The 72,089-nt window shown below is 38.4% G+C and overlaps 1 protein-coding gene and 3 pseudogenes across 1 annotated transcript; all 4 read right to left on the reverse strand.

Annotated features, from left to right (window-relative positions):
• Positions 1-21,985: 21,985 nt before the first annotated feature.
• LOC138168774 (cysteine protease ATG4B pseudogene) lies at positions 21,986-41,662 on the reverse strand (annotated as a pseudogene).
• A 7,070-nt stretch (positions 41,663-48,732) lies between these two features.
• LOC138168775 (RNA N6-adenosine-methyltransferase METTL16 pseudogene) lies at positions 48,733-50,570 on the reverse strand (annotated as a pseudogene).
• Positions 50,571-54,409: 3,839 nt separating this feature from the next.
• On the reverse strand, positions 54,410-55,733 carry LOC138168482 (UV excision repair protein RAD23 homolog B-like; annotated as a pseudogene).
• A 4,296-nt stretch (positions 55,734-60,029) lies between these two features.
• Positions 60,030-60,505, reverse strand: LOC138168776 (ubiquitin-like FUBI-ribosomal protein eS30 fusion protein). The gene has a single exon (XM_069097622.1). It carries the CDS (start codon positions 60,503-60,505, stop codon positions 60,044-60,046), a length of 462 nt encoding a protein of 153 aa, XP_068953723.1. The 3' UTR covers positions 60,030-60,043.
• Positions 60,506-72,089: the final 11,584 nt, after the last annotated feature.

The following is a 72,089-nucleotide window of genomic DNA, read 5'->3' on the forward strand; positions in this document are numbered from 1 at the left end:
AGTTAAAAAACCCACTGAAATATAATTTCATGATTTTATAGTGGTTCCTCTTTTTTAGGTTGCGCTGTGTACATGAAAATGTTCTTTTTATTGTTTTATGTATTTAAATTAAAAATGAATTAAAAAAATTAATTCCCTACTGTTGTTAAGGAATTCATATTCTAATTACAGTATACTATACTTTTAGAAAAGCAGCAAAATGTACAGCTGCAGGGCAGATAGAAAGACCTTTAACTTCTAATGGTGCAAGGATGGTGTAGATCTCAAGGCCCAGAGGTTCTTTCACAAGTGGGTTAGATGATAGTAGGAGGGGACTTCAGGGTATAAAGACAGATAATAAGGTTTTGATGACCTTAGGAAAAAAAAGGACCTCAAAGCTTGATGGTTTTCCATCTCACTGGAGGGAATAGATTTTTTGACTCTTCGCTCGTTCTAGCCTTAGAAGTGTATAAGTAGCCTGGCCTAAGAGATGAGGCAAGGGATAAAGATGCCCCTAGTGGTAGTGGGGCTTCTCATTACCTAGCCATCCAGAATGGGTTCTGATATATTTATAGACTATATTCAATGGCTTTACAAAAATGGGTCCTGCATGGTTGCAGATGATCTCAGAAATGGTCCACCAAAACCAAAAGAAAGACTGATCTGACTCAGCAAACCATACCAATTAAGTTTGAGCCAACTCTTCTGTCTGCTATGTTGCCAACCAGCCACTTCTTTCTTAGGGAAGAGGAAGTTTAGGTTTAGAAGTCATGTGCACCTTCCAACTTTGGAAATGGTACCTAAAGAGTTCTCCCAAGGAGACTTAATGATATTTTGCTGCAATTGTGGAAAATGGAATTCTGGGTACACTTGAAGTTAGAACCTAGAACTGTGTTATCAAAATCTAACGTCCACTGGATTGGTATTTAGAAAGAGAGATGAAGTCAGAGGTGATGGCTACTCTCTGCCCCTAAGAAATTTGGTCCTGACATATTGAAATTTTCTTAGTATATGTGGATGCATAAAATCCTATGTAGCATAACAATGAGATTTCATGATGCAGAATGTCCTGTGATAGACAGTGGGTTTCAAGGGATAATTGTGTTCTAGTAATTTTGTGAAGAACACCTAGAGTATCAATACCTCTCAAGTATGGAGTGATTAGACTTCCGTGAATTGAGGGAGTGCTACTCATATTTAGATTATCATGGTAAGGACAGTAATATGAAATTAGTCAGGAAAAGGAGGCTGGAGTCAGACTGTGAAGGGCTTAAAATTCCAAGCTAAAGAGGTAGAATTTTATCCTAGAGACAACAGGGAGCCAGAGAAAGTCCTTGAGCAAAGGAGTTCTGTGGTTAGGCTTGTGCTTTAAGAAGATTATTTTGAAAAAAAAATATTATTGTTTGGAAAAAAAATCGTGTTTAAATCTGGCCTCAGACACTTATTAGTGGTGTGACCCTGGCCAAGTCATTTAACCCTGATGCCTCCAAAAAAACCCAAAAGATTATTTTGGTAGCTATTTATAGGATGAATTGGAGAAGTCAGAGACTAGGAACCTGAAAGATCCCACTTCCTACAAAAAAAGGCATTTCCTAGATCCTTCCCTTAGTCTCACCACACCGTAGTGTCTTTCCTCTGTGATTACTTTCTGTTTACACAGTATATATGTCGAATGTACAAAGTTTCTGCATGTAGTCTGTCTCAAAAGAAGGTGAGCTCTTTGAGCGCAGAGACTGCATATTTTATTTTTTTGACTTTTCAGTGCTTAGAATAGTACTTGCAACATAATAAGTACTTAATAAGTATTAACAATATAAACAAAAGTATTTATAATTGTTAAAAAACTCAGGATGATGATTGGGTTTTTCTCTGTATCAGTGGGACCAAGGGATGAGCCACACAATTTAGTTTAGTGATTCTTGACCTTTTCAAGAGTGATAATGGAAAACTGGTCTCTCCAAAATGTGGGGCCTAAGGAATCACTTGAAGGAGCTATTAGTCAACAGTATCATCAAGTTTCTTTTTACATTTAATTTTTAGTTTATTTTTTCCTCAACTACTTGTAAACAGAAAAAAAGTATCATTCATTTAAAAAATATTTGTGTTCCAAATTCTCTCCCTCCCTCATTCTCCTCCCTCTTGCTTGACAATGCAAACAACTTGATACATATTCACCATCAGGTTTCAAACTACATATACCTCACCTATAATAGTGGTATAGAAAAAGACAGGGAAGATTAGATAAGTGTGGGCTATTGGACCTTGAATAAAAGAAGTAAAGTGGACCAGGATACCATGGAACATTTGCTGGGCAAGTAATTGTCAGTGCTGGATATGCATTATAGGCATTTCTTAATCCCCTGGCTAAAGAAAATAGAAAGAAGGCAGACTTCATCTCTCCTGTAGGGTTTTTTTTATTAATTTAAGTGCATCACCACTGGGCTTATATGAGGCTTATGTGAGGCCCCTTAGGCTCCTGCACTTTTCAACTGCTTATGGAAAGGTTCTTAGAGCTATGAACTACTTGGAAATTTTGGTCTGTATTGATGATCTCACTGTATTCAGGAAGTCAGTGAGTGGAATCACGTAGGGAAAGACTGCTGAACAGGGAGGCAGCATGACCCAGTAGATGGACTCCTGGGGTTGGAGTCAGAGGACCTGAATTTAAATCTTGTCTTTGTTACTCTCAGTGTAACAATGGGCAAGCCACAATGTCTATAGGCCACTGTTTCCTTATCTGTATCTAATGGGGTTGGACTAGCCAGCCTCTAAAGTCCCTTTCAACTATACATCTATTACCCCTTCGGGATGAAGAAGCTATTCTTGCCATGGGACCAGAACTAATAGTGTACTCAGACTGTTGGCACTATTCCTAGAATTCTCCTATGGGTAGCATGAGTTCTAAGAGATTGAGACTAGACTATGTAGGGAATAAGATGAGGATTAATCATAATAATAACTAGCGTTTATATGGAGATTTAAGATTTTCAAGGTATTATCTCAATTTATCTCCTTGCTCAGGGTCACATACAAAAAAAATCTGAGGCCATATTTGAACTCAGGTCTTCTGAATGGAGGTCCAAAGCCCTATCCATTGTGGTACCTCACTGGTCCAGAAGCAATTCTCATCAGACTTAGTGAATGATCACTAATGCCGGTCGTATTTGGTCAGGGAAGCTAGAATATGAGCACCTACTATGTCCTGTATGTGCTTCATGCATTGAATCAATTTTATATTCAGTAATGTCCTAAACAAATATATATTCAAAAGTCTTGGAAGCCTTGTATTATTTACTTGAATTTAATGGAATACCTCTGTAGGTAGGCTAAAGTAATTCAGATTTTGTAATTTTTTTCCCAGATAGAAATTCAGGGTAAGGGACATAAAACAAAGAGATCATTTACTATTGAGAGTCCCCAAGACAGAACCTGGTCTGACTGTCAAGATTAGAGGGGTTAAGGAACTTCATTTGACACTTGAGTCATACAAAAGTAGGTAAAGACAGGGTCCCAATTGTCTCCCAAAAGTCCAAAAACATACACAGAAGAACTATATGAAGAAGAAATTCAAATATGATGATAATTATCTCATAACACATCTCTATCATAGCTATCTTTGCCGTTAATTCTAGTGATCTTGAAATCTCTCTCTCTGTGTCTTTCACATGCACACACCCATGCACATAAGTCATAGCATCAAATTTGAAAAGACAATTCTATGCTCCTAATAAAATTTACAAAAGCATTTATAAAATGTTTTGCATAAAACCTTGGGAGAGAAGTGCTATTATTACCTTCATTTTTACAGATAAGAAAACGGAGGCAGAGAGAGGCTAAATGACTTGCCCAGAATGAGATTGCTATTGTTTCAGGCAGGATTTGAACTCAGTTCTTCCTCAATCCAAGTCTAACATTATCCACTGTGCCACCTGCTAAAGGTCTGTATAAATGTTAACTACACATATTTTTAGAGTAAAAATGCTAACTGAAATCATATGAAAAAAAATAGCTAATGTAAGTGAAGGGGAAAATAAAAATTGTTTTGCATGTTATAGGATGAATTCCAACATTCACATTAAAACTACTTTTTCTACTAGGTGCTTCATGGCAGAGTAGAGATCTGGGTCATTGGAGGATAAGCGAGGAGGAGTCAAGCTCTGTCAGTCTAAGAAGTCTTTGAATATGGGCATGGCAATAGATTCTTCTTCTTCTTCTTTAATTTCTTGTCCAAATTAGTTCATCCTTTGTAAGTTCAGAGAAGGCCATGACTAGAAAATTGGATACCAAGAGATTTTAAAAAAAATCATAGCACCTCATGAAATCCTCTATTTTGGCATAAATGGGCTGTGATTTAATAATAATAATAATAATAGTAGCTAGCATTTCTATAATGCCTTAAGATTTGTGAAGTGCTGTGAATAGGTCATCTCATTTGATTCTCCATTTGCACCGCTGAAGGGAATATGCCACACCAATGAGATTGCAGGTCTTTTGAAGTGTTTGATTCCGCTTTGAAATAAAACACCAAGAGAAAAATGTCAGGTTATCCAATGCCTTAGGCTAAAGGGGGAACATGTGGTTGGGGGTCCCATAACACTCCCAAGTACTGCCCAAGCCAATGTAAAATGTAATTGGGAAGAATTATTAAAATAAATAAAATCCAATAGCATACACATAATATGTAGTTGTCTAAGTCATTATACAGGGACAGTGAGGGGCTACAGTGAATATAGGGCCAACCCCGGCATCAGGAAGACTCCTCTTCCTGAGTTCAAATTTGGCCACAGACATTTACTAGCTGTGAGACCCTGGGCAAGTCACCTAATCCTGTTTGCCTCAATTTCTTCATCTGGAAAATGAGCTGGGGAAGGAACTGGCAAACCACTCCAGTATCTTGCCAAGAAAACCCCAAATGGAGTCACAAAGAGTCAAGCATCAAGTCAACTGAAATAACTGAACAACAACAATAAAAGTCACTCTATGACTGCAGGGATTCTTACTGTATGGCTTAGTGGTTCCTGTTTCTATTTTGAGTATGGCACCACTGTCTTAGGCTGCTTATGGATCCTTTTCCTTACAAATCTGTAATCCAGTAGGAAATTCTTAAGTCCATGATTCAGATAATGCCTGTGTGACAGTCTGATCTTGCAGCTTCTCATCATTGCTCATTGTATTATCATATATATTCTATGGTTGAGGGACACTCTCACCCACATCACAGCTCTTCCCCTGTGTACAACCTCTGTTCTCCCTCCTGTCTTCTTTTCAGGTCACTCCCCAAAGTTTTGAGCTATGTGGTCTTCTCAGCTTCTGAACTGACACACATTGACTGCCTTTCTCGGGTTCCTCTCACCATAACAACACTTACTCTCAGTATCCACTTGCTGTCTTGCCTCCCACAAATATACTTTCTGACTTTCACAGCAACTTTTATGTCACCTTCCATGTTGCTTCACTTAAAATTTTCAGGCTAGCCTTTCAAACCATTATGAAATACAGTAGCCCTGAACCTATTGCCTGGTGCTCCTAAATCTCTCCTGTGGAACTTCAATGACTTCTTTCTTTCAACCTTCTCTCCCACAACCAGAGGGAATCTTCTATGAATGGGTATATGTGTGTCTCTCTTCTTCTCTCATCCTTGCTATACATCAAGCTCCTGAAACAAATGGTAAAATCTTTCTCACTAAGTTTTTTTATCTGATCTAGAATAAAATTGATCTGAAAATATATTTTAAAACAGACTTTTGTTATGTAGTCAAATAGTGGACATTTTAATAAAAATAATTTGAAAATATTTTATTTCAAAGATTTTGTGTAAAGTGAAGATATTTTACTCTTACCCTCCAGCTGTCACTTTATAAAGTTACCTTTATGATTCATGTAAAAAAATATTTACTGAGTATTTACTGTGTGGAAACCACCATGGGTCACAAAGGACTTTGTTCTCATCCCTAAGGAGTTTATAGGAGGCAGTTGAGTATAGCAGAAAGACAATTTGTGGTATATCAATGTAATGGGACATTATTGTGCTATAAGAAATGAGGGAAGAGATGGTTTCAAATAGACATGAAAGAGTTGTATGAACTGATGCAGAATGAAGTCAGCAGAACCAAAATAATAATTTTTATTATAACATCAATATTATAAGAATGAACAATTCTGAAAGACTTAGGAACTCAGATTACCTAAATGTTCAAAACATGATCCTAGGACTAATAAGGAATAATACTGCCTATCTCATGATAGAAAGATGAAGGACTAATATGCAGAATAAAAAAAAGCAGTTTCAGATGTGACCTATGTGGGAATATGTAGCTTTACTGGGTTTGTGTGATATAGGGATTCTTCACAAAAGATTTATAAGCTTCTCTCTGTCTCTGCGTCTCTTTTTCTAGTGGGGGCAAGTAGGAAGGAGGAAAAAAAGAATGGTTGATAGCTGAAAAAAAGACCTCAGGAGGGGGGGGGCAGGTTGTGCAGTGAATAGAGCACTAGCCCTGGAGTCAGGAGGACCTGGGTTCAAATTCGGTCTCAGACACTTAACACTTACTAGCCATGTGACCTTGGGCAAGTCACAACCCCAATTGCCCTGTCTTCCCCCCCCCTTCAAAAAGCAAAAAAAAAAGACACCAGGAAATCTGGGTTGTGATTCTAACTCTACTAATTACTATTTATGTGACCTTTACTAAATAATTTAATTTTTCTAAACCTCAGTTTCTTCAAATGTAAAATGAGATAATATTCTTAGTTCCTGGGATTGTTATGAAAATCAAATAACATAATTCAAAGTACTTTGTAATTTTTAAAGTACTATATAAATGACAGCAATTATCATGGGGATGATAAATGGGAAGTATTTGGCAACATTTTCTAAGGAGGATGTAGGGGAAAAAATTGTGCTTTATTGGTAAGGGTGGGGAAAGTGGAGCCATTCCATGCAACCAGGAGGACAAGGAGCATAGATCAATGCAGTTGATGGCAGCCACATCCAACCCCATTGGAAGTCCTAAAAAATCCAAGACTGGGTACATTCCTTTTCCCATCATTTCAGTTCTTTTCCATTACTACTCTCTTCCTGTCACCTCCATCTTATTCACTACTAAGATCTCCTAATTCCAACTCCAATCACCTACCATGGAATTCAATAAACCACAAAGATTTTTGCAAGCTAGGGAAAAATTTACTGAACAACAGGAGTTGGGTGGAGATGGGAAGAATTGGTTGCGAGGTTGTAATCTCCTTGAGAAGAGAGACTATGAACATTCATCTTTATTAGTACTTGGCACAGATCCTTTTACATAAGGCACTGAAATATTTCTTGAATGAATGAATGAATGAAGAGTTTGAGAAACAACAAAGGCTAGGTGAGAGTGATGAAATGGAGACAAGAAAAGAAACCAATAACAAACAGGATGGCAGCTGTTGGTTGGGAATAGCAAGAAAAATGAATGGAAGAAGGTTCAGAGAAATCCTTTTAGTGTGACCATCCTCTCTTCTAATATGCCTGTCAGGCTATTGGATTGCATCCAAGGGTAGAAAGAACCCTTGGGAGATGGATAGTGCTCCACCCCCCCTCCTTCAAGATCATACCCAGGAACTCCCCCCTGAGATCCTAGCATTGCTCCTATTGAGATCATAGCACTAGTCCTGCTGCTTGGGTTCCCAGCAAGGAATGGAAGTCAAATGGAAAGACTCCTTGTGATAAAAAGCAGTTTAAATTTCCATTCAAAAACCTTGTTTAATTTTTTTTTTTAATGCTTTGTTCTGCATGTAATAGGAATGTGTGGTAGCAGCTGCAGTGTGGTCCTTTTTGAGTATTCAGAACCATGGACAGGGGTTGTTGTCCATTAAGCTCAGCACCCTGTCCCACTGCCCCTACCTCACTCCTCTAGGTCATTTCTTATCTAGGAGCATAATGCATTTAATCTCACATTTTGTTCTCCCACCTGCTTGGTCATCATGCTTCTTCCATGATTCTTTGTGCTCCTTCATTTATTACCTTGACTCAAGGTCATGATTTAAATATGTAGTTTAATTAGATCAGTATATTTAATAAAGCAGGTAAGATAGACTGTGTATTCCATTTGTTCCCTGAACCCAGCACATGTGAAAGGCAGAAAAAAAATTAAGTTGAATTCTGTCTGCCATCTCCCAACTAGAGCATGGGATTGAGGAAGAGAGCTAATCCAGAATTCCAGGGTCTTATTTTAGACTTTTCATATCCTTGTGAAAGAGTGACAGAATGTAATTATTTGAGTTAAGGCTAAATTAAAGAGTGATATAGAGTCTTTGGTGAGTCTCATGGTCATGGTTACATGGATGAACAGGAACACAAGGTTATTCTTTCAGGATGTTAAGACTTCCGCTCCTTTGAGTTATCTTGGATCAGCATGACAGAATCTGCTTGTGGGCAACCTCAGCACTGAAATGGGGCATGACTCAAGTATCACAAAGGCTAATGTCTACATGGTATTGCCTGGCTGTCACAAATTTAATATTGATAGCCGAAGGAGATCAAATGTACCTTAGCTTCAATTCAAGTCTCTGCATTTTTCACCTTCATGCTTCATGCTCAAGGAACCTCTGTCACAGTTGTCCAGCAATTCTGTCAATCCAGTCCAATTCTGACCTTAGAGAGCATCACTAACTTCCTTGTCCTTCTGTTTCTCACTCCAGCTAGGAAGTGTTGCCACACCCTCTTAACCTAAGGGACATAGACTTTATCATTAATTAGTTTCAAGAGCAAGGGTTCTTAATTTGGAGTCTGTGGATAGACCTCCATTAATGTGTGTGTGTGTGTGTGTGTGTGTGTGTGTGTGTGACAGAGAGAGAGAGAGAGAGAGAGAGGGAGAGAGAGAAAGAGAGGGAGGGAGAGAGATGCATATATAGATTTGAAAATCAACTGTAATAGTTGAACCCTTGGGAGCTAACTATTGATTAATATTCTCTAAGTCCAATTTGGCAGGGTTTATTTATCTTTCTGTGCTGTTCACTTCAACGCATTCGGGTTCAGAAAAAAAAAATCGGGGGAATATAATATCTATGTACCTGGGGTGGAATTTGTACCAACTCCTTTTCTTATCTTCTTACCTATAGTGATTTTTTTTTTTGTTCAGTCATTTCAGTCATGTCTGACTCTTTGTGACCCTATTTTTTTTTTTGCAAAGATACTGGAGTTGTTTGCCATTCCTTCTACAACTCATCTTACAGATGTAGAAACTGAGGCAAACAAGGTTAAGCAACTTGCCCAGAGTCACACAGCTAGTGTTTGAGGTTGGACCTAAACCCAGGTCTTCCTGACTCCAAGGCTGGCACTCTACCCACTGTGCCACCCAGTTGCCTCCAGTCAGTGGGTTTACCAGTATAATCATTAATAATGATAATAATACTAGCTAGCACTTATAGAGTAAGCTTTGCAAAGTGATTTTATAGATATCTCATTTTATTCTTATAACCACCCTGGAAGAGAGGTGTCATTATTATTCCCAATTTATAGAAGAAACTGAGGGTAAGTGATTTGCTCAGGGTCACACAGCTAGCAAATGTCAGAGGCATTGTTTGAACTCATGTTTTCCTGAATTCAGGTCTAGTACATTAGTCAATATATCATCTAGTTCAGGGGTGGGCAACCTGTGGCCCTAAAAGTCCTCAAGTGCAGACCTTTGTAAATGGCCACACTTGAGGACTTAGAGGGTCACATGTGAGGGTCACATCTGAGGATCTAGAGGGCCACATGTGGCCTTGACATTGCAGGGTCCCCACCCCTGACTCCTAATTGCTTCTTTTTACCACTTTTCATGCTATGTGAATATTCCTTCATTAAAGGGAAAGGAAGGACAAAACAGAAGGACTGATCAACCTTATTTCAACAGGAAATGAGGGTAAAATGAAGGGAAATCTGGAACATAATGTCTCAGGTAAACACACACACAGAGGCTTGTTTACTTAGGACTGAAAAAATCTAAAGGGATCATTAAACATATTTTAGATTTTTTCCCCTTTGTTTTGGCCTCCCATCATGGATGTGGGGAGAGCACAAATGAATCCCTTCCTGGGGAATGTCAAATCCCTTCCACCATTTTTTCTGAAGTCCTGAATTTTTCTGCCTTATGCTGGGGTCTCTGGTGAGACTTGGGCTACACAAGGGATAAAAAAGGGTTGAAAAGTAAAACATTCTAAAAATTGATCATGTGTTTCTTGCTGTCTCCAACTCTTGAGGGCTCAAGAGGGTAAGTTTCAAAACAAGGCCCACTTTGCCTAAAGAGTTGAAGTTGGGTTTGAAGTATGGCAAGATACTTTATGGTCTTAGAGATCTGGATTTTTTTAAATCAAAGGAGTCACTGTGAATTTTATTTCCTTAGGCTTTAAAAGAAAAGGAAACTAAAATAATATCTCTAAGATATTAGACACAGAATGGTCGAATAAAATCTTAGTGATGCCACAGACACAGTCCTCTTTTCAATTTTATCAGTTTGCAAAATACATGAGGTTAATAAGTATTAAAAATCTCATTACTGTGTGACATCAGATATGGAGTTGGCTCGAGGGTGTAATAAACGAGTTCCATTGTTGAAACTCCATCAAAAAGTATGATTGCACTTACACAGCCCTGAAAAAAGCCCCATTTCTCTGTACATACAACTTAATGTAATGAAAAATATTATGTATAGGGTTTCTGAAAGCTTACTATTCAAATTCAGGAGCTCATATTGACTTCACATATAAAGTTACAGTAGGTGGCTATTAGATTTTGAAAAGATTTTTTTCCCTGTCAGCAAAATGCAACTGCCTGACTGTGGATGTATTGAGTAGTTTATATTAAGGGCCATTTTTTGCCTTCTTTTTGGATTAAAAAACCAAAAAGAGCTGCCAGCACTAAGAAACTTGCTGCCCTATTGAAACTGTGGGTGTTGTTCAATCCCCCAGGGTATGTCGGTTATTAATGAGATGTTCAATTTTCCCCACTTTCCCACTTCCAGTACTGGGGACACAAAGTGAAACTGAAAAAAAAAGTTTTTTTTAATGCTTTCCCACTTCTCTTTTCAGCACCTCCCAGGCATCCTAGGTGCTTATCTGGGCTTTCAACTTACTTGATACTATCATCAACAAGATATTAGGTAATAATTCAAATTAACTCTTAAGGTACATTTTTATGGGAGTATCTTAGGGGAAAAAGCCTTCAGAACACAAAGAAATAAATCTCTAATGGAGGTATTTCAGATGTCTTGATAGTTTGAGGGAGCAGTGTTTGGACAGGGACATGTTCAGTACATCTCCAGTCACACAATATAGGGAAGGTGAATGAATTTATGAGAAAAAAAATCAAATGCATACTGTCTGCTAAATGATAGGGATAAAAGAATAAAATTGAGTTAGTTCCAATGTTCAAGGAACTTATATTCTAATAGGGAAATATAACATATATAAAGGATATATAAAACATATAAAGATATGACATATATGAAGTGCTCAGGGAAAGGAGTTTTGGTCGTTTTAGTAGTCCCAAGGATGTTGAGTTGATCCACAAGGCAGTCATTTGAGCTGTCCTTTATAGAAGCAATGGTACTTTTGATTTGATTATTGTGCTCAGAGCAAGAAGCAGAAAGTGGATGTGTGCTGGGGTTGGGTTGGATTTACATCTGTGGTGGTAGGGTAGGTGACAAGATGGACTGAGTAGATGACTGAATGGGATGTGAAGCAAGACCTGGCTTGGAGCTCACTCAGTCATGAAACAAGTTTGTTCGGTCCCAGGGCATGAGTTCCAAAGTGTAGAAGATTAACTTCATTAGGGTCTAGGGACATGGATTTTAGGATTCAAATGGTGAGGTCTTGGTCCCAGTAGGGAGAAATGGGGCATCAGCATCAGTAGGAGAATGAACCCATATAACATATAGACCTGATAGTCATGAGTTTTGATTCATTCCCTGCCTGATAGAATGTCCCTAAAATGTTCTCATTGACATTTTGTTAGTCACTGGATTCCCTCTTGCTCCTCCACTCTTTCTTTTAGTGTCCTTATTCAACAGGTCATTTTCCCTGGATAAACCAGAGGTCTACAGGCCAGTTAGGTGGCCGAATGGATAGAGTATTGGACCTAGAGCCAGGAAGAACTAAGTTCAAATCCTCCTCAGACACTTAACTAGTTGTGTAACTCTGGGCAAGTCACTTAACCTCTGTTATCCTCAGTTTCTTCCACTGTAAAATGGGGATAATAATAGTACCCACCTCACAGGATTGTTGTGAGGATCAAATGAGATAAAGGACTTATAAGAGCTACTGTCACATAGTAGACGCTATATAAATGTTAGTTAAATATTATCATTAAGGTTCCTTATTTTAAGGACCTTTAAAGACCTTTCATTATTTATTTCAATTTTTCAAGGGTAGTGACTAGCTAACCAGTACTAGCTATGTGTCCTTATTAATCACATTCCTTTCTCTGGCTCCATCAATGAACACTTGGGAGCTCCCATTAGCCCCATATATAGGATTCAAAAGTTTTCCTCCTTCCCTTTGCCCTTTTTTCACTCTCCTCCCCACCCCAATGTCTCCCATTAGCAAGCTGAAATTTGTTCAGTTTAGTGTTACAAAGGTCATACAAATCCAGCATTTGCTAGTAAAATGCCCATCAGCTTTATTGACAAATGAGTCAAAGAAGAGCAGCTGGTGCCTATAATCAAGTCACTGGCTGAGTATAGATTCATCCTTAAAGCAAACATGCAGTCTTCCTTGAACTCAGGGCTCGGGGATAGCTAACATATTGCAGCAAATTCTTGATGCTCCCACACCCAATAAATTGTAGTCTGTAATTAATTAGACTTTTTTTTGACTGCACTTTACTCTTACAAGCAAGAAGCAAATGAAAACAAGTTCATATCAAGGGTTAATTAATAAAAATAATTTAAAAACAACTCCCAGGTGAGGTCCTGAAGTCATTAAATATAATTGCATAGACCTTCTACTAGTACAGTCTCCATGATGTTGTTCAGAATGATAATCTAGAGGCCTTGCAAAATTCTTAATCATTAAAGAAACATTAAATTATATTCGCTAGGAAGGAAGGGACTAATTATTTATTAAGTACTTACTATCAGACACTGTGCTAAGCACTTTATAAATATTGTCTTATTTGATTCTTGTAACAATCCTGGGAGTTAGGTACTATTATAACCCCCATTTTACTGTCAAGGAAACTGAGACAGAAAGAGGTAAGTGCCCAGGATCATACACAGCTAGGAAGTTTCTGGAGTCAAATTTGAACTTATGACTCCAACAGGGGTGGGGAACCTGTGACCTCGAGGCCACATGTGACTGCCTAGGTCCTCAATTATGGTCCTTTGACTGAATGCACACTTCACTGAACAATTGTTCTGAGAACCTAGGGGGTCACATGTAGCCTCAAGGCTGCAGGTTCCCCATCCCTAGGCTCAATGCTTTATCCAGTACTATACTTGATAGAGAAAGAAAGTAGATGAATACATTTTGGGGAGATTTTCAACAAGTTGAAACAGATGATGGTCCCCCCCTCCTTACTTCTATTTAACCAACCAAGCCAGATATCTTTTGGTCCCATATAATTTGGTTCCTCTCTGGAGGATGCAGGACATCTTCAGTTTGTGATAAGGATGAAATGACTGAGGGATTCAGTGCAGGACCATCAATTCAAATACAATTTTTTTTCTCCCCATTATATGGATTTCTTCAAACTCTATTTGCTCTAATTCAACTTGGTTATCAAATGAGGCAGTATGACATAGAGGATAGATGGATTGTCTCAAATTCAGGAAGACCTGAATTCAAATCCTGCCTCCAACACATACTGGTTATGAGATCTTGGGCAAGTCACTTAGGCTCATATGACCTGAGCTTAATTTTTCAGTGCTCTATGTACCTCTCTTAAGACTAGAAGTTGAAGGTAAGATTCTGGACCTAAAGGGGTATGTTACAGCCTGCTCCTCTGAGTTCATTAAATTTCAGTATGAGCATTTACATCTAGCAAACTGGCAAACTACCAATCAGGGCTTGAATTGGTGATTTGTGTCAAATACACCACCTGTGGGCCTCATACTTCCTGCAACACTCCTGAATGTAGCTCAAATCAGATTAAAAAGTAATTGGGAAATATTTAACAAAATAAATAAAAATACAATAAAACATAATATTAATGTGTGACTTTCTAAGTCAATTTGTGTCCTGCTGTGATACTTATGGACAATTTAGTAGTTCACTTTCTATTTGAGTTTGATGACATTAAGGAAAGGGATAGAGAAAGTGTTAACAGAAATTAAAATTAAAAGTGCATCCTGTGTACATTTTTTTTCCGGAGCCAGCTGTTAACCATTTACCAGCACATCACTGCTGACCTACATTGGTAGATGGAATTCTTTATGCCTGAAATTGCAGGTCCAGTCCCTAGCTCTGATGCATGTAATTCCTTGAATTCTAAAGAGAAATAAGACTAGCCCCAGTTTTACCTATGTACTTGGCTTTCTGGAGATATTTCTTAAAGGAGAGAGTGGAGAGGGATGGTGAACATGGGAAGGAGAAAGTTGTTAAGATTTTGATTTCCTAAGAAGGTGATCATCTTCTAACATCACACTCTGGAGTCCACTCTAACATGAGTACTACAATTATATTGATGTCCTTTTAAAAGCCTACTATTCAAGGCCAGAATGCAATTGTTTTTCTCCTACTGAACAGCAGCCGTTCTCCTCAGGGATGATTCATCCATCTAGTGCTCCCTGAAGAAAACAGATGCTCTGAAAGCCCAAGGGGGCAAATATGTGCAGTAAATAGCTTGAAATTATATAATATACTAAAGTCCCTCTCTGATTCTTCACTATGGCTTGGGGGTGGATGGCACTGGGTTCTTGAAGTCTGAGCCATCAGTGTGGAAATTTCCACTAACCTGGAAAGGGTTCCATGAAATGTCAGGTCTATTGTCTGAAGATTAGCCTTGCTAAAGCTGGAGAAGACCATCACCAGATTAGTCTAGAAGCACAGCAATTCTCAAAGACTGTCTACAGAAATTTTGAGATCTATTTCACTAATGTAAAAACAGATCCTTAAAATAGTGAAGAATTGTTTTACTCAGTGCTTTGCTCAGAGCAAGACTGTCATGTAGAGTAGGTAGCACAAGTATCATTCCTATTAAACAGATGAGGAAACTGAGACTTAAAGAGAAGGTGACTCTGGCTTGTGAATAGATAAATGTGGACAGGTTTCTTTTTTGAGTAATTTGCCAGAAAGAAAAAAAAATCCACAGAATTGAGAAGAGGGAAAGTCTGGATGGCTTGTTGCTAAGTAGTAGTAATAATTATAATAGATAGCTATAAGCAAATAGTTCTCAAAACAACCTCTTTCCCTTTCCCTGCTCTCTTTAATCCTACATACATTAGATTATATGTATTATAGTTCTCTATAGATCACTAGACATACATAAATGCCTTTCTCCAAGTATCTCACATTTTCTCCTAGATGTCATGTATATTTAGATCTTAGATAAAATTGTGCTCTTGGAACAACCAGCTAAAATAGCCATCACCTGCAACATGTACTGTTGCTTCTGGGAAAGTGGCACAGAGAAATCAGAAGACTTATCACTCTGAGTCTCTTTCCTTTTCTGGAAAATGAGGAGGATGGACAAGGTGACCTCTAAAATCCATTACAGCTTTAACTTTTATGAGTCTACAGATGTTAGTAGGAGTATATGGACCACTGCAGCTTCCCAAATTGGATAGCCAGAAAAATACTTAAGATCACAAGATTTAGAGTTAAAAGGGACCTTTGAAATAATCATACCCAGAACCTGCATTTCACAGGTGAGGAAAATAAGGCATTGACAGGTTAAGCGAAGCGCCTTAGTTACAAAAGGAGTAAATAACAAAGCCAAGCTTCAAACACAGGTCATATGATCCCAAATCCTGTGTCCTTTCCTTAACAATATGCTGTCTGGGGACAATGAAATAAAGATTCTCCTGATTTATCAGAACCTAGTCTTCAAGCTGAAGGCTGGGGAAAATGATGTTTTTTTTTCCTTCTGGTTGACATTCAGAGAAAGAAAACAATAAATTCATGATTTGATTTTGACATTGCCAAAAAAAAAAAAAAAGATAATGATACGCTGACTAAGGGGCCAGCATTACAAAATAGCATTTGTATGTAAGTTATCTATGTATAACATAAATAATGTTGATGATACATTACATAAATTGTTTTACACTCATTATTTTTCATGAGCTCAATAATAACAACTCTATGAATAGTTATTGTCATCCTGATTTTACAGATAAGAAAGGTGAAGCTTTGAGAAATGGACTTGTTAGAAATCATGCAGCTAACAAGTGACAAAACTTGAATAGGAAGCTGCTCTTTTGCTACTGGTATAGGAATTGTATTAACTAATTAATGCTTTTATTTCTTAATTTGTAGAAGAACTGAAAGGTTGGCAGCCTCTAAAAATGCTATGTAGGAGGCAGCTAGTGGTACAGTGGAATAGAGCACTGGCCTTGGAGTAAGGACCACTAGGGTTCAAATCTTACCTCAGACATTTATTGGCTATGTGACTGTTATGGGAATGGGAATCTGAAGATCTTTCCTGCCCTTGGCCCTTTGATAGGCTTAAGTAACTCTGAGAACCTTCCCTGATTTGAAAATATACTCTGCCCCCTAATAGTCTGAATGAGGTCACATGGAGCCTGGGGTGGGAGGCTTGGTTTTCAGGAATGCCCACACATTGTTACTTTGTGATTGGGCAATGGGTCAAGAGGGTGGTAACATCCTCTGATCCAGGAGAAAGCTATATATACACCTCTGATATGAGGTTTTGCTTTGGGGCTTACTTTGAGAAGAGTTGTGTGATTTGACCAGGTAAGACTCTGGGTAGCCATTGAGCCCCCTGGATTTGAAAACCCAGATGTTGGTGCTTCTCTCTCTGGTAACTGACTAGGTATGGATATAATGGTCAGACAGCTGGAAGCCTGTTTGCTGATTTGTCTCTCTGTCTGCTTGTAATTTCTGTTTGTATTCTCTGAAGTTCAGGGTGTTGACTTTTTCCCCTGAACTAGGTGAAATGACATATGCTTGATTGATTAAAGTAAGATTGCTAACCCATTTTGAATTGCTTTCCTTTAGAAAAGCAGGTCTAAGCACCTGTGCTAGCAGCCATCCTGGGTATGCTAGGGTGCTTGCTGCTACAGTGACCCTGGACAAGTCACTCAACCCTGAATGCCTTTCAAAACAAACATATGAAAAAGTGTCATGTTGATTGAAAGAGGCACTTTGGGGGGAGGGGAAGGTGTGCAGGAATAGAAATGAACAAGGGGCCCATGTGCCACTGAGGACTGGCCATGGACAAACACCATCTCTGGCGAGTGTTGCCAAAGGTTACAGATGACTGGGGGTGGATTATGTGCTAATTCAAGAGGCAAAGAAAATTGCTAATCTCTTGATCCAAAGGACTAATGGGTGGAACATCTTGCTAATCCAGCAACTGAAAATTATAAGAAAGATGACCACAAAGCCATGGAAGGGCTTCATGCTGTTTGTGAGGAAGGATGACAGCTTTCCAGTTATTTTCCCTTTCAGTATTCCATGGCATTTTCTAGTCACAATATGTAACAGAATGCCAAAGATAGATTATGTAGTCCTAGCAATGGAAATTGATTCCTAAGCACTCAATGAGTCGCATGCCTCAGGAATTAAGTACTCCAATCTATTATTGTCAGTGTCCTGATGGGTCAACCAGGCTGTGAACAGGAATTTGCATTAAATTGATTTGAGTGTTTTTTCTTGAAATAACATTACTCAGTCAAAGGACACATTCAGACAGAGCTAGACAGGACTGACTGAATTTGATTTGGGAAGGCAGAGTAGCGAGGGATTAGCAGTCAGATTCAGATTTTTAAGAATGCCATAAATCCAGTTTTACAGACTAAGAGAAACTGCTCAACATCCTTGCGCTGGAGGCAGACCATACAAGCAAAACAAGATTTGTTTTGTGATCTAAGTATGCAGGTCATAGCCTTGGAGCTACTCACAGGACCATCATGTAGCAGAATAGGTTATTCTTTGAGACTTTCAAGGGCTGTGATGGGCAGAAGATTGATGTTATGCCATATACTCCAAGATGCAAACCAATCCCTGGATTACACCTGCACCCAAGATGTGCTTCTGTTGTTTGATTTCATCATAAATTAGTGTCTTTGTGATCTTTACCTTTTTTTTCACATTGAAACACTTGTCAGCTGATCCTGCCCTGACAATCAGTACATTTGCTCTCCTGGGAGCTGGAGGATCTAGCTTTTAGTTTTACCAAGTTCTGCTACAAACTTTTGTGACCTCTGACATCTCAGTACTGGTTCCTTATCTATAAAATGAGGGGTTTGGACCAGCATATATTTGAGATTTCTTTCAGTTCTAACATTTTACAGTTCCATGAAGATTAAAACTCATAGAATATTAAGAAAAAAAAACCTGACTGGAAGTTCAGAGGCTATTCATGGGGCCCAAACTCATTTCTTACCAAAATGAGGGAAGAGAATAAGAGCATTTAAATATGGTGCCTACTATGTGGCCAACATTTGATCCTTACTGCAGAGTAGGTGATGCTACTGTCCCCATTTTACAGCTGAGGAAACTGAGGCAAAGAGGTTAAGTGACTTACCCTGCATCACATAGCTAGTGAGGTATTTGAGGCCAGATATGAACACAGATTCTCATGACTCCAGGTCCAGTACCCTATGTGTTGTATCACCCGACTGCCTGTAGGCAAAAGACAGGAGTTTTAATTTCCTCTGTTACTGACTTGGGCCAATTTTCCCCTTTTTAGGCAACCCAGTGCCCTTCTGCTTTCCAGGGGTTCACCATACTAATGCCAAATTTAGTTTGGACACCCAATTACCATAGCTCATGACAGCTCAGAATTCAAGAGTTGAAGAGATCTGCCAACCTTATCCTGCTGGTAGCTGGGATTACAGGTGAGCATTACCATGCCTGGCAATGTTTTTTAAACTCAAAGTTTGCTTTAGTGTCTTTCCCTACCTAGGCCTTTGCTTAAACCAGAAACCTGGAGCTGTCATTCAATAAGGGCTGGTTTTGTTGAACGGAATATAGCTGTTGCTACCATGTTGTTTACTTTTTGTGTCCTTAATATTATTCATATTTTAGCCATGTTTAAATATGTTTCATGCCTCAGTCATATTTTATGGATTGATTCATTCAATAATGCTACATTAAATATACTTAAATATATAGGTACTTAAAAATTGAAACTGAATTTAAGCATTTCTTCAGTATCCACTATGACTCCAACACTGATCTAGACATTGTACCTAGACCTCCCATTAGAATATAAGCTTCTTTTGGGCAGATACTATTTTTCTGCCTTTCTTTGTAGCCTCAGGGCTTAGCACAGTGCCTGGCACTTGGTAGGTACTGAATGAAAACTTGTTGTTTGAATATGGGATTTGCCAAAGAAGCATATAATATAAAATTTATTATCTTCAAAACTATAATCTAGTTGTGAAGGCAAAACACTCAATGACATAAGATTGCACCAGACATCAAGAGATCTGGCTTACAGGTCTAGTTTTGTAAGTAACTAGCTATGCCTGGCCTTGGGCACTTAGTTTTGTTATCTGTAAGTGAAAGGGTTAAATATGATCTTTAAGCTCCCTAGGTAGCACAGCCAGGTAGAACAGTGGATAGAGTGCTAGGTACAATGCATGGCACATAATAGGTGCTTAAGAAATCTTTATTTATTGATTAAGCCTGGAGTTTAGAAGATCTAAATTCAAATCCAGCCGCAGACACTTACTAGCTATGTGATCATGGGCAAGTCACTTAACCTCTGCCCTAATTTCCTCAACTATAAATGGGGATAATAATAGCACCTGTCTCATAAAGTTGTTGTGAGAAATGAGATAATACTTACAAAGTGCTTTTCAGAATGCCTGCCATATAGTACGTGCTTAATAAATTTCAACTCTGACATTTGATGACTCTATGAAAATAAAAACACTAAATGCTACAAGAGTTTGAAGAATAGAGATATTTCTATGGACTGAAGTGATCTTAGATGGCTTCATGGGGAAGGTACAACTTGAGCATGACTCTGACAAGTGGTTAAACTTTGAAAATAGCAGCAAAGTGACTGATCTTTTTCACTTTTATTCATATCTAATAGCATTCATTAATGATCTAAGATCTTTCCAAGAATTTCCATACACATTTCACCTCTAGAGACATATGGCAGCTAGTAATAACTGGAGTGTCACTGAAAACAAACTTGTGAAGGAATGTGTATTCTAGGAATACATTATTAAGGTAAAAAAATTAGATTCTGTACTTGGGCACTCATATAGCTTAGTGTGTTTTGGTTCAATACCTCGGCACAAACATTATTTTAATTTTTTAAATTTGTAGATTGTTCAGACAATGCTGTTGGCTTACTGATGAAGAACCCTTTATGATGGTTGATGAATGATAAGCTACTAGCATGCTCATCAAATTTACAGATGCTACAAAACTAGGGGCGATATCTCATACTGAGGATGAAAGAGTAAGCTCAGGGACTGGAATGTTGAACCAAATCTGTAAGAAGAAATGATAGGGATAAATGTAAAATTTTAGACTTGAGGTTGAAGAAGTCAATTTTACCATTACAAGATGGAAAGGCATGGCAAGATAGAAAGCAGTCTCAGTGAATTACCAGCTCATTTTAATATTGTAATTTGGCAGAGAGAAGAGGTACTATTATTGTTGGGTACATTAAGAAAGATATAGCAGCATGGTGCAAAGGAAAGACTATGGATTTGGAGTTAAAGGACCTCGATTTGTGGTTCTGCCACTTATTACCTGGGTAACCTTGGTCAAGTCACCTTATTTATCTGGGCCTCAGTTTCCTCAACTGTAACATGAGGAAGTTGAACTGAACAGTCTTTAAAGTTTCTTCCATCTTTAAATCCATGAATTTCTGGCTAAAGGAGTGATAGTGTCTTAGTGATAGTATATTAGTCAGACTTGACTGTAGTATTTTGTTTGGTTCTTTTTATTTAATGTCATGAAGGCTACTGACAAGTTGGGGCTTCTAGATAAGTGCAACCAGGGTGGCAAAGAATTTGAAGAATGTTCTACATAAGGATTAGTTGAAGAGACTGAGGACATTTGGTGTGGAGAAGAGAAATTCTATGGTGGAGGTGGGGTATGATATTTGTTTTCAAATACTTAAAAGATCTATCATGGAGAAGGATCAGACTTGTTTTGTTTAGCCCTCTAAGTGATAATTAAGGACAACAGGTGGAAGTTGCTGAGACAAGTTAGGTTTGATCTAAGTAAAAAATTAAGAATTATTACCATCCATAGCTGGAATGTTCTTTGTCCTTCGTGTGTGTGTGTGTGTGTGTGTGTGTCTGTAAGAAAACACTGCATATGAAGCAAGAGCAGCATCACTCTGTGGGATAGTAGGTAAAAATTGATGTGAGAGTCCAGTCCAGCCTGGCTTCAGAGACTTCTACTTGAGGGATGTCCAGCCCACTTTGCTCATGTGCATAACTACCGTAAAAAGAGGAACTGACATGCCAAGCAAACCAAAGCTTAGTATGTTAGGAGGTGGAACATGAGCACGTCTGCTCAAGGGGGCCCGGCCAACGGGGAGAGGCTTCTCCAGAGGACACTTTACAGTCTTGGCTCTGCTCCTCTCATGCATGGGACCTTTCGACATCGAGGTACCACTGTCTCCATTTCCTTAAAAGGTGTTTTGTGCTGAGGATCCTGACTCCAAGCATTAAGGCTTCCATGAAAACATGTTCTCGATCCAAGGACAGAATGCAGACAACATCCGCTCTGCACTGATACTTCACCCACGCTGGGATGAATGGAACACTGGGATGTCATCGAGCGCCTGTGAAACCCGGTGAGCAGGCCTGTCAAAGGGGCTTCCCTCCCCACCGCCCTCCAACCCCCTCTCCCCCACGCAACACAGATCAGGCAAGTCAGTGTCCTAGCCTTTTCAAAGGGATAAAATTTCAAAGTCTTCATCTTCTGAATCAAAGAATCTTTCCAGTCTCTCTACATTGGAAGAATCTAGTGAGAGATTCACAACGTTTGGACACGAGAAGTGTGAAGGCTGACGCTCAAGCAGCTCAAACATCGGCAGGGCTCCTGGGATTCGAGACAATTTTTTGACTTGTTGGCACCAGTTGTTGAAGTCTTCCTCAGTCTTGCAGAGAAAACCCACTTCAATGGAAGCGCCAAGCTCCCCTATGTTCATTCACACGGAAGGTGCTGGCAGTGGAAGGTCTCGTCAGGGAAAACGCTGCCTTCGGCCAGCTCCACTGCAGTCTGGGTTGAATGTGGGTCCAGGTAAATCAGCTCCTCCCCTACATATCCAATGACCAGCGAGCACTGTTGGGCTTCCCTCCATTTACTCCCAGGGAATGGGACATCATAAAACAGTGCTTGAGGGTTTCGGTGTAAGCTTCAGTGATGTCTGTGAGCCCAAGGGGGAGAGGAATCAGCAATACCAGTGTCTTCCATGGTGAGTCTGGCGGTGACCTGGGCTCCAGGTGGGTACTCATTAGAGAGCAGCTATGAGTCTGGAGGGAACGCAGCAGCATCGGACAATTGGCCTTGCAAGACCATCTTTTGAAGGAGACAGAAGATACTTCACTAAATTCATGGTCAATAGCAACATAAAAGAACAAAAGTCCATCCCTGCTATGTCGCATTCCCCAATCAAACATGGCTCCCCATTGTATATGGAATTGACATATACACTTGAGCAAACTGATGTTCGATTAGAGAAACTGGAACAGGAGAGCATAAAATGAGCTTTTGGATAATCCTCTTATGGTTTGTGTGTAGGAGGCCCAAAGTATCTACACATAACAGAGAGAGATATCTAGATAGATAAGATGAAAGAAGTTAGAGAAGAACCTGTCTTTTGGTGAAGTTATTATGGTAGTCTATGGGTCATCCTGGAGGTGATTAGCAAATAGTTCTCAACATTTATGTAACATTCCTATTCTACCAGCAACAGAATTTATAATCTAGAAAATAAAGAGCAGGGAGGAAGACTTTGTGAGTTGTTTTCCTAGCATTGTTTAAGGGAATTTAGACTGACTCTTGGAGGGCCTGCTTGTCTCTCACCTTTTATTTCCCAGGCTACTCTGGTACTTTCAGGGATGGATACTGGTGTGGTCTGCACTTATTAACAATTCTTCTGCTGAAAGGATCCAGAATTCACCCTCTGATTTCCCAGTCTTTTCCTGCCCCTCAAGTAGATTGTTTGTTGAAGGGAATGGAGTGAAAACCAGTAAGCATCTTTGTTAGGGAATATGATTTACTCCTGTGGCCACTAGGGGACCCCAGCTGAATATATGATGAAATGGAAAGGAGGTTAAGGCCTCTCAGTGGACAGAAGAAGCAGCTGGTCAGTATTTGCAGCTGCCACAGCTAAATTCAGTAGAGCAAAATTATGTTTTGGTAGTGATCTTCAAACAGACTGAAAATGAGAATAGGAAGGGAAATAAAAACTCACTTTCCCCCCACTACTGCCACAAGGTCTCATACTATTCTTTACCTCTGGCCTTCAGAGTTACTACAATATGAGTTTCCTATTATCCCTGAGGTTAATGATCAGGGATATGCTGGAGTCAGTTCCAGCTCAAATCTGACAACTCTTCAAATCAGGACTTGATTTGTTGTTTTGATGATTTAAGAAAGTGGAGAAAATTCAATAATACAGATTAAGCTTAAAAGTATGTGCTGTTCCCATTTTACTTTTTCCAGGAGAACATGTTGTTAAACATTTAATAATATACCCCTGCTTAGTAGTGAGTGTTCATAGGATCATAGATTCATTGGATCATGAATATAGAGATGGGAAAGGTCTTAGAGGTCATCTGGTCCAATACCTTCATTTTATAGTTGGGGAAACAGAGGACCAGATAGTTTAAGAGACTTGCCCAAGGGATTGAGTATTAGAACTAGGTTTTTAAACCAAGTCCTCTACTTCCAAATTCAGCATACTTTCAGAACTGCTTAGCCTCTCCCTCTGCCTCTGCACTTTTCTTTCTGATAAAACCTTAAATTTAGCTTGTTTTCTGTTTTTGTTTGTATCTTATCTCTTGTACTAAAGGGCTATCACTTCTAGCTGTGGTATCCCAATGCCTTGCACAAAGTAGGCAATCAATCAATATTTATTGTATGAATTGCTTAAAACCCTGGACCCAGTTATCTCCTCTCTGTCATCTATGTGACCTTGGGCACAACCTCTCTGGGTCTTATGAATCTCATTGTCAGGGGCAGAGGATGCAGGGAGAGTGACAAGGAGTGTCCAGCTCCAGACCTACTACCTTCCACCCTGGTTCCAGAAACAAATGGTTGCAGCAGGTAGGAACCTCAGAGCCAATTTCATCCAACTACCTCATTCTATAGACAGGGAAATTGAAGCCCTGAAAAGAGAAGTGACTTGATTCAGCTATTAAATGGCATGTCCAATATTTTAATCCGGGTCTCCTAAATTTGAGTCCAATGTTCTTTCCACTATTACATGTCATATAAGTGCTTGTCTCTAGTTGTATTTCGCCACATAAAAATAGCTATCAAGGCCTCTCCCTAGGTAGAAAATCCTGGAAACAGAAGAGATTAAGGGGAAAGTGAATTTTATTTTATTTTCATTTTTTATTGATATCTTTTGTTTTTACATCACCTTCATTTCCAAATAAATGTCCACTCCTCTCCCTAGAGAGACATTGCTTGCAACAAAGAAGGTTTTCCTCCTACTTAATAGTATTTTATTTTTTCCGATTTCATGTAAAGATAGTTTTCAACATTCACTTTTATAAGATTTTGAGTTTCAAATTTTTTTCTCCTTCTCTCCTCTCCCCCCTCCCCAAGATGATAAGCAATCTGGTATAGTCTATACACGTACAATCATATTAAACATATTTCCACATTATTTTGTAGAATATTGTGAAATAAGAATCAGAACAGAAGGGAAAAACTATGAGAAAGAAAAAAACAACAAAAAAAGAAAATAGTATACTTTGATCTGCATTCAGACTCCACAGTTCTTTCTCTGGATATGGATAGCATTTTCCATTAGGAATCTTTTGGAATTGTCTTGGATCATTGTATTTCTGAGAAGAGCTAAGTCTATCAAAGTTGATTGTTATTATTATTATTTTTTTGCCTTATAGAGGGCAATTGGGGTTAAGTAACTTGCCCAAGGTTACATGGCTAGCTTTTTTTGTGTGGGTGTTAAGTATCTAAGGCCAGAACTGAACTTGGGTCCTTCTGACTCTTGGGCCAGTGCTTTACTCATGCACCACCTAGCTGCCCCATCAAAGTTGATTATTATGCAATGTTGTTGTTATGGTATGCAATAGTCTCTTGGTTCTGCTCACTTCACTCAGCATCAGTAACAAAGAAGTTTTTTAAAGAAAGAAAAAAAAATAGTTGTTCAGAAAAACTAACCAACACACCCACTGAGTGATAATTATGTTTTATGTTTCATACCTATAGTTCCCCAAACCCTACAAAGAAAGAGGGAAATGGATTTTATCCTTTTTTCTTAGAGGCCAAACTTAATTATAATTACACAGTATTCAGTTTATTTGGTTTTGTTTTTATTCTTTCTGTTATTGTTATAGTTATCATATATATACATATATGTGTATGTCTGTATGTGTGTGTCTGTTATATGTCTGTAAATGTGTGTCTGTTTATATGTTTATATGGGGAATGCAACATAGCAGAGATGGACTTTTGTTCTTTTATGTTGCTATTGACCATGAATTTAGTGAAGTTATATTCTGTCACCTCAAAAGATGGAGAGTTGTTGCAAAGGGTTGGTGGTTTCCATGCTGCTTTATCCATCTCTGGTTTGGACTTCCAATCTTCAAAGGGGTCATCAAGTGTTGATCCATCATATCTTCTTTCCAAATTGTAAAGTCTTCTGAAAAGTGACCGCCATGAAGATAGTGACCCACTTTTATCTAAGCTATGTGTATATATGTGTGCATGTATGTATATATGAATGTATAGCTTGACTGGTTTATTTGCATCTGTTTATATGTATCTTCTCATGCTACTCTGTTTTCCATTTCACTGACTGTCTCCTGTTCCTGGAATGCTCTCACTCCTCATTCCTATCTCTTAGCTTTTATGGTTTCCTTCAGTCCTCAACTAAAATGTCATTTCCTGCAAGAAGCTTTTCCTGATTCCCCTAAATACTCTCTGAGCTAGTCTTGAATTTATTCTATATTTATTCTATTATATTCTATTATTATCTATAGTTATTATATTTATTCTATATCTTGTTTATATGTAGTTGTTTGCATGGTGTTTCTTCTATATGATTGTGAGGTCCTTAGGGCAGGAACTGTTTTTGTCTTTTTTTGTGTGTCCCCAACACTTTACTATGTGCCCTAGGCTCTGTGTTATCACTTATTAAATGCTTGTTGACTCGATTTGACTCATCATTTCTTTATTTTTTTTTTAAGCAATCAGGGTTAAGTAACTTGCTCAAGGTTACACGACCAGTTATTTCTGGGTGTGGTGCTGAGTGTTTGAGCCCGGAATTCGATCTCCAGGTCATCCCAACACTGGAGCCGGTGTTCTCACTCGCTAAGCCACCTGGCCGCCCCTTGACTCATCATTTCTTATGGCATAATTCTAATTTCTTACATTTATGAACCATAGTTTGCTTATCCATTTCCTTGCTGATATGCATCTACTTTGCTTCTAGTTCTGTTACTATAAAATGTGATGCTATGATTATTTGGACTGGGTCATTTTAAATGGTACCATTTTGCAAAGTGGGAGAGAGTTTTAGATGCCTTAGTCTGTATATGGGAATTATTTTCCTTCCTTCTCCTGGATATGAAGCTTTATATGTATGAACAAATGAAAAACATGAAGGAACATCAGTGTTTGAACAGCAAATTGTGACTGATATTTTAGGAGTTCCCAGTTTAAGCTCAGTTTAGGTAAATTCCCCTCTCACCACATTTTTTTCTTTTTCTCTTATAAGCCACAATGATCTCTCAAAAATGTTTCAAACTTCCAGTAGCAATTTATTGGTCTTCAAGGCAAACATAAAATCAAGAGTGTAAATAGGATCCATGACTTTACAGTAGTTATGGCTTACTTTCTGACTTGCACATTTTGAGGGCTTGTGTAGATTAGTGGAATATTTCTAGCATTCCCCCATGTATATAAGAAAGACAAAGAGAATGATTAATTGGAAGGGAGGGAAGAAATCATAGAATGTAGATTTTAGAGCTAGAAGGGACCTCAAGAAATTGTAAGGCCTAGTCATCTGTCTTAATGAAGTCAAGATATTATTAAGCCCATTTTGTACATGATACAACTAAGACTCTCAGAAGCTTAGTACTTACTGGAGTAGGGTAGTAAGAAGTGAAAGGGGGACTAGACATAGGTTTTTTTTAAATCTCATAACACAGTATTATTTTCACTATTCCATCTGACCTCTTTTCGGAAGTCTTGGTTATGCCATATAATGCCACTGAACCTCAGCATTCTCATCTGTAAAATGGGAATAATAATATTGGCACTACCTAGCTCATGGAGATGCTGTGAGAAAATTAATTTTCAAACCATAAAGCATTATTTAAACAAACCAATAATGTACCAATTATTATGATTTCTACCACTTCAGAAAACAAAACCACCTGGAATTTATTGGGATGCAAGACTCAATGAAGTTTAGATAACACTCCTTTGGAAGCACTTTTATGCTTTGATGAATGCTTATGGAGAGCCTGAAAAGACCTTAGCTTAAATGGGCCAGTGTCTCCTGTTGCATCCTGGGACATCTTAGGTTGTCCTGATGAATATCTGGCCACTGAACCCAGATGGTTCTGGAGGAGAAATTGAGGCTGGTGACCTTGTACAGCCCTTCCTCACTCAAATCAAAGTCAACTGCAAGTCATGTCATCATCTTTCTGAAGTCATTGTCTTCTCCAGGAAGAACAAACACAACAACAATAAGGAGCTAAAGAGTGGTCCATTCAATAGCGGACTTGCTTTCTCACTCACCCTTGACCATTCTAGCTGATAGGGATATATAGCTCCCTTTCCTGACTCCTTTAATACCCCTGTATAACTTGTCACAAGCTACCTTGTGTTGTTACCTATTTTTTCATGTGCATGTCTTGTCTCCCAAACTTCATTCTAAGTTCTTGGGGTCAAGGAGGGGGCAGGGACTGTGTTTTACTTCCATGTAAACTCATCAGCATATAATAAAGTGCTTTGCCCATCATATGGACTCGATAAATACTTTGTGGCTGAACTTTTCTATTGGCCTGGAGCTTCTGTGAAAAGGGGGGGATTTATTTCCTCACTTCCCTCCTCACGGGGACTTAGAATGAGAACTTGGAAGGGATCTTAGCAATCATTAATGAGGACACATCTATAAAATGCTTTAAGCACCTCAGAAGTTGACTGGTTTTGTAAGGCACCTGATAGTTTTCCTCTAGAAGAGGAGATGGCAAAAGGTTGGCCATGACAATATTAACTATTCTTCTTTGCATTTTTAAAGGATATACAAGAATAAAAGGATTAGAGCCTCAATCAGGATTAACTAATCATTTCCTTCCTACATGATAGCATTCAAACACAATCAGCTGGTAGATAAACCCACAAAAACACATAAGGAGCTCAATGATAGGCACATATACATACTGCCCCCTCCGTACTCCCAACTAAATTTGACACAGCTATCAAAATTCCAAGTTTCATTTCTCTTCAGAAGACTTGCATTCAAGTCTTGGCTCTGATACTTGCTATCTGAAAGATCTTGGGCAAGTAGCTTAACATCTCTGTGCCTCCTTTTCTTTCATCTATGAAATGGACTCAATGACTTCTGTACCTAAAGCCTAAATATAGTCAGGTGATGACTTCAAGTTAATTTATTTATTTTTCTAAATCTGTGGTCCTGTTCTCACTGGGTGATGAGGGGGGAAGGGAGAATAGGGAAAGGGTTAGAGTGCAAGGAAGGCTTCACAAATCAGGTAGAATTGAATTGGGCTGTAAAAGGTGGGAGAAATCCAACATTTAAAAGGTGAAGGCAAAGGGAACAATTTGAGCCAAGGCAGAGAGTTGGGAAAGTTCATTCTAGAGCCAGAGAAACACAGTCTAATTTGGTTGAAACAAAAAGAGGAGTGGAGGAGACCATTATAATAGTATATGATGATATTAGGAAGGTAGGATGATACTGGATTATAGAGGGCCTTGAATAAGGAACTTCTCTGTAACATAAGAATGATTTTAAAAATATGGCAAATATCTATTTTCATGACATCTGAGACTCTTGAAGTAATCAGACAAAATAATAAAGATGCTTTGTTACAGCATAAATCACCAGGTAAATTTAAAGTATTGTAATTTACACATATTCATTCTTACACAATTCTTTGACATAGGAAAGTTCTGATTATCCTTTTGAAGATGCAAACTAAGAGAAGTGTGCTGACCCAAATAAAGCATTAGCTCATGTTTGGAAAGAACCCTGAACTTAGCATTAAGAGAGACCTAGATTCTAGTCTCATTTCAGCCAATCTGTGTGATCTTGGGAAATTAACTTCACCTCCATGAGATTGGAAGAATACCATATTAGTACAGAATCTCTCTGGGCTTCTTTTTCCTTATCCATAAAATGAGATCAGACTAAATTATTCTTCTCAGTTCTGAGACCTCTCTGATTTTATAACATAGGAAAGATAGAATTTTGGGGTGACAGACCAAATGAAAAATCTAAAGAAATTATTATGCCAAATAAAATTGCAATGCTGATTATTCAAATTATAGACTACTACAACAATGTCTGATCATCTCTACTATTCCCTGCATTATTACCAGTGTTTCTAAATTCTAAGCTCATTAGTTTCCCTGGCTGCCACTTTCTGTCTTCTCCCAACATCCTATAGGTTTATCTTCACTGGTAGTATTATTCACTCTTGATTACCTTTGCCTTTAGTTCCAATAGTCACAGAATTATAGATTTTGAGTTAAAGGAACTGAATCCATTTTGTACCTGATTGACAATAGCCTTGACAGTTTGCTGGATAAGTGGTTACCCAGGTTATGTTAGTTTTTTTTTGTTGCCATATCACACCATTGTCTCATATTGGACTTGAAGTCCACTAAAGCCTTTAGCTTTTTTTTTCTTCTTTACATAGACTGTTATGTATGCCCATCCTTCCTTCATCTAGTACTTGTGAAATTGATTTTTTGAATCCAAGTATAAGACTCCAAATTCATACATTTTCAATCAACCAATTGACAATGTTTTCACATGAAGACCTCTACTGAGGGAAAACACATTGATAAAATATCTCATTTTTACCATTGGTTTTGGGGGAGGGGTCCTATACCTGTGATTTCATAGGTATAGAGAAAATTTACTCTCTTGAAGCAAATAAAGAACTTCTCTGTAACATAAGTATTTTGAGGGCACCGGGGTACTGAAAAATGATCAGTTGACAAGCTCTTATTAAGTGCTTACTATATCTCAGGCATGGTGCTAAGTATGGGGGTTATAAGAAAGGCAAAATCATGGTCACTGCCCTCAAGGAGCTCACATGGTAGTGGAGGAGATAATATGTAAGTAGCTATGTACAAAAAATATAAATGATTTATCCGTGGTCATATAGCTATTACATGTTAGAAACAACACATGAATTCCTGTCTTTTGTACTCAAAAGTCAGGTATGTACCCTCTAAGCCATGCTGTCTCTCTAATACACTTTTGGATAGAGCTAATTCCTAAGAAATATTTTCTTAAATCAGGCATAAACTTGTCTCATTGAAAACTCCACTCACTGCTCCTAGTGCTATTATCTGGGGTCAAGCAGAAAACATCTAATACTTTTTCCACACCACAGACATTTATACTTGATAATAGCTATCTTGATCCTGCTAAGGTTCCTTCCTTTCCAAGTTGAAAAGCTTAGTTAATTCAACTGAACCTTATGGCATAATCTCAAGTTCCTTTACCATACTGGTAACCTTCCTCTGGATGTACTGCAGGAATTCAATATCCTTTCTAAATTATGATGCTCAGAACCAAAAACAATACCCTGGATGTAGTTTGGCTAGGACAAACTATGGTGGATCCATTGCTGAACTTCTGAATACTTCTTGTTGTTGATCAGTCATGTCTGACTCTTTGTGACCCCATTTGGGGTTTTCTTGGCAAAGATACTAAGGTTGTTTGCCATGTCCTTCTCCAGCTATTTTGCAGATGAGGGAACTGAGGCAAACAGGGTTAAGTGACTTGCCTAATGTCACAGCTAGTAAGTATCTGAGGCTAGATTTGAATCCAGGAAGGCTAGTTTTTCTGATTCCATATTCAATGCTCAATCCACTGTGCCTCCTAGTTGTCCTGCCTTCTGAATACTAAACTTTTTTTGAATTGATCCTAAGATTATGTTAGTTTTTTTTGTTGCCATATCACACCATTGCCTCATCACACCATTGTCTCATATTGGACTTGCAGTCCACTAAAACCTTTAGTCCTTTTTTAAAAAAATAGACTTATGTATGCCCATTCTTCCTTTACCTAGTACTTGTAAATCTGATTTTTTGAATCCAAGTATAAGACTTCAGATTTATCTGTTTTCAATCAACCGATCGACAAAGGCTTATTAAATGCCTATTATATGTCAGGCTCAGTGCTATTGCATTCCATCTTATTAGAGCCATCTTCCTGTTCTAGCCTGCCTAAATTTTTTTGCATCTTGACTGTCATCCAAAGTGTTAGCCATTTTCCTCAGATTTGTGTCACTGGAAAATTTGATAAATGTGCCATTTACGCCTTCATCAAAGACATTGATAAAATGTTGAACAGCACAGAACTGAATACAAATTCCTGGAATACTTCACCACAGACTTTCTTCCAAGTTGCTGTCAACCCATTAATGACTTCTCTTCGGGTCTGGTCATTCAACCAATTCTAAATCCACCCAACAGTGTAATCATCTAGATGAAAATTTCCATTTTTGTCTGTAAGTAAACCACAAAAGACTGACAAATGCTTTTCTGAAAATGAGTAAACTATATATTATTTCCCTGATTTACTAATCAAATAACCTTATCAAAAAAAGGAGATGAAGTTAGTCTGACATAACCCTCTCTTTTGAAGCCATATCATCTTTCTGTAATCACTTTCTTTTTTGTAGAATTTTACTAATAATACCTTCTGTAATATTTTCTGGAGTTTTGCCAGGGATTGAAGTCAGCCTCACTGAACCTATTTGTAATGTAATATCAAGCAAAGGCAACTTCCCAGGTTCAAAATACCAGCATAGGTGCTCTCTATTTTATTCAGTAACAAACCCAGAACAGAGAAGATCAAAACATGACATCATTCAAAATACAGCATTTACTAAGTGTGATTAAATAATCTCCAAGGCCTACCCCACCCCAGGACTTTCCAATCATTCAACCAATTACAAAGTCTCTGTTCCAAATACTTCTCCACCCCTAGGCTATACCTTAATTAAGTCCACCACAAAGCCCCTCTTCTCAAATGGAGATTAGTTTCCAAACATAAGTAAAATACATTCATTTGCTCAACCATAGAACACAAAAAGGTCAAAAGTTCCCCACCCCTGGATCACAATTGAATCTACCCCAGAGTTACATCAAGTTTAAACACAGCACTTAATACCCAAATGGAGGTCTTTTCTTCATCTTGACACGAGGCAAGTTCTCAGCAATCTTAGTTCCTGGAGAGACAAGGCTTAGCAAGGCCATAAGATACATTGCCAGTCCCTTCATGAATTTATCCTCTGTCTGTAGAACAGTCCTAGAACCCCTGAACACATTAGCAAAGCCCTCTCCCAGGATTTCTGTAAACATACAACAAGAAAATCCTTCTTCAGGGCTTCTAAACCAACAGAAAGGCTCCCAGACCCCTGCAACAACAGTACTGTCCCTCACCAGTGGACAGTATTCATTCTGTCTGCAGGACAGTCTCCAGACCCCTGCAACAACAGTACTGTCCTTCACCAGTGGACAGTATTCACTCTCTGTCTGCAGGACAGTCTCAGGCCTTCTTAACCAAATACCAGGTTCCAGGACTTCTTCAACAGGACAGTCTTTCACCAGTGGACAAATCTGGCAAAATAACATCAAAACAGACAGACAAAGTACCAGCCAAACAGCCATGTCTCCTCAGTCCTTGGCAGCTCAGGGGGCAGGTCTCAAAAGTCCAGGGCAATTCAAAGCGGCCACCAGCAATCCCTTAGTCTCTCTCCCTCCATGAGGTGCTTCTTCCAAAAAGAACTTCCGCCTCTCTCCAGTGTCTCTCCAAATCTACGTCACCAGCTCCTCCCACTTCAGGACTTTCTTTTCACATCAACAAGCCCATCCCACAGGTGGGATTAACAAACTCTGGGTTTTAATACAATCAATTTGAAAACCAAGCCAATACAGGGGAATCTTTAATTGCCATTACTATCACACTATTGCATCACCATTCTTACTTATTTTTCTTGATTTGTGTCTTGTAACTGTGGGTACACTTCAAGGCTTTTCCTTCTCTCCTCTTCTCTATCTCTACATTGCATTCTCTCAACTGGTGACTTCATTAACTCTGATGCCTTTAATTATCATCTTTATACTGATGCTTTCCAGTTCTCTATCTACATCCCTAATCAATCTTTCGACCTCTAGTCCCACATTGCAAACCACCGTTTGGACTTTTAAAGCTGGATGCTCCATAGGCACCTCAAACTAAATATGTCCAAAATAACTCATCACTGTTCTACCCAAATTCATCCTTGTTGTAAACTTCCTCATTTCTGTTGAGTGTGACTTGATTATGTTTTCAGCCTTGGTATTCTCCTTGACTCTTCACTTTTCCTTACTCCAGATAATCACTCAGCTGACGAATTTTGATAGTGGACAAATTTCTACCTCCACAACATCTCTCTTATCTCTTCCCATATCCTCACTCACATAGCCTATACCTTAAGTTTAGGGCCTCAGCATCTCTCACCTGGACTACTGCAATTTTATCTTAATTGCTCTCTTTTACTCAAGTTTCTCCCCATTCAATAATCCTCTACAGAGTTGCAAATTGTTTTTTTTTTCTAAAACACAGATCTGACCATGTTATTCCCCTATTCAATAAATCCTATTGGCTCCCCATTGACTTTAGAATAAAATATGATTTCATCCTTAACTCAAAGTTGTAAATTTCTATTTCTCTTTTTGTCCAAAATTTTAATGTATATATTGGTTTGATAATAAAGATACATAATAAATAAATATGCATCAGTTAGGGAATATGTTTAATTTTTTGACAGACAGTGGTACAAAATTAAAAAAAAGTTTGAAAACCATTGATTTAATCATATCTCCTCATTTTACAGGTCAGGAAATAGAGGCTAGAGGCAAGAAGTGATTTGGCCATTGTCACATGGGTAGCAAATAGTAGAGTTGGATTTGAACCTACTTCCTCTAATGATAAATAAAGAATTCATTCCCCCTGTCCTCATGATTTTGTCTATCACCCAAGGGCTTTCACCAACCAGTTAATATCATTTGACAGTTGTACCTGTACTATATTTCCTTAGTACAAACATCATGCTATGTACAAATAAGTACCTAGACCTCCATCCCACACAGAGCTTACCCCTAGGGTTTGTATAATACTTAATATTCTCATACCTGTCAATCAGCTCAGCCACCAGCTAACCAAGATAGAGAACAAAAGGTAGGGGAGGTTGAAGTTGAAGCTTTGTGTAGGATATTCATCTGACTAACTTCACTGACTTTATTAGGAAAGGGGCGGACATAGAACTGATTCATTTGATTAAGATGAAAGTCATTATGCACTGAATCCCCAGTCCCATTGTCTTCTTCACTTTGGGGATTGTCAGGTACAGGATGTCTCAAAAGTCTTCGGGCAATTTTAAGCTTTACCATTTTAAAATTACACCAAGACTTTTGGAACACTATGTATATGCCCAAAGTTATTGGAGAAAAAAGTAAAAGATACAAGGGTCTTTTCATTGATAATCAAGAAGAAAAAAAAATCTTTCCAGAGCAATTGGTGAAGAGATATAGAGAAAAAGGCTTCTCAGTTTGTGGGGATGTGATGGAAAATGATTAACACACACACACACACACAATGAGGGAGTGAGGGATGATCTCACTGTGAGCAGAGACTCAGCCAGGCAAGACCAGAGAATGGGGGAAGGTTACCAGGAGCAACATCAAAGGTTGGCAACTACCCCTCACTAAAGAGAACGTCCTGGAACTGAGTCAAATGCAGGCTGAACGCAGCAGTTAAACAATCCAAACACAGTTTTAATGCTCTCAAGGATTTGTCCAAAGAAAAAGACAAGGTCCTGTCTGTTAATAGTGCACAACAGATACTGCTCAGGGGCTCCTTTAACTAATGATTCTCTGGAGCCAAAGCATCATTGTTTAAAGTCAACTTCAAGGAGAGATTACCTAAGTCCTTCTTTGGTTTGCTTTGCCCGGATAACTATCCCATGGATCTTTGGAAGGCCTTGGCTCTGTGTGCAGAAACTGGTGGTAGAGACAATACTGTATTTTTTAGCTGACTTTGCTAAGTTGTATGGCCATCCATTTGATTATGTGGGCAGTGATCTGATTCTGTATTTAATGTGTCTGAGAATATAACATTCATGAGTGACAGTGACTACTCTCCCTCTTATTGCCTGAAGGCCTAGTATGTTACATTTCACACCACCCCCAGGGTTCTCCAGTACCCTTAAGGGGTTTGGGGTATCTAGGATCTCTGCCACTGGCTCCAATTCCTACTGATGATATATTCCTAATTGTAGGGAAGTTCCTTGCACCCAGTTCCATTTAATCACTTAACAATTGAATTAGCATTTACAAAGGACTTTTTACTTCAGAGGTATAATACATCTAAACATACTCCCTTAATACTTGGGGCATAATCTCCCCTGCACCACCTCAAGTGAAGGAGATGGGGATTAGACTCATAATTTAGCTCATTTCCTATATAGCATAGTCCTAAATTCCAACTGCAAAGCCCTCTTTGGGCTAGAGTCCCTGGCACCCTGGTTTCTCAAGGCTTCCCTACTAGATTGGTTACAGCATCCAACCTGGAATCCTACCTCTGAGGTTGCCATGGTTCAATTCCAGATCCAGAAGGATTCCACTATCTGCACCTAGAACTTAGGACAATTAAAAAAACACAACCCCTAGATAAATTCTTGGGAATACAAGGTAAAAGGGGTGTAGGATAAGGAGGTAAGGTTGCCCTTTTCCTCATCTAGCTAGTTCATAGTGCCTTCTCTTTAATCCTCTCCCTTAATGTCTAGTGACGAAGGAAATAGGCTTTATTTTGAAATAATCCGTACCGATCGATCAGCAGTATTTGGGGAATCAGGTATAAGTCTAGCTTAGTATCCATCTGAGATACTGGAGAAATGAGGATCTAGACTCATGGCTTATCCCCTGCTCCTCTGAAGACAGAAACTGCATTTTCCTTTGGAGAGCAGTGGGCAAGAATCCAGAAATATCTATCAATACCTTTATGTAAAGTACATTTAGATGACCTATGTCAATGTAAATATCTTCCATGGGCACAAACAATCTTATAATCATTTTAAGTATATATAATAATTCAAACTCATGACAAATTTATTAATTTTCAATCAAATGCAATAAATATTGAACACCTACCCTATGGAAAGCACTATACTAGGTGCTTGAGGTGAAGTAAAGATCACAGAATCGCATACTTAGAGCTAGAAGAAATCCTAGAGGCCATCTAATACAACTTGCTCATTTTACAGGTGAAGAAACTGAGGCCCAGAGCATGCTCAAGGACACATAGCTGGAAGGGGAAAGAGGCAGGTAAATTGCACAGTGGATAGAGCTCTGGACCTGGAATCAAGTAAGATGAGTTCAAATCCAGTCTCAGACTCTTGTTATTGTGAGGGAAAAAAATTAAACGGTATTTATAAAGTGCTTTGCAAACTTTAAATAATGAATAATGATATTAATAATATATAATATAATATGTTAATAATATAATAATTATAAGAACTGATATTAATAATATATAATATGTTAATAATATAATAATTATAATAACTGAGCAGCTCTGACTCCAGATCCATTGCTCTTTTCGCTCTGTGGCAGCACAAAGACTCAGTTATTTTCCTTTGATTATATGTCTAATATGACACATGCAGAGACAACTTTAATACAAGTTCCATCAGGATAAGCACACAGGAAAGACAAAATCAGTGTTTGGTGAAGTTTAAGGGAGATTCATTTATGAATGGGGAGAATTAGAGAACATTTCGTGGAGGAATAGACTTTTGAACTCAGTCTTGAAAAGGGAGTAGGAACCAGTGCTGGAGGATTTGGGCATTTCAGGCTTAAGTAATAGTGTGAACAAAGACATGAAGGCAGAGTAGAAGAGATAGAGGTCCTTAGGGGACCTGCTCTAAGGTAGAGATAAGAATGATGCATAATTAGGACACATGTGTATAAATAGGCTTGCTAAATTTGTTCTTTAAATAGGTTAAATGTTCCCTTTCCACTCTTATATTTACAATCAATTTGCTTAGTAACACTCCTCCCCCTTCCTCCCCTCTGCATCCCCCCACCCCACCCTTTTCCACCTCAGTCCCTGTCTGCATTGTCACAGATTCTGAATTAGGAGAATCTGAAATAATGAGATTTTACTGTAGTTATATTTCATGCTCAACTTATTAAACTTTGGAGGAGGTAGGGAGTGTGATATTGACTAAATCCTCTGTGACCAATTTAGTCAGCAAGAGCATAATTTGGGGATTTTTGTTTCAATCAATTTCCTAAAGAAAAAAGAACACAAATAAATAAGCTCTAAATGCAATACCCTCAGATCCAGTAAACAGCATGTGAGCACTGATGAAATTCGGCATTATCGCTGAACCACGCGCCATTGCCAACCAGAAGAGTCTTGTTTTCTTCGCCACAATCAATAGTGAGCACTTTCATTTTCTGCCAATAAATTTTGGTCTTTGTCTCATTGTTAGTTATGGAGAAGTTTTTAATTTGGTTTTCTTCCTTGGAATTAATGGGTGCCCCAATAGCTTCATATTAATCTTCTCTCTAGCAATAATATTCTGAACAGAGAAACATAATTCATGTCAACCACAGTAAAGGGGCTCTGACCTTGGTAAAGTGGTGAGAGATCATCATCATCACAATTATAATAATCTTCATTATTATTAATTAATAATGATTCCCTTTCTCTCTATTTTCTTCTTTGCAAGAGGTAGAATAAGGAGCACAGAGTCTATGATTGGAGAGTGCCTTGGGAATAGAAAGGGAATTTTTCTCTACTTTACAATCCCAGTCACACTGGGGCCAAAGTGGGGTATAGTAGGAAGATGAGAGAAAACATAAAGAAGGAGAAGTAAGCCAGGCTAGACAGAACACAAGCCTGGGATTCCCTGAAGTACACCCTTGGTTCCTTTCTTTGATTCTGCTCAGGGCATACCAAGTGTTTTTCTCTTAAAGTGACCGCGAAAGTTGATTCTTTTAGGGGTGGCCAGGTAGCACAGTGAGTAAGAGCACTGGCTCCAGTGTCCGGATGACCTAGAGATCGAATCCCGGGCTCAGACACTTAGCACCCACCCAGAAACACCTGGCCGTGTAACCTTGAGCAAGTTACTTAACCCTAATTGCTTAGGTGCGGCCAGGTGGCTCAATGAGTAAGGGTACCGGCTCCAGTGTCGGCATGACCTGGGGATCAAATCTGGGCTCAGATACTCATTACCACACCCAGAAATAACTGGCCATGTAACCTTGAGCAAGTTACTTAACCCTGATTGCTTTAAAAAGAAAAGTTGATTCTTTTCCTCCCCCTAACTTTATATCTCACCTACCATCCCATTTTATTTATGCTATGCTTTAGAGTCTGCAGAATGCTTTCATTTGATTCTCACATCATTGTGATGAATATAGGAAGGATTTTATTCTCTTGATGTTCCAAATAGGGAAAGTAAGACTCTGAGAGGTTAAGCTACTTGCCCAAATTCACACAGCTGAAGGATAGAACTAGGAGTTACACCAATGTTTTCTCACTCAACTACACTGTTATCATTCTGTCTGTTGCTTTCTACATTTTGAGTAAGAGGGCTCATGCAAAAGATTTCTTTTTCATGTTGAATAATTTCATTGGCTTTTGGTTTCTAATACCTTTCTACTCTCCATTTAATAACACAATGGGCAATAATCCTTGTACAACCTTTTTACTCTTTCCCCCAAAATCAGGTAATCAAAAGTATATAATAAATGACTTTCTTCTTCTTTGGAATAGTGAGCTCTAAATCATTAGTTCTGATTGTACCACCTCCCTGCTTGATAATTCATCTTATTTCTTGTAATTTCTGCTTCTGTGCAGTGCTTGACTCTCCAGGTGAATATATATGTATGTATACATGTATGCTTATATGTATGTGTGTATATATGTATGGATGTATGTGTGTATGTATATGTAGGTTTATATGTGTATATATGCACATATGTATATATGTGTACACATACATACATACTTTTTTCTCTATTTACACCATGCTTGAAAAAATGTTATTTTTTAAAAATAGTAACTATACATGAAGGTTTGTGGTCAGTGCTGGTCTTTTGAATATTTCAATGAAGCCATCAATTTGTTGATGTGGATGTTTTCTTTAATCAATCTAAATCATAGTTCATTTATGATTTCCTTTTCTGTATGATTCTTATCCATATTTCCCCATGGCTCTAACCAATGGTTTAAATCTTTCTATAGTTCTTAGTATATTTCTTGAATATCAGTACAGTACTTGGGTTGTTAATCTGTTATCCCTTACTTACGCTACATGAGTAGCCTACCTCCTTTTCCCATTATATGTTTCCTGTATGAAATCTACTGTACCAGCATACAAATTGATTAAACACTCTTTGCCAAGACAAACTCGGGAACTATATGGATACAATTAAAAAACATTTTTCACACAAATAAAGTAATATCTGAGCAATTGAGAAAACATTAATTATCCATGGGTAGACTGAACCAATATAATAAAAATAACCTAAATTAATTTACTTATTCAGGGCCTTACCAATCAAACTACCAAAAATTGTTTTATAGAGCTAAAAAAATAATAACAAAATTCATCTGGAAGAACAAAAGGTCAGGAATATCAAGGTAATTAATGAAAACAAAATCTGAATGAAGGTGGTCTAGCTGAACCAGATCTCAAACCGTATAATAGAGTGGTAAACATCTAAACAATCTGATACTGGCTAAGAAATAGAGTAGTGGATCATTGGAATAGATTAGGTACACAACACATAGTAGTAAAAGATCATAGTAATCTAGTATTTAATAGACCCAAAGACTTAAGTTTGGGGACAAGAACTTATTTTTTGACAAAAGCTGCTGGGAAAGCTGGGAAACAGTATGGCAGAAATTACATATAGACCAACATCTCACACTGTATACCAAGATAAGGTCAAAATGAGTACATGACTTAGACATAAAGGGAAATACCGTAAGCAAAGTAAGAGATCATAGAATAGTTTTCCTATCACATTAGTTGATAAGGGAAGAATTTATGACCAAACAAGAGATAGAGAGCAGATTTTGATTTTGATTATATTAAATTAGAAAAAGTTTTTGCACAAACAAAACCAATGCAGCCAAGATTAAAAGAAAAGCAGAAAACTGAGGAATTTCTTTTACAAGTCTCTCTGATAAACGCATCATTTCTCAAATATATAGAGAGCTGAGTCTAATTTATAAGGACATGACTCAACTGATAAATGGTCAAAGGACACAAAAAGGCAAATTTCAGATGAAGAAATGAAAGCTATCTATAATCATATGAAAAAATCCTCTAAATCATTATTGATTAGATAAATGCAAATTAAAACATTTCTGCGGTACCATCTCACATACATCAGATTGGCTAATATATGACAAAAAAGGAAAATTATAAATGTTAGGGGGTATGTGGGAAAGTTGGGACATAAATGCACTTTTAATGGAATTGTGAACTGACCCAACTGTTTATGCCCAAAGGGCTATAAATCTGTGCATACCCTTTGACCCAGCAAAACTTCTACTAGGTCAATATTCCAAAGAAATAAGAAAAAAGGAAAAGATCCATTTGTACGAAAAAAAATGTATAGCAACTCTTCCTCTGGTGGCAAAGAGTTGGAAATTGAGGGCAGGTCTATCAATTGAGGAGCAGCTGAACAATTTCTAGTATATGATTGTGAAGGCGTATTATTGTGCTATAAGAAATGACAAGCAAGGTGATTTTAGGAACACCTAGAAAGACTTACATGAACTGATGAAAAGTGAATTTTGTAGAACCAAGAGAACATAGTACAGAGCAACAGCAATATTGCAAGATGATTAGCTGTGAATGACTTAGCTATTCTCGATGATTAAAGACAATTCCAAAGGAATCATGATGAAAAATGCTATCTAACTCCAGAAAAAGAATGGGATACAGATCAAAACATACTATTTTTCACTTTCTTTATTTTTATATACTTTTTTCCTGGTCTGTGTTTTTTTTTTCACAATATGACCAATATGGAAAAAAAGAAAGTGATTGAACATTGTTCAACTATGCCTTCTTACCTTCAATTCTGGCATGCTCACTTCACTGGCCTTTGGACTTTGAGGTCTCTGGGTTACCTCTTTTCTTGCTTCACCTTACCCTTCTAGCCTCTATTTGTTTTTTCTCTTGGTGGTCTGGGTTTTTGCCCTTTCAGGGTTATTTGTCTTTCAATCTTTGTTGGAAATGATCAGAAACAATAATATTACGAGTAGAAAAATGATGGGTTAGCTATCTTTTTTCCTTTAGTCTTCCTCCTATGTTTGCGTATAAATACCACGGTGGGGAGAAGATCCTTGGAAGAGAGATTGTGCTTAAAGTATCCTGATATAGGATTGGAAAGGACCTTGAAGTTTATGTAGGCAATCCAACTGCTTCTCATTCAACAGATCTGGAAATTGAGGTTTAAAGAGACTAAGTGACTTGCACAGAGGATATAAGAGGCAGAACTCGGATTTGAACTCATCTTCTTTGACCACAGAACTTTTCCCATACATACTACACCATACTGTCTTTGTTTTCCTCATCCTTTTGATTCAGAATATTCTTTTCCTGTGGAGAAAACCTACTTTTTTTTACCCCTTCTCCTGCTACCTTGACCTCATCTGCTCCCACCTTCAACAAAAAGACTATTTTGGTGACCCTTAATGCTTATGCCTTCCTTCTGAGATCACCTCCAATATGCCTTGAAGATATCTTGTTTGTGTGTGGTTGTTTGCCTATTATCTCCCCAATTACATATGAACTCCTTGAAGGCAGGGACTCTTTTTCCTTTTTTTTTTTTTTTTGTATCCATAGGACTTAGCTCAGTGCCTTACCTAGGTAAGCATTTAATAAATGCTTGTTGATTGAATATGCTTTTTTTGCCACTTCTTATGTCTAGGAAATACACTGCAGCCTACTTATATACCTACTGCAGATCTCACTATTTCTGCTTGGATCACTTAGAAGTTTGATTCTTTAGAGATTGTCATAAGATTTGTAATCATCAATCAATAATTTTTTTTTAAATTAAACATGTACTATGTATCAGGTGCTAGGTACTAGCAAGAATGTCAGTGGGTGGGGGAGATATAATATAATATAAAATATAAAGAATGAAGCAATCCTTGATCTTAAGGGGATAACATCCTTTTGGGAGAGACATCTCTCCTCTGAATTCCACTTCTGTGTGTCCAACTGCCTATTGAACATTTCAGAATTGATGTCCCAGAGACATCTCAAACACAATAAGTCCTAAGCAGAATTCATTGTGTCTCTCTGTTCAGCCTCATTTCCCCCCCAAATCATAAAGAGCATATTCAACTCAATTCAATCCATTTCAATTCAATTCATCAGGCACTTACTAAGTACTTGTCATATGCCAGTCATTATGCAGAGTGATCAGGAAGCAAAGACAAAAATGAAACCATCTCTGCTTTCAAAAGTTTTAACTGGGATAATACCTATTGGAACAAAGATTTTTTTATCTATGTATCTCCTCCTCCTCCTCCTTCTTTTTCCCGTTCCCCTGGACTGGTTAACACTATGAAAGTCTATGATTCATTGGGCTAATAGAATTTCATGAGTCTTCTAAATGATTTGGGGGCAAGTACAGATGGCACAGATGATTGTAGTTATGTCCAATATGTATGAGGTTTCTTCCAGTTATAACCAGGTATGTGCTGGAGCCAGCTCATACTGGTTCAGAACAGCAGGTTGTTAAATTTTCAGTGTAGAGATTTATACCTCTGAAATGAGTGAATGCCACAAATCAGGACATAATTTATGGTTTTGTGGATTATTTAGGCTTAAGAAAGTAATAGAGAAAAAGGTTAAATTGTAAAGTGTGTCTTGCATACTTTTTGTTTTTGAGATTCAGTTATTAAACATTTACCTGCATACCCTGGGTATAGCCACAGCAAACCACTGTTCAAGAAAGCAACATTTTGCTAGAATATGCCTCCCCCCCCAAACTTTTATGTTACCTTCTTTCTCTCCACCTCCATGCCCTCATTTATGAGAATTCCACTTACCAGGCATCAAGCTGTCCAAGAGCTCAAGACCCTTGCTGGCTAGGAGTTGCTAAAGCTTCTCTTCAATATACCAAAAGTGATCCATCTGGCCCTGTGCCGTCTGGATGTCCATCTGGCTGTTTGAGCTCAAGGGCAGCTTCTGGTTTGAGGAGCTCCTGATGAATAACTCTTTGGGACTGGACAGAACTCTGCAGGTCTCATCTACAACCCTGTTTAAAAAAAAGATGAATTTATGTTTCAGTTCTGGACCAAATTCAATATTCTAACAAAAGGCATTTATACAGTAATTGTATTTCCCAGGCAGAAGGGTAGGTACTTTTCATTTTGCTAATTTTTCTTGCATGGGTTTTAGATTAATACTTTTTTTTAATAATCACAGATCTCATGAAGGAGTCCCAAGTATGTTCTGCATCTTCATGAAATTATCAAAATTTTGTCTGCAAACAGGAAAATGTAGATAGTCTCTTGATCATTAGGGGAACCCCCTTCCATTTTCCACGATAGTGATAAACACCTTCAGTGAGCACATGTCTTGCTGTTTTATTTCTTGCTTGATATTAATAATTAGAGGGTCATTGAATAGAGTTATCTCTATGGCTGTATTTATTAAGGTATCTTGTAAAATCTTAAACTACATGAGATCTTGCTTACTGGAGAACTTTTAAGATTATGTTTTGCTCTGCCTAACCAAATAGTGTTTTTTTGGGGGGGATTTTTTGTAATTTGTCAATAAAAATAAACCCAGTGGGATCCTGTATTCTCTGTTCCTTTTAGCTAATTTTGATTGGACATGTGATATCATTTTTACAGGAAACTCCTATAACTTTCTATCAATGCTACTTGGTACTTGTACTGTAACTTATAACATTAGAGCCTTGTCTGGGGCACTGAGAGGTTACTTTAAAAGTAACTTGCTCAGATTTACACAGAGAGTGTATGTCAGCAGGACTTGGACCCAGATTTCCCTGACTCCAAGGCCAGATGTCGATTTTTAGTCAATTGTGTAGATATAATGATATTATCTGCTGTAAAAAAAATCATTTGAAGAAGTCTCACTGTTTTATTATCATATTTTTTATTAAGGATATGTATATATAGATGTATATATCCATATCTATGTGTATATATATGGATATATACACAAAAACTCAAAATATGTGTAGATAATTCTCACAAAGATTTAATAAAGATGAGAAAAATGACACATCAGTAGTTGATGACTTTTTCAATTGTCATCTTTTGCTAGAAGTATCATGTATGCTTTTCCCCCATTCTTTTAGCATCCTTCCTTCTTTGAGATATTTCTCAAAATGATCCTTCAACACATCCAATATTATTGTCTTCTGTGTGGCTTTCCACAATTTATATTTGTTCTGGTATAGCCTTGTCCCCTATTTTGTGTTGTTAAGTGTCTTTTAAGTACAAGACTATGCCCTCTATCACCAATGAGTTCCCATAAAACTACTCTATGATCCAAGAACTTTGAAGATCTAAAAACCATAGCTTATCAGCCTCCCCCACCCATTGACATTTACTTTTACTAAGCAGAGAGTACATTTATTTCACAACAAAATAATTTAATGAAATAGCATAGTAATAATAGCAACAGAAGAATATCTCTCTTCCTATAAAGTTTAAGTCCACTTTTCCACAAAAACATATCCTCAGATGGATAAAGGGATATGCATAGGGATCATGTATGTAGCACATATACATGGAAATACATATGACTAGAGCTCCTGTTCATAGAGGAGCATGTGTAGTCAGGACAGACTTTTGGAGAAGCTATTCATGTTTTTCATGCTATGGTGTTTCTGATACCTACTAGTGACATTACACTGCTTTCTGCTTGGACCACTTCCTGCTGGGCATTTTGTTTCAGGACTTCTCTGCTGGACATCACCAGGTATTGTTCTCTGCTTTAGCTGGTCTCCAGCTACTCAGTTATCTTCAAGGTCACCTAGTATCCAATAGAGCTATTGGAATGGCTAGACATGCTGTGGCTAATAAGCCTCCAGGGAAGGGCTATTGTTCCTCTGAAGCTCTAGTTATATTGTTCTAAGGTGCTAAGGTGTTCATAGCTACCTGTGACTCAGTATTTCCTACATTGTGCTATGGATAATTAACTTCTTCCTTACCGGGGAAGCTTACACATCTACTCAATTGTCTCTCTCAACCAGTAACTATGAAGCTTTCTCCCTCAGCTAGGTTACTTGCAGAAGGAAGCAAATATTAAGGGTAAGATCACGTATGTTATTTGAATACTTTCTTGGGCTATTTTCTCCTCAATTCTCACATCTGCATCTGTCAGTTTAATTCTCATCTCATGATAGTCAGAAACCACTTAATTCTTAGTTCTTGTCACAATCTCCCACATGAAACAAAATGATCCTCTGGCTCTACAGTTAGCCCTTCTATGTTGTGACTTTCCCCACAGCAGTTTCGATGTATTGTGGTTTGACATAAGAAACTAAATGGGAATTTTTGGAGAGTTTTGCAGAAGCTGCAAACAACACAGAAAAAGTTTAGAAACTCAGAAATGCATAAAATATATGTATAGTATTGTGTAATATCTATATATTTTATCTCTTAATACTGTAAATACCCCACAAAAGAAAGAAGAAAAAAAATCAGACTTCTTTGGTATGAAGGGAGGATCAAAATTTTTACATGGATTTTCCAGATCATCGTGCTCCTAACCCCCATGATATGGAAGGGATAATTGTATTTCCTCAAACTGGAAAGGAGCTCAACAAAAGTATGATGAGGTAACTTTTTCTAAAAAAATCCTCTCCCATTTTGCTATGCAATGACAAGGACAGGACTGGCTCCACAACGATACAAAAGCAGGTGAATATTGTGCCACTTATCTTTCTTCCCTGAAAAATCACTGCCTAGTTGCTCTCTGGCTTTTCTTTGGTTTATATTTATATGAGCTAAGTCAATGTCATTTGGAGAGGGAGTGGCAATGTTTAAAGCTCAACATGTTCAACCACTCCTAACTTTCTTTTTTGACAAACATTCATGATATAGGAATGAGTGTTGGGTTAACAGTCTTAACCTCTTTTATTTCTTAGGTATGAACCATATTTTCCAGCACACTTTTTGTTATCATACCTACCGTGTTTCCCCGATAATAAGACCTATCCCGAAAATAAGCCCTCCCCTTACTGTGTAAGATTCCTCTAAAATAAGCCCTCCCCCGAAAATAAGCCCTATTGAGATTGCTACTGTAGTGAAGGTGATCCCCTGCGCTACACGCTACATTACGGTACCCTCTGTATGCACTGTTCCCCCCCCCCCGTGAAACGCACACCGCGCTCCGAGCTGCATCCAATCAGAGCTGCAGCAGTGAGTGCATCATCCTGTTCTTCCCCAGTGATTTGCTTGCTGGCGCCATTGAGAGCAGTGCCGCGGAGGAGAGCTGAGGCAGGACAACATAAGCCCTCCCCTGAAAATAAGCCCTCTGGTGTTTTTCTTTCCAAATAAAATAATAAGACAGTGTCTTATTATCGGGGAAACACGGTACCTTTGCAGTAAAGTCACACAATATCAAATTGGAGAATGTTTCAGCCTCATCAGCAGAGGAAGAAAAAGTTTCAGTTACTGTTTCGATGCCAAACTGAGTCTGTTGTTCCAGTAGCAATCTAGGTAAATACTGAGAAGCTTATCACCATTAAGCTAACCACAACATACTGAATTATTTGCTCAGGGCAACCTATGGAATAAAGAAAAAAAATTAAAATGACCTCCAGTCCTGTATACTTCTGAAGTGACTGTGGCTCTTATAAAGGGGTGCACAAGACAATAAGAGTCACAGTTTTTTGAGAGCAAACATTAACTGAACCATTTGTACTTTAAATATGAGATTTGTCCAATGACTTACCAATTGGCATTATTGATGGAACTGAACCACATCAATACTGACATTCTAATAATAAATGAAACCAAAAGACAGAAAGAGGTAGTGGCTAAAACTGAAAGATGGCTTACAGTCTCTCCTTGGAGAGCAAAACAAAGAAATTAGCAGAGTTTCATCATGCGCTCAAAGGCAATATAAAGTCATTCCATAGGACACTTTGTCATCTTGTTCTGCAGTGTTCATGATGAGAACAAACAAAAAGACCACCGTGAAGATAACTGAAATTTCTGTGCCAACATCTGGTGCAGAGGATGAAGTTACAGGTCCTAAGATATAGTAACTGAAAAGATCTTTCCCCTTCCCTAGAACTGTTTCAAGTCCATATTATTGTACTTCTGGAAAAGTTTTTGAAAAACATTGAAGATTAGAGCTAGAAGGGATCTTCAAGATCTGGCAATTGGATCTCCTTCCCCTTTACATATGAAGAAACTGAGGTCCAGAGAAGTTAAAGTGACTTGCACAAAGTTACACTGAATTTCATAGCATAACATATTTAAACCTGGAAAAGACCTTTGAAGCTATCTATTCCAAAGAATCCCATTAATAAACAAGGAAATTAGTTAGTTTCCTTGCTTATTAATGGGGGTCAGAGAGGCCAAGTTACTTGCCTAAGGCTTACTACACAGTAAGGGGCAGAGCCAAAATTCTAATCCAGCTTCTCTGAATTCAAATCTAGTACCATGTTGTTGGTGCACCAACTGGGCTTATGATTAATAAGCAAGAATAATATTCTTAGATGGCTCCTGTACCTAGAACCTTTATGCCCTAAAGCATCTCATGTTTTAAAGCAAATTTCTTCCTCAGGAATTATTTTTAGTTCTTCATTGGTCAGGATTCTATAAACCACATTTCTTGCTTTCTGTTTATCTATCATTAACATTATCTGTTAATGTTAATCTTTGGAAATTTACTCTTTCCATTTCTTTGAAAGCAGCTAGTGTATTCTTTTTTTATCTTGACATTTATTAAACATTTAAACAGGTGATGTCCAGTGGTTCCTTGGGAGTTTTCTTTTTTTTAGCTGCAGTACTGTTGATTTCTTCAGGGGTACCTAGTTCCTTTGCTGTATCAGAGGAGACTTGAATGCATTCTAAAACCCTTGTCCTACTCTTTGGCTAACCCCATCTTCATTTATAGGTTCTAGGTTGTTGTCTCCTTGAGTGGGTTGATTTTAACTTGGACAGTGGCTTTTAACTAAGTTTGGTTCAGCTTCATACACTGCAAGACTAGATGGAGAGCACTTGTCAGGGCACTCTTCCCAATTTGGGATATTTTCACTATCTTTGGGAATATGTTTTTCCTTTTCCATGGCTTTAATGAAGTCTTTAGAAGCTTGGGGAATTTCTCTCAGTCGCCTTATTCTGTGTCTTTTCTCTCTCATTAAATGAACCCCAGAGTTTTCTAGGAATGTCAAGAACAGACTAACTTCCTCTTTTCCATGGGGAACCCATTTATGGTGGACCTCCATACCAGTGAGGATTTTTTCAACCCACATTGTAATGATTGCTATGTCTTCTACAGCATTTGAACTCATAGCTAAAACTTTGAGGAAGAATTCTTTGATTATAGTTGCTAATACTAAAAAGATAGTGGACTTCCTTGGGCTTTTCTAATTTCTTTTCTTTAATGGAGGTATTGACAATATTATATCAGCACAAAACTCCAAGACAATGCTCATCTCATTGTTCACCCCTGACAGGATTCAATGTGGGTGACTTTAGAAGCCTCTTTTATTGGAATCTCCTCCTTCAACTGGAGCCTGACTGCATTTCTTTCCAATCATGTATCTGTTCCACCTCAATGTCTTCCTCAACTTCAAGTTGTCATAGACGATTCTTTCAACAGCCTCTAGTTCACATTTTTCTGACATGATTTCTATCAGCCCCTCCCCCCCATTATTTATATAACTTAATGGGGATTTCAAGAGTTTACTCCCTTGATTTCCATCTGGTTGGCAAAAAAAGAGAAGGATTGTACCTACAAAAATCATAAAGTACTTCTGATTCTTCTTTAAAAGTATCCACTTGGAGTGCCAGTACTTTAACCGTTTTTTATCAAGTCAGATGAATTATTATTTCCACATTTTTCTAGGCATATTTGAAGAATGTATTATCCACTTTCATTGCAAGGAAATACTTATTGAAAGTTTACCCAAGTAAAGAATTCTCCTGTAGCTATGTCAATGACCTCAGAAGAGTGAAGTTGTGGCCAAATCATGATAGTCAAATCAGAGTTTCTACCTAGTAAATATAAGTTGAATCCCAAGTGAGTCTCTTCAATGAAATATAAATACAGACAGTCCTTGCTTTACATAATTGGAGAGTTCCATTTAAGTAAGTGTGGGGGAGGGGAGGGAGCAGAGACAGAGAAATGAGAGAGGGAGGACAAACAATGGGGCCAGCCAAGAGGATGCCATGCATGCAGGTGGTTGGGCAGAGCAGTGCAAAGATCTCCTCTCTCAGCACCAGCACTGGAAGTCTCAAGCCAGGCCCCAATCCATTGGAGGAGGGTAGAGATCTCATGGATCAGCCTTTAGTTCTTCTGCTTTTACTTGGAGGGTCTTTTTGTTTGTTTGTTTGTTTTTTGATGGGGAGTTGTGCTGAGCTGAGGGGCAGAAGCTGAGAGAGTACAGTACTGTACAGTAAAATTAACATAGGATTTTTTAAAATATTGGGTTCTTTAAAAATTCTTTAGGTAAAGTCAAATTTGCATAATGAATTTACATAAATTGAGAACTGTCTGTAGTAAGATAAAAATCTTTCTTTAGGAGAGGACCCGTCAAAGAATTGACCACTTTAGGGTTTTCGAAGCTGACACTTTCAACCAATTCTTTGCAGTAATCTAATTTTGTAATATGTTGTAATTATTTCTATACATGTCTTACTCCCCTCCATCCGTCATTAGATTTTAAGATTCTTGAGGGCAGAAAATGTGTTTCCTTTCACTTTTAAATCTCCAGAGGTCCACTAGTTCTTCCTCTTTGCAGATAAATTACTCACATTGTACCATGTCCCAGGACACCTCAAAGCCTCCTCGCTGAGATCAACAATCACTCAAAAGGCTCACTCTTCTAAATAAATTTATCAGGACATGCTGCTTAAAATCTGAGTATTTGGATGGTAGATATGTAAAGTCATGAGACCAATCCTTGTACCTGTTCCTAACATGAATCAATTTATTTAAAACCATTCTTTTTTGGAGCATCAATTTTAGTGATAAGATTCAATATTATATGTTTCCCAAGTGGTCTCCATGGTCAGATGCTAATCATTTTCATGAATTTGACTGATGTTGGAGAGAAAAAGTGGTCTCTTGTCTAAACAAGTGATTCCCACCTCTGGTTTCATTACATTTCAGGGTATTTCACTTTATTTTAAAAAGTGTTGAAAAGCTCCTGGTCACTTAATTGGTGAGGCTTCCTCTTTTCTCTTCCTCCTCTTCCCTCTCCACCTCCTTGTTTTGGTTTCTGCCACCCCTAGTAACAAATGCAAGTTCAATCCTGCCATTTTGCCACCATCTTGTGCCTCCAGCCAACTGGGTAACTGCTTTTTAAAGTATCCTGGGTTTTTTTTTTTTCACTAACCCCCCCCCCCCCTTCTTATACCACTTTTCTTTGACCCTTTCCCCTAGACTCAACTTCTGGACTGAATACCCAATTTTGTTTTCATCCCTTTGTAAGTTCAGGTCATTGGGTCCTTCCTACATTAAGGTACCCTTTTCTTGAGAATCTCAATTCCTTTTTGTTCTTGATCATCTTCCCCAAAATGGCTTCTTCCATTATAAAATAAGGGTATCCTTTCTGTCTTTTGTAAGATTGTTTCCTTTTTTTTCTTTTTCAATGCCCTTCTTTCTCCTTGTTTTCTATTATCTGTATAACTTTTTTTTTTAATCAGGGGTTTCTACATGACCCAAAGGGCCTGGGCACATTTTGGGGAATTTCTCAGTTCTTTTGCATCATTGCCTCCACTAAGAAAATCTGGAAACATCAGCATTTCATACCACCAAGGACATTGTCACCAACTGTCTTTACAATAGAGTGATTTACAATGCTCAAGGAATGAAAAGATTTATTTAATGATAAAATGAAGAACCCACAAATAGGGCTTTGCAGATTTCATGGGAAATAATGATGGCCATTTTCCAGAATACTACATTGCTTTAATCAATTTCATGCTTTAGTGGTCCCTTTACTTTAGATTCTAGGTAGAAATCTCTTACTAAATCTCTTTTTATTTTTAAACTTGTCATTATTTTCTTTAAAGAGCATTTTAAATTCTTTTATATATTTTGACCATTTTAGTAGACTGACATATATACATATATGTATATATTTGCATTTTGTAGTTATTTTTGAAGTTCCCTTTCTATTATTTTCTCATAGATTTAGTTATCACTCTATAGAAATGCTGACAATTTTTGATGTTTTATTTGTATCCTACCACATTACTGAAGCTATTATTTGTCTCAATTTCTTTGCTGATTTTCTGGGGTGGTATAAATAAAGAATCATATATTTTGAAAATTCGGGTAATTGTGTCTTTCCTTTGCCAATCCTACTCATTTCAGCAGCTTTCTATTGTATTGTTGCTATTGCTTACATTTCTAGAACTATGCCAAATAATAGCGTGGAGAGAAGGGGATTCTTTCTTTATTCCTGTGTTTATTGGCAAAGCTTTTAATATTTCCCTTTCATAAATGTTAGTTTTTTGTATCAGATTAAAAAATATTTAAAAGTGTCCCTACTATGCATAGGGTGGGGTTTATAGAATAAATTAATGTATTTTATCAATCAACAAGCATTTAGTATACACCTAATGTGTTCCAGGCACTGTGCTAGGCATTGAAGTTACAAATACAATGACTGAATTCTCATATGGGAGTATATGGCCAACTCAGATCACTGGCATTGTATTGCTTTCTTTAAAAAAACAAAAACAAAGTGCATAGAACTGTCTCTGGCAACTTTTCTCCCGTTAGAACAAAAAAGGCAAAACCTATTGGGAGATTTGGTAAATGGAAGTTGGTAAGATAGAAAATTCTGGAAAATAGACAAACAATGGAGCTAACTCATGGCATAGTAAAAGGAAATTCTTAATAGTGTTGTTGGCTTTCTTCTGTTTTGTTTTGCCCTCTTCATTTCCCTTTGTAAATCTTGGTAACTGATCCTAAGAGGGGGAAGTTACCTACACTCTTGTTTCTCAAAGGTATTTTGGCCTAACATACATTTAACTATTTAAAGAACTAACTTTGAATTTATTTGGACTCTGTGATGCTGAGTAGGAAGATGAAGTTTGATTAGATTTTTCACTGAAGTAATCTCTTACAATATTCCTAGCAGAGTTTGGTGAAAATACTTTTTTGAGCTTCTATGTCATGTACTCGATATCATCTGTCTCCTATGAAAATAAATAAAATTATAATTTCCCCCTAAAAAATAACTGTGGAAGAGAATAGTAGTGATGAGAATATATAAAATTTCTGGGAAATAGTAAAAACAGTCCTCAGAGAAAAACTATATAAATTAAATCAAAGAGAGGATGCATTAACAGCATGCAGTTTAAAAACCAGACAATTAGCAAATAAACAGACCCTAAATAAGCACAAAAATAGGAAATCTTAAAATCAGAGGAGGAATAAATAGTATGGAAAAAGTATGGAGATGATAAACAAAACTAAAAGCTGGTTTAAAAAAGACTAACAAAATAAACCTTTAATTAACTATTAGCTGTTAATATGATATAAAAGAGAGAAGAAATAAAATTACTTAAAAAACATTAGCAAATTGAATATCACAATAGAGAGGAAATGAAAAGAATAATCAGAATCAGCTCTGGATGATTATATACTAACAAAACCAAGAAATGAAAAGAAATGGAATATTACTTATAAAGATGAAAAACCATATTATTAGAACATGAAATAAGAATTTTAATCCAATCTCAAAAATATTAACTACTCATATAAGAACTACAAAAGAAAAAAAAAACTAGTCCATATAGATTTATGGATGTACAGCTTCTTATATTATGTTAGAAGGGGTTTCACCTTCAATGATCAAGGAATTTTAAAATAGCAATAATGATTTTCATCAGAAAGGATTTCTTCCTGCCCTCCAGCAATTAACATGAAAGAATGGGCATCCTTACATATTTGAAGCAGTAAAAATAACCACCTATAAAATGGCATTTATGTTTATAGTTGCTCCAAACATCTTTTGAATTTCACAAAGCCATTATCCAGGGTTGCCATGAAATTGATTGTGGATTCTAGGCAGTAAAGTCTCTATCTAAACCAATGTTAAGTCAAAAGAAACAAGAAGCAGGACATTACACTAGATTACTGGGTCTAGTTCACTCAAAAGAGTGTATTAAAAAAAGTATTACCTATAGTTTTATAGAAGGAACTAAATACCTGCAAACACTGATTTTTGGTTCATAATATTTTACTATGTGGATTTTCTGCATTTACTATATATATATATATATATATATATTTTTTTTTTTTTGCTTTTTGGAGGGAAATTGGGGTTAAGTGACTTGCCCAAAGTCACATGGCTGGTAAGTTTGTCAAGTGTCTGAGGCCGAATTTAACTCAGGTCCTCCTGACTTCAGGGCCGGTGCTCTATTCACTGCACCACCTAGGGCCCACCCCGCCATGCAGTTGCTAATTTAAAGTAGACATATTCTATATTTATTCCTGCCCTATTTCCCATGTCCCCTCCCACCCTACCCCCAACCACTTTATACAAAGTATTACAGATATAAGCCCAAATAATCCCAGACAATCCAGTTAACAAAGTTAGTGCAATGCGCTGGTGTGAAATATAAGATTAAAAAAAAATGTCCCTTTCAATCTTCATCAGCATTCTGCTATAGAATAAAATTGGCAGCCAAATTTTCATTCTTCTCACAAGCAAAACAAGCCTGTACCACAAATCCTTCAGGGAATCCTAATGTTGTTAGCCTTTCTCTAGCTTCTTTTTCCCGAAGTGTTACTTAAATGTAGTTCATGTGACCACTTCCAGCATCGGCTGTTCTTCCACTGCCACTCCCCCCTCCTTCTTGTCCACCAGATTCTTGAACTAGTTCATTTAGGATTTGAATAAAATGTTCTTGATGTTGGTTGATTTGTTGCAGTAACTGTGGATTTCCTCATTCTATTTGCTGTAACAAGACTGGCAGAATTTGTCTCATCTCATCTGCTGGAACTGAGGTTGGATCCATAAAAATTCAAGTGGCTGTGTTCTCCAGAAGTAGTAGTAGTAGTAGTAGTAGTAGTAGTAGTAGTAGTAGTAGTAGTAGTAGTAGTAGTAGTAGTAGTAATAGTAGTAGTAGTAGTAGTAGTAGTAGTAGTAGTAGTTGCTGTGGATGCAGCTGCAGCTGCTGCCACTGGTGAAGACTGACTGAGCAGCTCCTGTTCTAGCAGCCTGGTGGGGCGTGAAGTGTGTGTGGGGGGATCCATAGCCTGACTTTCTCTATTTCCTGGGATACCCATTAAAGGATATTATACTGCTCTATCAGGGTTGTTGCAACTGGCTCTCAGTACTGTAATTACTAGCTCTTCCTCATAGCCCATTGACATGTCACCATATTTTCATAGGATTGGCCTGTCACAAGCACCCTTGTTGCATCTTCAAAAAGGTTTGACTGAGAGGAGTCACACAGGGTACTGCTAGATGATGTTGGGCTAATGCCAACAGGAGCTTCTGTTGACTTGTCTGCTGGTTTCTCTTCCTTAGGAGCACTAGTTGGTATAGGTTTACGAGCTGCTGCAGCTGTTGGTGGAATGACAGATGTAGGCGTAGGGGTGGGAGCCAAGGCAGGAGAAGGAGTTGGGGCTGGAGCTACAGATGCTCTTGTAGACGGACTAACTGCAGCAGTGGTAGCAGGATTTGATTGGTGAGTTGTAACTGGTGATTGTGTTGAAGTAGCTGTGGTTTTGGGTTTTGTCACCAACACCAACACATGGTTCTTTTCACCAATTTTATATTCTTTGAGAGCAGTATCATTATTGAAGATTTTGCCTAAAATATGATGAGGCTTAACAAGATTCTGTAACTTTATAGAATCTCAGAGATAGAAGAGGACCGCATAAGTTAATTTTTTGCTCTGCTATTGGAAAGGCATCCTTTTCCTTTTGAGATTCAATCTTTTTTTTCAGTGCCTTAACCATTTACTGCTCCCTTGGGGTCTCTAGGTCCCCAGTGCCTTGGTTCCCACCCCCCATCTCCCTTCTGCCCCTCCAAAATCTCTTGTGGGACTCTGCATGTACAATACTGCCCAGAAGGCTGAGACAAGGCCAGAGATGCCAAACTTCCCCTCACTCAAGTCCTTCCCATCCCTCGAGGGGACGATCCCCTACCTTCCCACAGATAGAGCAGTTGGGGCCTCCCTCCCACCCTCAGAGAGGGGTTAGGTGGGGTAGATGGCCCTGAGTCTGCCTCACTCCTTCCATAGTTATTAACTATTTCAACAATTTGTTTTTTGAATCACCCATTATTCAGCATATCATTATTAAATTTCCATTTAAATCTGTATCTTTTAAAGTCTTATCTGTGTTAATTACTATTACTGTTGGGTCACAGTATAAAAATTTATATTCAGTATTTCTCCTCTTTCCCCTTACATCAGCTAAAATGTCTTTCTTTTCCAGGTCCTTACTTATTCCTGCAAGCCTAGTTTTTCACAGGCTATCACTCCTGTTTTCATTATCCTTTTTTTTCAGAGCTCTTGTTCAGATGAAAGCTGCTTCCTTTTTTATTGTAAAAGCCTTTCTTTGGGACAGTTCATATATATGTGCCTTTTCATATTAAGATTGGGGATCATGGGAGCCAATGGACTTAGAACTGGAAGGGACATTAAAAAAAATAATTTAGTCCAATCCTCTCATTTTACAGATGTGGAAAATGGGCATCCAGTTTAGTGAGACGAGTTTCCCAAAGTCACATAATTATGCAGTTCAAACTCACATCTCTGACTCTGAATCCCACCTTTAAACTTTACAAAATATGGAAATGTTTTTTCCCTATTTATGCTTTTGGTATGGAACACTGTAGATCACAATCATGAATTCCAATTGTAATTGATCCATGCCTAAATCTTAGAATAAAGATCTTCTTTGCACCAAAAATATACCTAAAAGGTGATTAACCTTTCTTTCTGCTATCCCAATTCAACCTTTCACTTGCAGCTCTCCTTTCTGGGAGTGGAGGCCAATTCCTCTGATCCCTGCTATTGGGGAGATTGAGACTGGTGGATTGCTTAAACTCAGGAGTTCTGAACTACAGTAGGGCTAAAGATGATTGAGTGTCTATATGTAGCATCAACCCAATATTCACAGTGTCAATGGCAACTGTGAATATGCCGGCATAGTTCTCAATCACAAAATATAACAGACTTTCCATATATAAGACAGAAGCAAAACATTTATTCAGACACCAGAACACCAAATCCCAACACCAGAAAGTCAAATCCATCATAGTAACAAAGAAGTTAATACACCATAGCACAGCAGGGAGCCACACCATCCTTTAGTTTTCCCCAAAACACTCATAAGTCTAGCTGTCTCCTTGGCTATGTCCTTTCCTCCCTCCAGCTCTAACTGCTCTGACTCCCAGCTTTCCATGAGCTCTGTTCTACCCTTCAGCAAACTCCATGTGATTTCATTTGGCCTATTAGGAGGCAGGGAAGATCTTCAAATTCCCTTAGGACTATTAAGGGGCAGGGAAGATCTTCAAATTCCCATTGCCATTACACTATATTGAGTTTGGTGCCAATGTAGTGAGACCCCTGGGAATAGATTGCTTAATGTGGGGACAAACTGATCCATGTTGGAATCCAAGTATTAGGTTACTACTGATCAACAGTGGAATTGGGCCCCTATAGTAGCTGATGTACTTCCAGCTTCAGAGAGATAGAGAGACCTAGACTCAAAAATAAACAAATAGATCTATATAGATAAAAAACAATTTGAAAAATAACTCATGTCAATCAATCAATCCACAATTATTTACTAAGCACTTACTATGTTAGGCACCAGGGATACAAAGACAAAAGTTAAATAATTTATGCCCTCTAAGAGCTCACATTCCATTAGGGTAGACAACACATAAATATATGACTGTATTTATTGTTTGCTTCTAGGGTTAATAGGGAGCTATTGCAGTTTATTGAGTGATGTGGTTAGATCCTGTCCCTATCCAGAACTTGTTCATGGCCTTCACTAGTTAGTCTGTCTGCAAATTTTTCATTCAATTTAAAAACACCATCCTTTGTAATAATTTCATTCTGTAGTAAATTAAAAGGGTATTTAGTTTTGGTCAATTCAATAGCATAAGAAAAATGTTCTCTAACTGTTCTGAAGGTTTTTTTTTCCCCTGATGTTCCCGTTCCCATTTCTGCTCCCTCACCAAATAGGTTACATTTGTTTGGATATCTGAAGATGACATCAGAGTCTTTGTTGCCAGGTGTTTGAGTCACTGAAAAGATGTCCTTTGAGTTCATTTCTACTGAATTTATGAGGGTCGCTATTGCAGAGTTCTATGTCAGCAACTTGTCTTTCCCATGTGGCATATCCCTTTGAGAAATCTTCCTTTGAAAGGATCCTCTGTCTCTGTCTGCCCTCTTCTCTCAGCTTAGTTGTGTGGGTCATCTTTTATTTCTCCCTTCCTTTTCCTCCTTTTATGTGTCCTTTAAACCAGGGAGGGTGGAAACTCTATTAGCATCTGTTTATTTTTCCTCTTTCCCCCCTCTCTTCCTTTAAAGTTCCCCTGTACCATGTCTCAGTAACTCTCCAATCTCCTTCTGCAGCCCTTCTCCTGAAAGACACTCTCTGGGTATTAATTACTGAAATTCCTCAGGAATTGTATAGGAAAACTACAACTCTTGATTCTGCATAGCAGAATGAAGGTATGCCATTACTCTTCATAAAATTCCAGGGGTGGGGAATCTGTGACCTTGAGGCCATATGTGGCCTTCTAGGTCCTCAAGTGCACCCTTGATGGAAATTGGATTCTGTGAAAGGGCCACACTTGAGGACCTAGAGGGCCATATGTGATCACAAGGCTGCAGGTACTCTACCTCTGAATTATAATCCTTCAAATTACTCCCATTTGACAATTCACTATTGTTTTACTGTTTTTTTTTCATTCTTTCTTCTGAAATCCATTCTTCATTTGTTCCTGCTACATGGTACAAAGGACAGAGTACTGGAATTGGAGTCAGGAAGACTTGAGTTCAAATCCTGCCTCAGACACTAACTGCATGACCCTGGGGAAAAAGCGTGACTAATTAACTGCTATTTGACTCATCTGAAAAATGAGGATAATAACAGTGTCTACTTCAGAAGGCTCTGTGAAGACCAAATAAATGAGCAAATGTAAAGTGCTTTGCAAATCTTAAAGTGTTCTATAAATGGTAGCTATTATTTTATATTATTATCACTTCTCCTATGACTTTCCACTTTTTTCCCTCAATAACATTAGCTGCCTTATCTTCTTCCCTGAGCAGCAACGCTTGTGTCAGATTCTCCCACAGTATGGAAGGACTAGAAAATATTTTAGAGATTGTTTATCTCAGCTTCTTCATTTTACAGTTGAGGAAACTGAGGCCCAGAGAGATAATGTGATTTACTCAAGATACACAGCTTATGAAGAGTTGATCCAGAACTCAGAAGCAGATAGCTGACTGTCAAGCCACTGTTCTTTCCCTTTTATCAGTCTGCCTCTACATATATCACCTCATTTCACCTTTATAACCCATTCTGTCAGGTAAGTCAGTCAAATATGATTATCTGCATTTTACAGATGAGGACACCATGGCAGGGAAAGCTTAGGGGGCTTGGTTGAGGTCACATATTCATGAGTCCTATGAGGACCTCAGCTTCACTTCTTAGCCTGATAGAACCTTACAGAATCTCACTTTTTTGTTTGTTTGTTTAATAGGATTAAACTTCCTTCAATCTCATTTCTCACTGGGGGAATAGATTTTATTCCAATTTTTTTTTTAGCATGTTAACAGAAGCAGCATGGCATGATACATGGAGCTATGGCAGCTAGATGGCAGAGTAGATAGAATGCTAGATTTGGAGTTGGGAATTCTAGTTCAAATCTAGCCTCAGACACTTACTAGTAGTATGGCCCTGAGCAAAACACTCAGCTTCTTCATCTATAAAATTGGGACAATAACGGCATTTACTGCACAGGGTTGTTGTAAGGACCAATGAGATAACATATGTAAAATGTTTTGCAAACCTCAAAGCACTATATGAATACTAGCTATTGTCATGTTAAAAGAATAATAATTATTATTAAGTAATCATATACAGTTGTATATACAAATAATTATATGCAGTTGATCCAGAAAACCCCCCAAACTCCCCAAGCCCTCCCAAATTGTCTATTTGAGTTAGTAGAGGAAGTTTATCGTTCTCAACAGCAATGAAATGATAGCTCTAGAATATTATAAATCATTCTTTAGTTTTTTTTAGATGTGTAGTGGCTTTATTGGGGACAAAGTACCAGGGGAATAGGAGTTGGCATTGGGGCCCTTCTTCTTGCCAAAGGTGGGCACTACGTTGACAAAGCGTCGGTTGCACTGCATCCTCCTTTTAGCACGCCCAGTCTTCTTCTTCTTTTTCTCCTGCTTGGCTACCTTGAGAGTCTGACCTCTCACTTTTCCAGCTCGGGCCAGAGAACCATGGCCTTTACCTCCTGGCATCTGGCCAGCCACTTCCGGGGTGGACAGGGGCTCCACCCCGCACTGCCCCAAGATGACTTCATCCTCCAGGGTGGAGCCTCCTAGAAGCAGGACCTGGTCCTTAGGGGCGATGCCCTCCAGGGACGCCACATGGGCCTTGATCTGGGCAACGGTCTCCCGCCCAGTCACCTCGAGGGTGTGCTGAGCCTGTGTGCGGATAAACATGTGGCATGGTGGCCACTTGGACATGCTAGTCTTGTCATTCTTTAATAGAACTTGAAAGGTTGGTGAGCTTATATTCAATTTGATTGTTCATATCATCAACAAAAATATTGAATAGAGTAATAACTTACATACACAAATATATATGTATGTGTGTGTTTTACAACATACCCACAAAGGATGTCTCATATATTATCTCATTTGGACATGGTAACAATCCAAAATAAGTAACACTACCATTATCCCTCATGCTTTCATATAAGGAAACTGAGATACAGAGAGGTTAAGTGCTTTGCTCCATGTTACACAGTTCATAGAAAGTAGGGGATCCAGGTTTTCAGTTCAGGTCCTAGGAGTCCACTGTTTCTGCTTAGACATAGCTAGGAGGTAAAGTGAATAGATCTCTGGTCTTAGAGTAAGGAAGACCCAAGTTCAAATTCAGCCTCAGATATGTATAATGAGGTAAGTCACTTAAGCTCTGTCTGCCTTGGTCTTCTTAACTGTAAAAAGAGGATAATAATGCTTCTATTTCTCAAGATTGTTGTGAGGCTCAAATGAGATATTTGTAAAATTTTTAGCACCATGCTATATAAATACTTAATTCTTTTCTCTTTCTACTTCCTAGAGCATGTTTTCTCTGCCTTCCAGATCTGATAGGTCACCCCTTTGTTGTGTTGCCCTCAGGCCAGTGTGAAGCCTGGAGTGAAAACAACAGTTGCAACCCATCAGAGTAGAAGTGTCAGAGCCCTCTCTTCGCTTGCCCTGTGTTAGATAGAGCTGAAATTGCAAAGGTTACTTTGCTGGGCTGGCTTCCCTTTTGTTTATAGGACCTGTCACTCCAGACTAGAAGGACATTCATTCAATTGACTGGGAACACTCTGCTCTTCACAAAGCTGGCTGATTGCCACCTAATATCTTATGCTTTTCCTGGTGATTGCAAATCAGTGGTTGGACAATTTATTCTCCTCTCTTCCTAGGTCTTCACGTTAAGCTGACTGGTCTGTCATTTCCAGCGTCGTCCTTTTTACCTTTTCTAAAATCAGGCCCAACACTTTCTCTTTTCTAGTCCTCAGGGCTTGTCCTGCCCTCTAGGATTTCTAAAAAAAAAATGGCTCAGTGACTTTTCACAAGTCTCTGCCAGGTCCCTAAATACCTGAGGGTGCATGTCATTAAGCCATGCTGATTGGACCACATCCAGTTTCTCCAGGGTGGTTTTTTTTAAACCATATCTTTCCCTGTTTTTATTTGGCCTTTCATCCCATCATCACACTTGAGACTTGTTCCATGGCCACTGCTCATTTCTGATCTTCCTTTCTGAAAGCAGAATTGAAAAAAAGAGATGAAAAGCTTGTTTTTTTTTCACCAGTCTGTTAGGGTATTGTTTATTTCTGAACTTATAGACCCTTGTTTTATTTTAAGATATAATATGTTTTATCTATGCCTTTTGCTTTTCTATTACAGTCATTTCTTGAAATAACCCATCCACCCCCTTTTCACACTGAACCCTCCCTTGTAACAAAGAGAAAAACAAAAGTCAAGCAAAAACATCCAGTACAGTGATTATTTCTGGTACAATATATATATAACACCGTGCCCTTGGAGTGTCTAACCTCTTGGCTGAAAGGAGCAAGGTTTGTCCCATTATCTCTTCTTTGGAATCATTGTTAGTTTTTCATTTGCTCACAGATTAGCTTCCTTTAATGATCTTTGCATTTATAGTGTAGTTGTGGAGAGTATTCCTTTGCACAACCACCTTTTTAAACAATGCTCACACTTTAAAAAATCTCTTAGAGAACTATCATAATGCAGTGGGGAAGAAACAACCCAAAACACTGGGCTTGAATTTAGATCACTAGGTTTTCACACTGGCTTTAGTGCTATGCCACTCACAGGTGTAGTGGAGGGGGTGTTTGCATGTGCTTAGACCACCTAAGAAAGCATCACTTACATAGAACAGGACCTGTTTCTGGGATACTAGAAGATTGGAGCATGCATGGACTTTTCACAGTGACCTACTGAATGGTTGGGTGCAGCTTTTTTCATTGGCTTTGAAACTGGAACTGTCTGCTTCTTTTAAGGTGGCCTAACTTAACACTGGTGAACACTCATTTGAGTCTCAAAAGGAAGGTCTCCACTCACATGATGTGATAAAGAGAAGGACCTAAAGGCTGTCTCCTTCCCCACCCCTCCATTTAGATCATGTTTTGGTCCCAATAAACAAGTCCAGGTATTTGACCTTTTCATTTATTCTTTTCCATTCAAGATGTAGGGAGTGGTGTTTCTGATCTGACTCAGAGATATGAACCATGAGGAACCTGGAATCAGGGAGTTCAGGATTCCAGGTGACATATTGCAGCAATGCCTGAAAAGCATAGACATGGAACTCTAGCTCAGCAGAAGCTGGTAGTGCCAGCTTTGCACTTAAATTAGTTGGGTCAAAAATTATGTAGGAACTCAGCTAAGTGGTGAGCTTAAACCCCTCTGACCCCTTAGCCCTACCAAGGTTGTTTAGGGGGTATTATATTCCTGAATCGTTGGGGAAAATGTTTGTATGTTTGTTTTAGCTGTAGGTTTGAAGTGAATATACTTTTATAAAAGCTAATGTGGTATTAAGTGGTTAAATGGAAATGGGTCTCTCCAAAATGAGAAAACAGAACTGCTGGGTGCTTGAGCAGATGGTAGAGAAAAAAAAACTCTCCCCAGCCCCCTTAGGATATTGGAGTCTCAAGATCTGGTACTAAGAAGCCACCATGCTATGCTAGTCTGGAGCCAGAAGCCCACCAGAAGTGAAATGATGCCAAACAAAAGGTTTGTTCCAATTGGCTGGGGGCTACTTTGTAACTCCTACTTGGCCTTGCATAAAAGCAGCTAGTTAGCCAAAAAAAAATATTAAAAAAAATTGGAGCGTGTGGATTTCCAGTACATCTGTGAAGAAGAACTGCCTGGGATGGGGGTTGTGGGGGTGGGGATGGGAGGAAGGAACAGCCTTCACTTTGGTCTTATCCAGATCTCCCCTCCCCCTTCTAATTTTTAACTTTCTGCTTCAAAGTATTTGGAAGCCCTTTCTCCTCCTCAGTATCTCAAATGGCATCCCTAGATCAGTTGATGGCAGAGTCTACAAAGAGAGCCAAGAAGGACTGGATGAAGATTCTCCATGGTTAAGGGAAACTTCTTGAGTACTTTATGAATGAGAGAGATGGGTCACTGGAATCCAGGAGCTGTGGGTCACCGATTTGCCACATCTACTCCCTAAGCTGGAACCCATTTCCCTTCAAACTTTCTTTGTACTTGTAAGAGAGGGTATCATAGACTTTGGGGCTGTAAGGGTAATGCAAATGGGAAGATCTTTACCATCCTTTAATACACCCACGTGACCTGATTAAGTCACATGGAAACCTAAGACACTTGAGTTTGAGTCATATAAAGCCTAGAGTAGGAGGCACTTGCTGAATGTGGAGCAGGAAGAGTAGAACAGGAAGGGTGGAGGACAGCTGAGAGGAAGTTGGTCAGAGCAGTTAGAGTTGAGGGAGAGAGAGGAAGCAGGCATTGAGCTGTGGGTGTTTGTTTGTGGGAAGCCCCTAGCAGGGGTAAGGTTTGGGGATGGTGGTTTCTCCTGCATTGTTATTGTGTATAGATTTCTTTGTTGCTGTGATGGATTTGGCTTTCTGGTGTTGGGATTCAACTTTCTGGTGTCTGAATAAATGTTTTGGTTCTGTCTTAAATGTGGAGAGTCTGTTATATTTTGTGATTCAGAATTACACCAGCATATTCATAACCACCATAGGCACTATGAATATCATGTTGGCATTTATAGGGGCAGATGTTTTTAATAATCATTTTTCTTATTATCCCCCTTAGAACTTTCTAAAAACCATTTAAGTCTGGCTGACTAGAATGCTCTTGCTGATAATCTAGACAAGAGGAATGAAGAGAGCATGCCATTGGGGGCCTGAGCCAATGCTATTACAGAATTATTCCTGGCCCTTCAGGGCTGTCCCCAAAACACATAGGGGAAAATGGAGCTAGCTTACCTCTGGGAACACAACTTGCCTGTGAGAATGCCATTTGGGATGAGGATCCTCAGAGTTTACGTGGGCTATACTAGGTATCTTTCTTCTGGTGTCTGGCTCTCTGGACTGAAAAGGAAGACTTTCCAAGCAGTGTCAGCTTTGGGAATTATACAGGGAATTAAAAATATCACATACCCCACTCCCCAACTCATATAGTTCTTGGAGATAATGGACATTGTCTGTGAACAAGGCTCTCAGGTCAAGGTGACATCTACAAGTGAGCTGTGTTTGCAGTTGTGAACTACTCCTTGGGGTGGGAAAAGGGAAGAGACAAATTCCTGTTTTTTAAATTTTGCTACACTGTTTTAAGGGAAAAAATGAAAAGGTTCTGTGTGTGTGCGTGCATGCGTGCGTGCGTGTGTGTGTGTGTGTAGTGGTGGTGTAGCGTATAGACCATAGAAAGGCGTAGCTCATTTGACTAGAGTTTGTTCTAAGCCGCAATCAACTAGGTTTTAGGAGTTCCCTGCGTCCTATCCTCTCTGTAAGGTTCCAGGGTGTATTCCCACATTTTAAGGAGATGTGCTCCTTGAATACCTCTGAACAAAGGCTTACACTGTAAAATCTCATTAAATCTGTGGGAAGGAACCTCTCAGATGCCTCTAAAAATTCATGCCATGTAATCCCTTCAGGTTCATTGTAGAACTCCTCAAATTGATCTGGGGACTCCCTGATCAATCTCATTTATGATCATCTTTTGTCTGCCTCTTCTAAGGTTTCTGTCTTTCTTCCTCTAGACCAGATACCATGTGGATATAAGTCATGATGACCTCATCATTCATGGTAGTTGGTATTCCAGCATGATAGCCCCTTTGGTACACTCCTCCAACTGGTTCTTAACATTTGAGGGTTGAATTTCCAGAAGGTCAACTGCTTCCTATGATTCTAGGAGTAACCCTGTGAGACTATATATAGTCTTATCTACTATAGATAAGAAATCTCCACTGACATGTTTTCCTTTCTCATTCAGACAATGGACGCAATTAGCTGCTAGCAAAGGAGTGTACTAAAACTGTATAATAAGAACAATCACGATAAAACATTCTTCCTATAAACCTGGGGCACACCATGCCACAAACACAAATAGTGTCTATGAGAAGAATCATCACAAACCTAAAATATGGTATATTAAGACTCATTCAGGATACACAAGAGACAAAGCAAATTACAAACTTCCGGTACTTCAGGGTCTGAAAGTCCTGTCCCTCTTAGAATTCTCTAGCATTTCCTCTTGGGTGCAGCATCCACTGGGTGTGTCTGCTGAGTGGCTCAAGTTTTGCTTCTTCCCTTAGAAAATTGTCTGTATTTATATGAAGTATATTCTTCTTCTCCCTGACTAGATGAAGTCTTTCCTACTAGTTTAGAAGAAGTCCAGTAAAAGCTGCATGGCGTGTGTGTGTGTGTGTGTGTGTGTGTGTGTGTGTGTGTGTGTGTGCAGTGCTGGGAACAAAAGAGAGATTCCCTCCTTGCTCTTTTCAGGGATTTCCTCCACAGGAAACTCCCAGCTTTCAAAAGCCTACAACTTTCATATTCTGGATGAGGTGTTGCTTTCTCCGAAGCCAGAAACCATCACCAACATGGGGGCAGAAGTAGAGAGAAATCCCTTCCCTTACACCATCTATAGGTCAGAGAAACAGATTCATTATAGAGGTAAACCATAAAGTACTCTGAGCAGTCCAGAGAGAAAGAGCTGCACTATTTAAAAACCACATCATTTTAACTGTCGTCTACTTAACAGCCTTCCCTTGACCACCCTGTCCACCTACCTAACTGCCCACTCAGCCAATACATTTGGATTCAGAATTTCTCGTGTTTGTGAAAAACTATTAGCATAGATCTACTTGGACTCGAGGTGGCAGAAATTCTCAACAAAGTCTTTTGCAAGCATGGATGGGTATAGAATGGTTGGATGATGTGAAATAATGTCCCCATCCCCCCCTTAAAAGCCCCAGTTCTTGACTGACTAGCACCCTTTCTATTCTGGGCTGTCCCTTATTTATTTGCCTCTTTGTCCGGGGTTGTTTATTCCTAAATATCAGGGGAGCAGGGCTCTTCTTGTTATCTGGAAAACAGCCCGCTGCCCTCGCCGGTTCCTGTTAAAAAGAGCTTATTATTGTGTAGTACTGGCAGTTTAGATAATAATAAAGGCAAAATTTACAGACCTACAGAGGCCAATTAGATAATCCTGTCCTACATGCCAGAGGAGTAGGGGTTTGCTCCCAGTTGTGGAACCTTGTGCTAAGAAGTCATTCCATTCATCTGGACTTCAGTGGGTTTTTTTTTTTTTCATTTGTTTATAAGAAGTATATGAAGTTAGGAAGACCTGAGTTCAAATCTTATCTTGGACACTTTGTAGTTGTGCTACCCTGGGAAAATCACTTCATCTCTGAAATGGGGGAAATAAGAGCACCTACCTCCAGCTTTGCTGTGAGCATCAAATGACAGGATATTTGTAAAGTACTTCACAAGCCTTACAATGCTATGTTTGTTGTTCAGTTGTTTATTCATGTCCAGCTCTTTGTGACCCATGGACCATAACACACCAGGCCCTCCTATTCTCTGCTATCTCTCAAAGTCTGTCCAAGTTCATGTTCATTGTTTCTACGACACTATCTATCCATCTTATCCTCTGCTATCCACTTTTCCTTTTACCTTCAATCTTTCCCAACATCTGGATCTTTTCCAATGAGTCCTACCGTGTTTCCCTGATAATAAGACCTATTCCGAAAATAAGCCCTCCCCTTACTGTGTAAGATTCCTCTAAAATAAGCCCTCCCCCGAAAATAAGCCCTATTGAGATGCTACTGTAGTGAAGGTGATCCCCTGTGCTACATGCTACATTACAGTACCCTCTGTATGCACCGTCCCCCCCTTCCCCCGGGTGAAACGCACTCCGTGCTCCGAGCTGCATCCAATCAGAGCTGCAGCAGTGAGCGCGTCATCCTGTTCTTCCCCAGTGATTTGCCTATTGAATAAAGGTACATTTTTTTGTTCACATTTACCTGTTTATTAAAATTGCTGTCGATGTTCATTAAAATAAGCCCTCCCCTGAAAATAAGCCCTCTGGTGTTTTTCTGTCCAAAAAAAATAATAAGACAGTGTCTTATTATCGGGGAAACATGGTATCTGTTCCTTATGTATTTGACCTTCAGTGAATAGCTTGAATTAATAAGTATTAACTGATTTGACCTCCATGCTGTTTCAGGGACTCTCAAAAGTCTTCTCCAGCACCACAATTCAAAAGCGTCAATTCCAGGGCACTCAACTTTCCTTATAGTCCAACTCTCACAGGCATATATTGTTACTGGAAAAAAACTATAGCTTTGACTATACAGACCTTTGTTGGCAAGCTGATGTCTCTGCATTTTAGTATGCAGATTTACCATAGATTTCCTTCCAAGGAGCAAGTGTCTTTTAATTTCATGGCTGCAGTTGCCATCTGCAGTGATCTTTGAGCCCGAGAATATAAAATCTGATACTGCTTCCATTTCCTCTCCTTCTATTTGCCAGGAGGTGATGGGGCCAGTTGCCAGGATCTTAGTTTTTTGATGTTAAGCTTCAAGCCAGCTTTTATACTCACCTCTTTCACCCTCATCAAGAGGTTTCTGAGTTCCTCTTCACTTCCTGCCATCGGAGCGGTATCATCTGCATATCCGAGATTGTGGATATTTCTCCTGAAAACTTTAATTCCAGCTTTAGATTCATCCAGTCTGGTATTTGCTATGATGTACCCTGCATATGAGTTAAATAAAGTAACAATATATAGCCTCATGCTCCTTCTCCAATTTTAAACCAATCAGTTGCTCCCTGTTGGATTCTAACTGTTGCTTAACTTGACCAGATACAGATTCTTCAGTAGATAAGTAAGATGAACTGGTGCTCCCATTTTTTGAGAACTTGCCACACTTTGTGATCCACACAGTGAAAGGCTTCAGTGTAGTCCGTAAAGTAGAAGTAAATGCTTTTTTTTTTTCTGGAACTCCTTTGCTTTCTCCATAATCCAGCAAATGTTGGCAATTTGGTCACTAGTTTCCTTGCCCCTTTGAAAACCAGCCTGCTATTCTGGTAATTCCCAGTTCACATATTTCTGGGGTCTAGCTTGCAGAATATTAAGCACAACCTTGCTAGGATATGAAATGAGTGAATTGTTCAGTAATTTGAACTATCCTCGGCCCTCCTTTAGGACTGGGATGCAAACTGATCTTTTCTAATCCAGTGGCTACTGTTGCATTTTCCAAATTTGCTTGTCTATTGAGTGCAGCACTTTAAAAGTGTTATCTTTTAGGATTTTAAATAGCCTGGCTGGAATTCTATCACCTCCACTAACCTTATTGGTAGCAATTATTCCTAAGGTCCACTTGATTCATTCTCCAGGATGTCTAGCTCTAGATCAGCAAACACAGCACTGTGGTTATCACTGATGTTCAGATCTTTCTTATCTTATTCTTTTGTGTATTCTTGCCACCTCTTCTTAGTTTATTCTGCTTCTGTTAAATTTCTACCATTTTTGCCTTTCATCACGCCCATTTTTTCATGAATCTTTTCCTTGATATCTCTAATTTTCTCGAAGAGATCTCTTGTCTTTCCTGGTATATTGTTTTCTTCTATTTCTTTACATTGCTCATTTAACAAAATCTTCTTACCTCTCCTTGCTATTCTCTGCAATTCTGCATTCATTTGGGTATATTTCCCCTTTCTCCTTTCCATTTTGCTTTCCTTTTTTCCTCAATTATTTGTAAAGCCTCATCAGACAGCCATTGTGCTTATTTGGTCTTCTTTTGAATGTTTTTTTGTTGCTGTCTCCTATACTATATTGTGAACCTCTGTCCATAGCTCATTCAGGCATTCTATCTACCAGATCTAATCCCTTAAATCTATTCATCACCTCCATTTCAATTTCATGAGTAATGTTATTTAGATCACACTATATGGTCTGAAGGTTTTCCCCACTTTCTTCAATTTAAGTCTGAATTTTGCAATAATAAGCTCTTGATCTGATCCATAGTAAGCTCCAGGTATTGTTTTAACTGACTGCATAGAGTTTCTCTACCATTGGCTGCAAAGTACATAATCAAGCTGATTTCAATATTGACCATCTGGTGATGTGCATGTGTAGAGTTGCCTTTTGGTTTGTTGAAAAAATGTTTATCATGACCAGCAAGGTATCCTGACAAAACTCTATAGTTGCCTTCTTGGAGCCAGACATCCTGGAAAATGAATCAATCATTTTGAACTCCAAGGCCAAATTTACCTGTTATTCCAGTTATCTTTTTATTTCCCACTATAGCATTCCAATCCCCTTTGATGAATGCAACATATTTTTTGGTGTTACTTCTAGAAGATCTTGTAGGTCTTCATAGAACTGATCAGCTTTGTCTCCTATGGCATTAGTGGTTGGAGGAGAGACTTGCATTATAGATTATCGTTGAGTCATTTTTGAGATCATATCCCAATACTTTTTTTCTCACCCTTCTGTTGACTATGAGGATGACTCCATTTCTTCTAAGGGATTATTGCCCACAGTAGTACATGTAGTGATAATTCGAACTAAATTCACCCTTTCCTATCTATTTAAGTTCACTGACACCCAAGATGCATTAAGGCATTAGGGAAGTTGGGGGGAGTTTCATTCTAGTCTTGCCAATTCAGAATAATCAGAGTATGTGAGGAGCCTGCCAAAGTTCCTGTAACTAACTAAGCAGAGAAGCTTAGTTCCCCCACCCCACCCAAAAGGACTCTTGCAGCTACTATAGTCATTTCTTCAAATAATTAAACCATTGCAACCCTTGCACTTTGTTGAAAGATAGAGGAATAGGGAGGCAATACAGCTATGTGGTGCCTGTAGGAGGTACTGAAATTCATCAGCTGCTGGGCTAAAGAGGACAGAGGAGCCAATTTTGGGGATAGAAGTGAAAGTAGGATCGATGTTCAATGTTTCTTAGTATGACTGTACTTTTTCCCAGTGTCATTAAAATATTTTGCTTTATTACTATGACCTTTAAGTGTTTCTTTTTTCTCTTGGCTACATCTAAAGAAAAGGGATTTCTGTTTCATGGAGGCTGGAGATTTTATTGAACTTGAGCTGAGTACACTGTTGGGGAGTAATAAGAAAGTAGTCCTGGGGAGACAGTACACAAGATTTCTGTTACATGAAAAATGAGAGGGTTGAGCTAAATGATTCCCAAGGTACTTTACAGCTTTAAATTCTGTGATCCTGTGTAATGGCAATGAGACTTCTCTACCCTCCCACTTAGTTTTGTACTTTCCCTCCATGTGCCACTCTCTTTTCTTTCAGATTTTTATGAGACAATATAGGAGGGTATATGGGCATATGAATACATATGTGAGTGTGTGTATATATGTGTACAGGTATACATAGACAGAGGGCACAGGACCAACTGAATAGGAAGGGATGATAATTAAAAGGTGTAATTGAGAAGTGAGAGAAGAATATAATGAGAGGAGATGGGGTGAGATAGAATGGGGTAAATTATCTCATATAGAAGAGGCAAGGGAAAACTGTTACAATGGAGGGGAAGAACAGGAAGGCAAGATGGAATGAGTCAACCTTACTGTCATTGAATTTGGCTTAGCAAGGGAATGACATACACACTAAATAGGGTATCTCACCCTATAAGAGAGTAGGGGGAAGGGAGAGGGGGGATGATGGAGGGGAGGGCAGGTTGTAGGGAGGGAAGTTGGAAGCACACACTTTTGAAAAGGAATAGGGTCAAAGGAGAGAATAGAACAAGTGAGGGGCGGGATAGGATGGAGGGAAATATAGTCAATCTTTCATAATATATCCACTACAGAAATGTTTTGCATAGCTACACATGTACGACCTATATTGAATTGCTTATCTTCCCAGTAAGGATGAATGACCACAGAGGAAGGGAAAGAATCTGGAATTCAAAGTTTTGTTTAATATATATAATTATTATTTTACCTGCAACTGGGAAATAAGATATACAGGCAATGGGACATAGAGATCCATCTTGCCCTCCTGGAAAGTTGGAGAGGGTATGGGGGAGGACATAGGAGAGAGCAGATTGGGGTTGGGGGTATACAGTAGGATTGATGTTTTGGGGTGGTGGGTAGGGGAAAGACGGGGAGGAAATTTGTAACTCAAAATCTTGTGGAAATGAATGATGTAAACTAAAAATAAACATAAAATTTAATTTAAAAAAAAGGAAATAGAAGGACGGAGTTGTCTCTCTGGGTGAGGCTCCACTCAGGACAATGGAGCTGTTACTAAACCCTCCAGTCAAAGGGTTTCAAAGAATAAAAATCTTTAAAGCAAAAAAAAAAAAAGATTTTTATGAGATAGCAACTTGCAAAAATTATAGATTCTTTTTTTAAAATTCATCTTTCAGCTTGGGTGCACCTAAAATTTTCCTCCATCTTTTTAATAGAAAAATTTCAAATTCCTTCTTTATTTTATCCATCCTCCATCCTTCTTATTGTAGTAGGATCTCCTTTGTTGGATCTTTTCAGATGTGCTCAGGTTTCTCTTGGTTCTTGAAGAAAAGTAAAGGATATAGGGG

This window comes from Petaurus breviceps, unplaced genomic scaffold, assembly GCF_028583685.1.
Source record: "Petaurus breviceps papuanus isolate PSGF00001 unplaced genomic scaffold, PetGlider_PUasm1.0 37, whole genome shotgun sequence".
Lineage (NCBI taxonomy): Eukaryota > Metazoa > Chordata > Mammalia > Diprotodontia > Petauridae > Petaurus > Petaurus breviceps.

Coding starts and splice junctions, on each gene's coding strand:
- LOC138168776 (XM_069097622.1), bottom strand. CDS start 60,505: ATGTCCAAGTGGCCACCATGCCACATGTTTATCCGCACACAGGCTCAG.